The following is a 72089-nucleotide window of genomic DNA, read 5'->3' as shown; positions in this document are numbered from 1 at the left end:
AGATCCTAGTACTAAGATCCTGAGTTCATGGTTGCATGCAGGTGGTGTGTGATAAGCGAGTTAATGTATGATGATGATGATTAGAGTGAATCACACTGGCACGGGCATATGGATTCCATTTTGGAAGCCCTGGCCTGTTTATGTGCTCAAGATGGAGGCGAGGCTACTGATCCAGACAGTAGAAGTGCATTGCTGACCTTCCTAAAACTGTATGAAAGAAATATAGATACTGAAGTGGGCAAAGAGGAGACAGGCTCCACCTCAGAAACTAAGTGATATCCTTAAAGGGAGAGGGCTGCTGATTAGTCCTCTTGGAGACTACCATTTGGTGGATGATGGGAGTTCAGGGTGGGGCTGCTGCTCCTGTTGTCAGAGTATGAAGGGCATGTGTCTGTTCCTGATCGCTGTTAGGTATGGCTATTATAGACAGGTGAACAACCTCTGTTGTGGGTGCTTTAGCCAGGAGACACCCCTGCTGTGAAGAGCATCACACATTAAAAAAGGCTGAATGCAAACTGAGAATGCACATCCCTATCTACTGCACCTTTATTAGAGTGGGAGTTGCTGATCCACTTGTTCTAGTTTTACGTTCTCTCAGACCAAGGAGGGAGTGTGCCACAGAACATTCAGAGAACTTCTGTGTAACGGTAGGTGGTGTTTGCAAGAAAGTCAGCTTCCCAGAGGTGAGGGGACATCCCCTGGAGTTTCATCTGGAGGAAGAACTTTTTTCCCTGTCCTGGAATGCCTGAAGAGTCACCCCTGAATGAAGAGGGAAGTAGCAAGCCGACCCGCAGGAGCAGCTGACTTTTGGTGTGGTCCAGAGCGGTAGACCCTGGTGCTGTGGTTTGTCCACCAGAGACTCCAAGAGAGAGTGACTGGCATGCTCCAGACCCTGAGTCCAAGCAGAGCATCCATGCCCAAGCAAATCCCATCATCACCCCTGCTGTTGCAGCTGTGGCATTAACCAAAGTATTTCTGTTTGGCCTGAACAGCTGATGAAAGGATTGCCCTTGACCTGCAGCACTGGTTCGTGTGCCCAAAGTGATTGTTGAAGGCGTGACTGTGGCACTTGTCGAGTGGTGCCCGAGGGATCAATGCCACTGAAGAAGAACCCTGACCCCAGGTTGCTCTAAATAAACTAAACATGTGCCTATCAATGACACTGGTAATTGCATGCCACATGGACTACACCATTCAAGAAAAGAAGCTGCTGCCTCGAGGTGCTGATTGGTTGGCCTTGGCCCTAAAGCTGAGTGTGCCCAATCAGACCCAGCTATTGTGGGCAAAAGCACCTCGAAGCTGCAAAGTCGCTGCAGTGAGGCAGGTGATTGGAAGAAGGACTGTATGACTGCCTCTTCACAGGGAGGCCCAGCGACTATCACAAATACTCACCGATCCCGAGGCAGAAGGTCTGCTGCAAACCCAGAGCCCATCTGCTGGAAGACCATGGAAGAGGGGTGCAGTCTGAGAATAGCTGTTGCCACCAGTGCCTCCATGCCACTGGTGTCAAGCTAGCCTGGCTGATGAGGGGTGATGCCACGAAACCAGCCCCATGAATGTTTGCCATTGTGTAGCATTCTGTCCATCGTTTGTTCTTTTTGCATTTGTCACCCCGAGTGTGTCGGGTATGCGCAGTCGGGGGTCCCGTGCTCTCCATGCCACTGGAGTCAAGCTAGCCTGCCTGATATGGGGCGCTGCTCTGAAACTGGCCCCATGATGCTTGTTTCCAGTCCAGGGAGGACCTGACCTGGCAGTTCGGGCTGGACTGTTCGAATTGGGAACAGGGTCAAGACTGATTTGCATATGACCATGTCTGAACCGGAATGGCACAGGGAGCAAAAAAACTATGGATTTAGGCCCATATCTCTGTACTGGGGAGAATGTTTGCCATAGTGCAGCATTACGTCCATCAACTGTTAATTTTGCATGCAGTACACAGCCAACATGCCACCAGTGAACATTGCCTAAAAGTGGGAGCCCGACCCAAGGCCTGCCGCAGCCCACAGAATGGATGAGAGACTAAACTCTAATATTGCCCTAAAACGCTTAAAGACTAAAGAGGGGAATTGATGCACCTGAACTGTTTTCTACACCTGAAAGACACTGCTAAAGAAGAGGGGCAGGATTAGAGCAGAGTAAGGGGAGGCAGCCTTTCAAGCTGTATTAGCCCCGCACCCGCATTTCGGGTATTTGATACTTTCTTTTAATGTGTAGTATACTGTTTTATCAGGAATAAAGTACTTTCCTGTTAGCTAAGAGAAGCACTGGGTTAGACAGGCATGTTACTGCGCTGCTGGATGTCTACTGAGCTCTGAGCCTGTTGCAACCCGCACTAACCCCCATTAAGCCTGTGAATGCTTGCCTTCGCTATCACTGAGAGGTGAATGTTGAAGGGGTTTTGCCTGTCCCAGCTTGCAGAGCCACACTAGAACAGACCCCAATATAGTAGAGGCAAATGACCCTAGACCCTACAATGTGTGTCCAGTAGCCCTTGCTTGTCCTGTGGCCTCCAAATGGGGTCTCACACTGTCCCTTTACAGGAGTGAAGTCCTGGACCTGGAGAGGAGCACCGCGCGTGCCCCTTTTTTAGGTTTCGCCCTGGCCGTTGCATCTGCGTATTAGTTGCTCCGCCCAGGGCGAAATCTTATGTCTTACATATGGGGCTTTGGTCCCGCCTCTGTCTCCCATTGGCTAGCTCCATAAATGGAGGCTAGCTATTGGAAGACATTGTTGTCCGTCACTCTTTCCCAGTCAGAACGCGAATCGGGGGCGTTTCTAACTCTTTTTTTAAGTCCCGCCCCTTGATGCCGTGTGTCCCGGGCCGCGCTGTGATTGGCCGCCGGCCCGGGACACCCCCGTGATGTCATTTCCCGGGCCGCGCTGTGATTGGCTGCCGGCCCAGGACCTGACTTGTTTTTTTAAATGTGTTGTTAGAGCTTTAATTTAAAAGCTGAAGTGATAACAAATTAAAGTTGAGACTTTGAAAGGTGCCATGATGCGCCTGAACAACAAATAAACCTATTCATTTTCTCTGAAAGACCTGAAAAATGCGGGGCCTGATCCTAAGATGGACGCAATTTGTGCACATTATTTGTTTGAACTACGCCTGCTGTAGATTGTCCTCCTTCCGTTTCCACAAAGTTGAAAGGTCAACACAACGTAGGTGCATCAACACCAGGCACGAGAGGAGTCTCCACTTCAACGCTATCATGGGCTCCTCCAAGAAGCACCGCAAGGATGGCGAAGAACAACACCGCGAACACAAGAAACATAAACACCGGGACAAGGAGCGTGGGGCCCGTAAGCATTCCCGGGAGCGAGGTGGCCGTGACCGAAAGACTAGCCGAGGGGCTTCTGCTGCCGTTGAGGGGGGCCCGCCAGTGTCCGCCGTCACTGCCCCCGTGAGCGCCAGTCGGAGGTTAAAGAAGGAAAAGCCTGACCCGGGATACGAGCAGCAACAGCAGGGTGAGAATGATTAGGTGTCTCAGCCTTAATGGGTGTGGAATGTATCTTCCTTACACGTATTTAGCGAGGTCGTTTTGGCTGATGTTCGCCCTGGGAGAAGGTTGCAGGAGCAGCACTAGAGCCATTCGAAACGACCGAAATTCCATGTGTGTATGAATAGCTGGCACTGAATCCTTTATAAGTTGCTTTACAGTTGGTGTTAAGCGGTACCGGGCATGTGTATTCGAAGCGACGTTCAGCTAGTTGCTAATAAGTCATTGCGAGTTTAAATACCACGTACACTTTCTCATTGAACTTGTAGCATGCGAGATGATAATAAGCATGTAATGAGGTGTGTATCGCGTCCAGTCTGCATCTGAGCTTTCAAGTGAATGAGACCTGCGTCTGTTTTCGTGATTGTATATCAGGTGCGCTTGACGAACACTGAAGTGAATCTTTGAGGGTCTGTACAATATGTTACTGACTTACGAGTGTGTTGAGGTGTACGGCAACCATATACAAAGCCTCTGAAATGGTATAGTCTGCGAAAGGTTGGCACATTCCCTGCGTGAGTACGGACGATATCCAGCTCTTTATGTAATCAGTGTTTGTAGAGCGCACATCTTACCCAAGAGGGTATCCAGGCGGTAGAAAGAAGGGACTGTGTCGGGTTTAACAGGTGCCTAATGGAAATCATATTCTGTACACCTTAAAACTCCTCCGCACCTTGTGCCTGTCATCCTGCCCCTACCCACAACTGTATTCATCCTCATGCCTCTTAATAGTGTCATTCGTTTTTCTAGCCTGCGTTGTTGATTTATTATTTTTGCACATGTATTCCTTTGCTGTTCCATGTATACTAGCTGATTCTTGAAAAGTGCGATAATACCCTATCGTTCACTAGAGGTACATAGACATTATAAGTAAATAAACCTGTGATACATTGCATCTCGCCTTCAGCGTGGTGGAGGTCAGCCGCTGAGGGCTTTATTACTACATTCAGCAAGATATTTTTGAAGTCTGAGTAGGTGTATAATACCAGTTAATTTAATCTGAACGTGTGAATGCGTTGTAGCCCGTGTACAGCCTTGTACTTACAGGTCTTTTCAGTATGTAATTTGTACTTGTGGTATTTGTCCTTCTAAAGATCTCATTTGTTATTGACAAGCCTGGCCCTGAACCGTTGTGGTTTACACAAATCAAATAATTAGTAACAAGCCTTCATTATGTTCCTTTAACCATGGGCATCTCTATATTGAAACTGCTAGAATTAGTGCATGCATACTGCGGAAATGCTAACTAAATCATCAAGTTTTAATTTTGTATTTCACAAAACGCCAGCTAGTTGTTTCTGAGCACATAATGAAAGGGTGGGCGTTGTCTGCCATTGATTCAAATGGTTGTTATCCTTCAGTGGCAGTAGTGTAGCATATTCACAATATCTTTAGGCAGTTTAGGCCACAAAGCGGCGAGTGCCCTTCATGGAGGGTGTTTTACCTTATTTAGAGAGGAGATTTTATGTGAATGCTTTTTTTGGAAGAGGGACCTTTTTGTAAAGTGGAAGAGAATGGGTTTGAGTTTATTATTTTGCACCTATTCAGTCTTGGTCAGTGGAAGGTGGATTGAGAAGAAGGGGACCCCTACTAAGCACAGTAAACCTGCTAGCTAGTAGGGGAAAGCGCCCTTCAAAAGTTGGTTCAACTGGATCACTTTCCTAAGAGGGGCGGACAACATAACACAAAATCATTCACCAAAATGCAGCGCAAAGGGCAAGATGTGGCACTCCTTGGACAAATACCTGGGCTCGCACAAACCAACTTAGGCAGCCCACACGTCTCAGTACCCCGCCCCCAGCCGCCGCCCACCGTAAACCATGGAACTATGCCTACTAACTAACTCGCTGCTCTTATTGTCCTCTCTTCTCTTTCTTTCTTTTCCCACTTTCGCTTCCCTCTCTCGAGGGCAATGCATAGGCTCATCAAGGCTGCAAACGCCATAGATCGTAAATGCCTACCCAACATGTAAATCTCTAACCATATATACTGTACCCGAACTGTAACCCCAACGGCGTTATAACATGACCAGTATTGCCTTCATTCTCTCTGTGCTGATTTTGTAAAAAAAAAAAATTCTAATAAAATCGTTTGAAATAAAAAAAAACATGTCAAGTGCACTAATCATAATCTATACACATGACCATAAGTATGTATTGTTTCTACAAATAACTTTTTTATTTCAATTGCTTAAAGGCAATGTATATTTTTTGTATTATAAATATATGTATATACAAGGGCATCAAAAGTACATATTTTTAGTTTTTAGGTTTCGCCCTGGCCGTAGCACTGCGAAGCAGTGCTGCTCTGCCCAGGGCGAAATCTAATGTTATCTCAGTAGTGGGGACTTGAAACCGCCCCTTCTTCCATTGGCTAGCTCCATAAATGGAGGTTAGCCATTGGAAGACATCAGTGTCAATCACTTTTTCTCGGTCAGAACGCAAATCGTGGGCGTTTCTGACTCTTTTTTTTAAGTCCCGCCCCCCAAACCCTCCCTCTCGCCGTCCCGTTGTCCGTGCGTTCCAAATGTTCTCCCTCCCGCCCGCCCACTGTCCGTGCCTCCTCCCTCCCGCCCGCCCACTGTCCGTGTTCGATGCTGTCTAACCTAGCCCACTGTCCGTGGCCTTTTTTATTTTTTTTTTGCTGGCGTAAAGTCCCTGAGATGAATGTAAAAATATTGCAAACTAAAAACAAGTTCTGACTAAAATTATGCATATTATGGTGTCTCTGGTCGCCCAGCGAGTCTCCGTCGGCAGCTAATGTCACACACTTAGCAGGGCAGGCAGACGGCGCAGCCCCCTTATTGCCAGATCCTGGAGAGAGAGGCAGAGAGCGAGTAGCCAACAAACGAAAAGAGACTTTCTTTGACCTGGACGAGGGGACAGAACCTGCTTCGTCCCCCAGCAGAATCCCGTCCCAGCCCTCGCTCCCGTCTGAATCAACCAAAACATTCCACTGCCGTGCATTTTTCTGCAGCACGAGTTGCGCGGTCTTCCCCGGGCTGCAGAAGCAAGCCCCGTGCTCGGCGGACCGCAGCCGGAGCAGAGCTTTGCACACTGGCCAGTTCACTTTTGCCCTGGACAGAGCGTGTCCTGCTGGGCAGCCAGGGGGGCGCTGCTGGCAGTTTTTCCATGAAGTGCCTGGGAGTACCTTGTTGGGTCTGGGTTAAAGAGACCTGATCCGGACCTCACTTTCTTTTTCTCTTTCTGGAAGAGTTTTTGAACTTTTGTGTTTTTGTTTATTTACTTACCAACCGGAGAAGTCTCCACCGCTGTTGGCTGCCATGATGAACAGGAGCACCATGGTGTCCAGTACTCAGACCAGGATACGGACGGACCCCTTCTCCAACAACTACACCCTGGTGGGCCGGGAGCTGGGCAGGTGAGGAGGGGGGTGGGCTTTGCAAGGGCACTGTTACAGTTCCTACGTTTACGAAAGGGAGGGGGGGGGCAGCAAAACTACAAGTACCAGAATGCAAAGCTCTATAAGATGCTCAGACAGGCTTCCATGTCATGTAGTCATTGTTCTCAGGTGCTTGATAAGGCAATTGATATAATTGGATCCATCGGAGAATATACTTATATGTTAAATGCAAGTCCCGGACTGGAATTTATTTATGCGTTTTTATATAGTGCGGACTTTACCCGAAGGTGTCGGAGCGCTTCATAATAGGAACAGAACTGATACATGAGAACATAACAAGTGAACAAATTACAAAAGCAAACGTTACATTACATGAGGCAAGAGTGACAATCGTGAGCAAACAAAATACAAGAGGTAGCAAACGGTGCATTACAGGAGGAAAAAGTGACAAATGTGTGGGTTACAAAAGCGTACAAAGTACAAGTAGAGGTATAATAATGCAATACATGGTATCCTGCAGACAAGTTGGGTAACAGGCTAGCGTGGAAGCCCGTGGGGTCTTTCGAGGCGCTTGTTCAGAAAACCATGTTATCAGATTGAGATAAAGGCGGCCGGCAGACTGCTCCCCCCCCCTCCCGTTTTTCTCCCTCTGGACATGTACTCGCGTGAAGGTGTCATCTTTCTTAATACTTACATGTCCTGCAGCTGGTGATATAGCCGAGGCAGAAACGTAATTCATCACCTGCAGAAACGCTCTGTCAGCTCAGTTTTACCTCTGGTGTCGGTAAAACGTTTTCCCTTGACTTGGGTGGTAGTAACGTGGATCGCTACGATTAGGTCTGAAAGCGCTATGGGAAAATAGGATTTAAAGGGGCAGCCCGGCGAATAATGTCACAATTCATCTCCGAACCAGAAAAGATGTCAGCAAAGCCGGCAACATTCTGGTGATGGAGATGCAGGCAGGCCGGGGCATGAATTCCACATCCTGTGGCAACTTTAAGGCAGCCACAGAGTGGAACTGGTGGTTCCCTGGCGTGGGAGAGACGAGAGAGCTGCAGACCTAGCCTGCGTACTTACAACAGCTAGAGAAGTGTACCGACTAAGAGCTCACACACAGGCGCGATATAAGAGTTCTCACAGGCGAGGCACTCAGACCCATCTATGTGGCATTGGAGCGGACGTGTGTGGGTGGAAAGAGAACCGGCGTGCCACCCCTTTGATGATGGGCTTCAAAAAGTAATGGAGATGGTGGTGGTTGGAGAGGGGGGTGCGCCACCCTTTAGGGAAAGGAGCGAGACAGGGTACCACGATCGCTGACTCACGCTTTTTGAGTGACATTTGTGACGCCTGATATTCTACATACCCTGGGTGAAGTGACATGGCTGCAGTGGTGCCGTCCAGCAAACAGTAACGCTGGAGACCTTGCAATGTGTTCAGCGTACATTACGAGACCAGAAGGGCCCCGCCTTGGGGAGGGGGTCTTCCTGGTTGCCTGGCGGTCTGCGCGGCTGCCAAGTGGCCCCCATGTCGTATATGACATCCTCAGTCAGGGCTGGGAAGCCAATAGCACGTTGCATAGTGCGAATTGTTTAGGCCGCACGTACACATTTAAATCGAAGCTACCGAATGCAACATCTGTTGTCGAGACTGATTGAGGGCTCTATTCACGGCAGAAGGCATCCATGCTCTAGACCTGAAGTTTTGACACGTTTCCCTGAAATAGAACAAAATGATGTCATTGTAAAAATGCTGCCGACTTGCTCCGCGTCCTGGGCTTTTCATCTCGCAGAAAGCGCTTGTAAATATTATCTGCTTCTTTACAAGATTACGTAAGATCTGGTATCACATTTTTATTTGACATAAGTGTGGCTCTGTGTGTGCCTATGTGTGTGTGGGGGCGGGCTCTGTGTGTGTGTGGGGGGGGCTCTGTGTGTGTGTAGGTGTCGGTCTGTGTGTGTGTAGGTGTCGGTCTGTGTGTGGCATTTGCGAGAGATTAAGCTATTGGCATTGTAAATGACAATGCCATTTATTTATCCGTTTTCAAAACCAACACATAAATGACAATTTTGTCATTTACAATGCCAATAGCTCTAACTTTTGCAAAGGCGAAACCGTTGCATTGTAAATGCTTGTTTTTTTATGTAATAGTGGACTACCGTCCCAGCCATAGGTTTAGCAGGTACAGCGGTGGTGGCCGAGTACTGTATTTTGTGACATGCTATTTGTTACTAGACATTTTTATCTGTGCCATTGTTGTGGAAGGCTACTGGCCCACTCATGTAACCAGCCTCTTCTTTGTGCTAACCCCGTTCCTCGCCCTAAAATCCTAGTGCATGTTGAACATTGTGTGGTACCGCCTCTGCTGTTTGGTGCACGCACTGTGTATGAGTGATCCAGAGTGCACCTCTGCCTTTTGGCTAGGTGCATGTTATAAAAATACCCCACACATACAGAGAATGTAATTTGAAGGCTGCGGGTGCCATTTTGGAAGCCTCTGGTCTGTCCATTTGCACAAGTTGGAGGTCAGGTTGTTTTCCCAGAAAGTAGAAGTGTATTGCTGCCATTCCTGAAACTGTAAGTTGAACACCCCCTCACAGAAGTGGGGAAAGAGGAGACAGGGATCCTTTAGAAATTCATGTAGATCCATTTGCTGAGAGGGGCTGCTGATTAGTCCTCCTGAGCAATGCCATTTGGTAGATGGCGAGGGTCCTGGGTGGGACTGCAGTCTCCGTACCTCAGAGTGTAAAGGGTCATTTAGCTGGGCCAGCCCTTTGCCTCTTTCCTAATCACTGTGCAATGCGACTCTGTTGAAAGCTGTGTGCAGAAAGTTCATACCTCTTTGTTTCTCAGTTGTGGGTGCTCCAAACTGGAGATGAAGCTGCTGTGAGGAGCATCATTTTGAACAAAGACTGTGCCTGGAAAACAGCCCGGAGAGGGCACATCAAAGAAGAACAAGCCCATCTCGGGTCTGAGAGTGCAGACAGAGAATCCACGGTCCCTCTCTCCCTAGGCTCTGCCTGGGCTGTATTAAAGTGGGAGGTGTTAACCCACTTATTGTTCCATTTCCAAGTACTGTTTTACCCAGGAAAGGGGTGCTCTGCAGAGTAATCAGAAGACTGCAGGGCAACCACAGCTGATGTCTCTCTGACAGCCAGCTGCTAAGAGGAGAGGGGACATCACCAGGAGTCTGACCTGGAAGCTAATCTGCTGTTGAGAGATGGAATTTGTTGCCAACCCAGCAGGAGTTGTGATCGTCCAGCAGCAGCCAGAAGTAGCTGAACCCAGAGCTGCCCCCTGGAAAGATTGCAAAGCGTAGAGCCCCACATAGAAGAAACACGTGAAACAGATAACCAGACCACGGTAGCAAGTTTTATTTGGTTTTTATTATGTTTTTGTAAGGAGTAGGGGCTCGTTTAAAAAGTGAATCCTGACACATGTATGTACTAATTGATAGGCAGTAATAGCTGTAAAGACACAATGGCATGTTTCAATCCTAGTCATATCTGCACGAGCTGCAAGATTGGCATATTTAAAATCAAGTATCCCTATGGTTGAAAATATACTTATCAAAGCATATACCGTACGGCAAGTATAAATACCTTAAAACCGAATAAAATATGTGTTGAAAAATAGAAAGATTACAAAGAGCAATCTGCAGGCTTCAAGGGCCGCTGCAGCACCCTGGTGTGGTGCCCAAGAGGACAGAGTCCTGTAACACCAGACTGAACCTGAGCAGACTGCGCGTCTCACGAGCTGAGCCGGGTCATGTGCCTGCGGAGGTCCTCTGACCTCTGACCCCACGGCTCTCAACCAACTCACCCAAAGCCCATCGGCAGCCCTGTGGTGATGAAAAGCCTGCACACCTGCAACATCTCCAGGTGGCGGCTTTTACTGCTTGCTTCGTCTAGTAGACTTGAACCAAGTGCAGGAACCCTCAAAACCAGCACCCCCTCCCAGAGGTCACAGGAGATATTAAGGTATTGTAAATCTGCTCTTGAAATGATCATGTGTATTTTATCTCTACAGTCACCAGCATCAAACTGACTGAAGAAGTAAAACGGTCAGTTATGTTCTTGCCACCTCCAGGGGAACCCCAGGGGTGTGGATATGTATTGAGATGATTCACAACATAGACTGTATTCTGTAAACTTATGCTATACGTTTATATACGCCGTATCTCCGCCGGGAGACACTACCCCAGCCATGGAAGCCTCGCAGAAGAAGCGCTGACGGATTCAGATACCTGGGATGATAAGTTGCTGAATCACACGTGAAGCCCCGGGCGGGTGGGCGTGTCACATACATGCCCCGATGGGGCTGCAGCTTCCTGCCCTCCTGTAATCTGATCAGCTGTGCACAGGTGCATGTGCGGAGCGGTCTGACAGGCTGCTCGCGCTCGGGGCGCTCACTCTGCGAAAGCCCTGGCAGGGCTCACACCGCAGCAAGGGCTCACAGCCACACTTTCGATTATTTGATATTCCTATTTAGCTTAAGTGTAATTGATCAATCATAGGACGGTTGACTCTTTGGCCAGTCTCTTACTCTAACCTGAATTGACAGCAGCGTCTTATTAGTTAGGGTTTTTGTTTTAATAGTTGTGTTATTTAGGCCAATATTAGACTCTGCGCAAGGCAGAGTGTGTTGCGTTAGTTGCTTGCGCACTGGAGCCATGAACAGGTCGAAGCACATCGGGAAGATCCGCAAGCGGCTGGAGGAGGCCAAGAACCAGTGGAGCCGGCTGGCCAAGGTGGACTTCAGCCACAACGAGAGCGCGCGCCTGGCCACGGACGCGCTGCTGGACGGGGGCGCCGAGGCCTACCGCCGCGCGCTGCAGGAGGAGGGCGAGGTGGACTTCCTGTCCCCCGCCGAGGCCGCCTACATCGCGGAGCACGCGCGGGAGCCCAGCTGCGGCGGCGGCGAGGGCCCGGGGCCCGAGGAGGAGGCGGCGCGGGGCGCGGCCGACGCCCGCTCCGAGGGCACCCGCTACCCCATGAACAACTCGGAGAAGGGCAGCGAGCCGGAGCTGCTGCACCGCTACGGGGCCGGCGAGAAGCCCTACCTGAAGGACAAGGCCTCCACCACCGTCTACTTCCAGGGCGACAAGGCCAACAGCCAGCGGGAGATCGTGCGCCGCTGCATCCAAAGGACCACCCAGGTACGGCTGCGCACTGCGCGCACGCACTACATGCATGCATACATACACACGGGCATACTACCCAGGTACGGCTGCGCTCACGCACAACATGCATGCATGCATACATACACACGGGCATACTACCCAGGTACGGCTGCGCTCACGCACAACATGCATGCATGCATACATACACACGGGCATACTACCCAGGTACCGCTGCGCTCTCTTTGCGCACTGCGCGCACGCACAACACAACATACATACACTCGGGCATACACTGTTGCACTGCACACACCTCCGGGCATCTGCTGCTTCTCACACTGCGCAAATGTTTGCGCTTTGCAAGCACCACACTGCACGCACCAGAAAGGGACTCTGTTGCACACATACACACGGGCTACCCTGTTGCATAGTCACACACGAGTGACCACCCGACACCTTCTGCTTTTATCCCACTTACTCACACCTGCTATTGATCAAATCCCACGTGTGTTTTACGCACTGGGCACGCCACACGAGCAAACTCTGTTGGACGCCTCACAGCCTTCCACCGCTGCGCACAACAGCCAGGTACCGGCTGCTTCTCACACCGCGCAGAGGTGTGCGCTGTGCATGCTTAAACAGACGGACTCACTGCTGCGCATCTCGCCCCAGAATACCCTGTTACAGACACCACAGACAGAACAGAAACGACAGCTGCTCACACCACGCAGGTCAGTGCTCACACCACGCAGGGACTACTTGCTGAACATACTAGGAAGAAATTCCTTATTGCACACGCACACAGCAATCACACACATGGAATAGCTCTTGGCTGCTCGGACACCACCCATATAAACACCGAATGCTACACACATCACGCAGCTGGAGGCCACACACTGCAGAGAGACCCCAGGGGGTCCCCACTGCCGACAACATACACACCTCCCTACTTACACACTTCTTCTGCACACATGTAAGTACCCCGGCTGTAAATACTACTTTTGAACGAGCTGCGGCATCCTCCATACAGGGACCACCGCTGCACGCGAGGCTCCAGGGCCGTCAGTGAACACCTTCTGCAGAGAGACCTCTGTGAGAACCACGCACCAGGCAGGGTCTGTTTCTACACTCACCAGGGACAGACCTCGACCATCTCACACATCCCATGAACCTGCAAAAGACCCTGCCAATCAAAACACCCTGTTGCCCAAACAGAAATATTCGTTTTGGGTTACTTTTAATGCCATATGTCCAGTCCACTAAGAAATGTATGAATGTGTGCTCCTTTGACAGCAGCGCTATATGGTGGTTGTTTTCAAACCGGCGTCTTACAGGTGAAACACAGATCTCTACAACAGGTGCATATACCCACCGAGCTCTCTTACCATCAATCACATGTGATAAACATCAGGCGTCAGCGGCAGACAATGTGGACGTGACGCGGGGACAGAGGGATCCCGAGGGCTTTGTGGAAGCACAATGCGAGCGATCACCGCCGGTTTACCGCCTCCAGGCGAGGCATTAGCGGGCGCACACGCCCTCTGACTGGGCAGAGTGGAGGCCGTGAACTCCTCACACGGGGCTGCCGCCGCCTCGGGGCCCGCATCATGGCTCATTCTGTGCCGAACGAGCTCGGCCACTCCACCACCATGACTCACTGAAAGGAACAGGAAATGCGACAACCGTCAGCGCTGGGACTTTTTCATCCCCAGGTTAAAATCTGGCGTTGTTTGATGTCCTGAGCACGGAGGCGTCAGAATGTTGAAACCCCACATTTACGAATGTGTAGTGACTCCTCCGCCCTAGTAGTAGACGAAAAGCAGGGACATCGTAAGGTTTTGGGGGCCCTGGGACAAACCTATTTTGGGGGGCCCTAAACAGAGCAGGTTTGAATTTATGATTCAGTTTCACCTATTTCATGGTCAGGTCACTGACAGGCACACTCGTCCAAATTCGAAATGCGTTTACGTCTAATATTCAGGGATAGTGACGTGTGTTTTCAATATTGTACCACAGCAGCAGCTCACCGACGTTCCTGTAAATAATCACTGACACTCCCATTTCTCATATGTGAGGTCCTGTTTTGAGCGTGAAGAAACTTTTTTGTGGGTGTTGCATGAAACAAACATCACATTTCTCTGCAAAATGTCCGTAATAGACGCACACTTCAATCACATTAAAAATAAATAAAAGAAAAGGGATATTTAAAACCATCTGCTCTAGAATGATGGTAATCAGTGCAAGAACAGAGCTGTCTCTATCAGGGGCCCCTTGAAAGGCTGGGCCCAGGGCCAGAGCCCACTTTGCCCAGGCTTTAAAATGTCTCCGACAAAAAGATGTGGTCTGAACTGTCCAACATATCAATGCACACAAATGCTAACTTAGCAACATTGTGTTATCTTGCGCTAATTGCTTTATTCATTACAAAATGTTAGCAATAATAGTGTGGCCTTGCCCGAAGAGCATTCAGTGCGCTTAGTGGCGTAACAGGGGGCGGCACACGTTTTGGGGGCGGCGGCCGCTCTTACCTGTGGTTGTCATGGCAAATGCAGGGATTGCCAGCACCCCACCCCCTCTCCTACCTGTGGCCATCACCCCCGCTCTTACCTGCAGCCGTCGTGGGGCGGCAAACACAGGGGCCGCAACAGGCAGCCAGAGGTCTAGCTATGCCACTGAGGGCGCTTTATGCAGAACTTTGATTTTGACTGCAGAGGAAGAATTCAATCCCTGGGTCAAGCACATGGTGCGTAGAAGGAAATGTATCTGGTTCGGTACCAGCCAACCCAATGATTCCATGCCATCATTTTTTGTCCCTACACTACTCCACACAGAGACCAGCCATATGCAAGTCAGACTTGTGCTGCTTCAAGACGGGCGGTCGCTCCTAAACTACCGTCCAGGTCCCCTCCACAGGGAAATGCTACCTAGTTTCAGATTATTTTGACCTCACAAGTGAGGTCAAGTTTGAGTCCTGCACACAGTGAGCACAGGACCACCGTCTGAGCATACCTGCTGTTCTTGGAGCATCCGTGAGAAAACAAATGGCCCGATTTATCTAATGGTGGCATTTATACTCCTTTGCAATGGCGACAGAGTATACAGACCACCAATTTGAAGGTCTGCCCGTCCCATTTAAATGTGGGAGGACATTCAGTTTGGCCAAAGTGGAGACTACTCTGTCTTAGCCATGGCCAAACTTCTCCGACAACACTGGGGCGTAAGGGTTGCCGTAGAATAGGCCACATGTCCTCCCACCGAATTTAGATGGGCAGACATTTAGTCATTTTTTACTGTTTCTTCTGGTGGTAACACACTTCCATGGTGAGGGCAGCATTATCTTTTTTTCTGTTCAAAAAGAAAATGCAGCAGCCCAGTTGGACAGCGTAATATGCACCGGCAGGAACCTCGGTCACAACAGTTCCTGGCAATGCTTTTATAAATGACAGCCTGCTTGGAGGTCTTTTATAAATTAGATGGGCGGCCTCTCTACCAGGGAGTAATTTACTCCATCCCCAGGGCGGAATGGTGGGCGGCCCACCTATGTATACATCAGGCCATAAAACAGTGAATGGTGGAATGCTTGAATTAATTCCAGTCACTTGGCCGATTCTAGACCAGTTATACTTTGTCCATTATGTTACTCCAGGGAGACCACCAGACTTTTTGACTCGAACAGCTAAACAGGTTCCCACTAGAGAGGGCCACAAGCAACCTCAGACCCGTGCCTACTTGGGTCACATTTCCATAGAATCACACAATGTTTTGTGTAAACTCCAAATCAAAGATAAGCTCACAAGTGTTTTAGTTCCAAGTTCAGCAACTTGGCCTTAACATGACATATTCTTCTGGACTGCACTCACTCCTCCTCCTCAGAGTCAGTCCTTGCTGCACAGACCACTTGCAGCTCTCCTCCTGCACACACCACCTACAGGCCTTCCTTTCACACACCACCCAGGAGTCCTTGCTACACACAGCAGCCTAGGATAATTTCCCCTTTCATATGTCCCCTGTAATATTCCAGTTCTACACCACCAAGGGGGCCCCATGCTTCATAGACCATTAAGTGACCTCCTGTTGGGAGTCCAGGGAGCAGTGATTGGCAGAAGAATAGAGGGGGGTCAGTAGAGGTCAAGGGGTGGCATTGATAGGAGCAGATGTTGTCGTGTGTTTGGGACTCAGCAAACAGTACATCGAAGGAGAGAGGCGCAGTCACCCCCACACCTCAGTGTACCCCCTTCCACTGGGGGTCGATACTTACACAGTAGCCATTTCAATAACGGCAGCCCACAACTTTTATTAAACACAACCAGGGCCATATTATTTCCTGCATGTGCCCTGTGTACTGTAGGGTCAATCTTTCGATGACTGCCAGGCCACAACGTCCCAAGCAGTATGCCGCTCTCTGTGAATACGTATATATCGCGGGCAGCCTGCATAGTCCACTGGTGCCACTCTTACTGTTATTTCCATTATTACTATCAATATTAACATGATATGTGCACGTTAATTAGTGTAAAAACATTGACTGTGTAATACCAGTCCCAGTTAAAATAATTCTTAGTGTAGATTTGATTATTAATGTGGCATAGTAATGTTGTCAAGAATGTCCTGCTAGTAGTAGTATTACTAGCAGCAGCATTGTGCTTATTGTGAGGTGATTGCAGTGGTACTCACTCGTCACTACGTAATAGTGCTACCAATCAGAACAATAACTAACATTAGTGTCGTTTGCCTATATTAGATATATTAATATTAGACTTACTATTAATAAAAAAAGTATTAGCTTCTCTAGCAGTTAGAATAACCGTTTTAATAATATCACAGAAAGCGCTGCAATCGTATTCGGCAGCTCGTGCCCTGTACAAATCCCAATGACTTAACAGTATAATTGCTACTATTGCAGTTTAGAATAAAAGCATGCATCATGGTATGCATGGAACTATAGTAAAAGCAATTACAATAACTGTTATTGTCATGCTGGCGCTTTTATTTTCTTGACGGTGCTTGTTGTTACAACCACAATAATAATAATATAACTCATATTAATAATAATCCTTCTCTGAAGCGTTGATGCGTTTAGAGAGCGTTTATATCTTTACAAATACATCTGAAATAGTAAAGCGCCAAGATGCAATCTATAATAACCGAAAGAGCTAGTTTTCACACTGCAAAACAGTATCAGAGTTCCACTAAAAGGGCCTCGAGTAGCCATTCAGAATATTTTCCTTGGTTCTTTAGCAGTTTGTTGAGTCCAGAGCTTACTATATAAAAAATCAGTGCACGGGTTCCATTTTTTCCCAGAAGCCCGCCTGCACTGCCGAATGTTGGGGTTGCCAAGGCTTTTCATCTTGATTCAACCTCATGTCTTTTTCTTCCCTCACCCTATGTTTCGTGGGTCCTTTACATCCCAGTCTTTCATCTTGTGCCACTGATTTACTCTCTTTCTCTCCCCCTTTCTCTATTTAATGACTTCCTCTTTCCTGCTCAAGGTGAAAGTATGATGACAAAAGTCCTGCTGGCCCAAAATGAGTGGGACTGGCGGCGCGCTCCACTTCCAGCCACACATTAAGGGCTAAGGCACAGATTACTAACTCTTTGTGCCGGCAAAAAAGCAACTCAAGTGACGCGTTGTATTTATTCTCTAGCACAAAAGGTGTGTTGACAGGTTTTGTGCTGGAAGGGCACCCTTTTCGCAGCACAAAGACACTTTGCGGTGCTTTATATAGTGCAAACAGCACACACAGCCTAAGCTTTGACATAAAACCCGATTTTTTAAGGTAGCTGTTACAGGTTAAGCTGCAAAACTTGAGGCCGGCGTGAAAAAGGGAAAATGTGCCCTTAAAAAACACAAAGCAAAAAAAAAAATGACTCATTGCATGCCTGCTGCAGTGCACAACATGATCTAATCCATGGGAACTCTCTGAGTTTGTGTAGACATAGAATTGTGTACTTAAAGGGTACGCCTCGATAACAAATGCTGTGCTAGAAGCTTACTCTCACCCCTGCCCTCAGTGCAAGGCAGCCTTGTTTGAGTTCAAGCACGGGGGTTTACAGGAGCAGCAGGCACATCTAAGTAGATATATGGCTGTGTGGTGTGTTCGCCCCTGTGCAACGCAGCACAGCTAACTTGGTTGCTGGCTGTGCTGCCTGCAAAAATAAGAAACCTGGGCATAAAAGTTTGCTTTGCACCTGTGATGTGGGGGAACATATTCCAAGATGGTGTAAACATATTATTTGAGTGTTTACAACAAAGGAGCATTGTACAAATAATAGTCCCTTATTTCTGCATCCAAATCTTTATGTGTAAATCTTGTGATCTGCTAGAGCACAGACGCAAGTAGGAGAGCAGCATTGTACGCAGAAGGTTTTCATAGTAGGGAGAAGGTCTCAAACATGGAAATGTGGGGTCTCGGTGGACCAGATTACAGAAACCAAGATGCTGTTTGTAGAGAGGGGGTGGGGACATGTTGTTGATGCATACTATGCAGGTTAATCCGCTGATGAAACATGGTGGAGGCAACGTCCGTCCCTCTATCTAGGTCGACGTCAAAAGACTCATATCAGGTAGTCTTCGTTTGGATTTAATATTCCTCCCTCACTTTAAGATTACCCACTACCTCTACCACCACAAGTATTGCGTTTATTTTCCGCAAAATAATTTTATTACCAGATTTTAAATCATAATTAGGACGTGCCGTCTTATCCAGAAGGCCCCGCTAAACAGTTGTGGCCACGAACCCTTAGGAGACCGTTTATCAGAAGGTCCCTTTGAGGATTCTAGATTGGCTTCCTGTTTGCTGTTTGCAATTTTACGTGGATTTTCATCACAGTACTCCATCCACATTTACATTGTGTCTGACAATAATTTTTGACCCGATATATGGACCGCATGGACCAATCCTAAAGTCTGTCTCTGCAGTGTCCTTCTGCAATTGATACACTTCTATGAATTAGTATACATATGAAGTGAATATCAGTGGCTTTTCCTGAAGAAGGCGTTCCAATTACGCCGAAACGCGCATCGACAAATTTAATTAAGATTGCTACTTATGTACACAATTTGTTTTTAAACAGTATTGTAATGAATGAGTACTTGATACATGGAATGTTTAATGATTAATGTTTTTAATTTTATGTTCTTTTTTATTAATTAAATACATGATATTTTTCTACATTATTCTTGTCGTGTTACTTCTCCCTGCTGTATATCCTACTATGTGGGGACTTGTAACTGGAACGTACTGTGCAGAAACCTGCATGATTGTTCTTTTTTTACATATTTTGATTACTCATATTTACAATTTGAGGCACAGGGATATAAAGTGATTTGCCCGAATCAACAAGTTTTAGCCAAGAGCTGTAACCCAGGCATCCATAGTCTAAGGTCCACAGTGTAGCCACAAGATCACATCTCCTCCAGGTACTGATAGCAGTAGGGTGTATTTTGTATTTCCATGTATTTCCTGGTAAGTGCAGACCCAAAAACATTCTTGAAAACTAGAGAAAGAGTTCAAGCCGATTTGTTGCTAAACAAATTCTAAACCATTTTTCTGACACTTGCACTTTAATGCAAATGATTCCTTCATTCTCAGGTTGCGTTGTACATCAATTAAACACGTATCCCTCACCTATTAAGGTTTTCATCTACCTGTCCCACAAAATATTTCACCTGGTTTTAAACATGGGTGGCTTGCCTGTGGGATAAAGTCCTGGCAGAAAACTAGGTAGCCACCAATCAATACATCGACTGTGAGGTTCTGTGGAGGTTGCATGGTCTTTTGGTAAGGTAAGTGGACATTTTGGGTGCCATACAAAAGTTTCTATCAGAGAGTAGTAAAACAATATTGTGCAATCTTAAAATATCACATAAAGTGTGAAGTTTGGAGAGTTGGCCTTATCAAGAGTAGATATTTGCTGCTGCCACACATAACATTGCATTGCATCTTCTGCATGTGTTCTGCAGTTTCACGCCAACTCCTTGCATATGTCCATCACCATCTCTCTTATTGTTTCAGGCCCTCGCCATCATAATGGATGAATTCACCGATGCCGAGATCTTCTGCGACGTGCTGGAGGCGGCAAACAAACGCAACGTTGTTGTCTACATATTACTGGACCTTAGCAACATAAAGCTCTTTACAGACATGTGTGAAAAGTTGCAGATCAGAGACATTCACCTCAAGGTATGTCCAGAGAACAATGAATATGATTACAAAATATTCAAATGAGTTCACGTGCTCCACCCCTGCACGTCCAGTTCATGGAGGGTGGTCTGTTAAGTCATCAGTGGGAGGCTTCTCATGGCAAGGCCGTCTTAGGGTGATGAAATAGACATCAGATAGAAAGGAATAAAGCCTTTCTGACCATCAAACAACAGAAACAAGCAGGAAGTGGCTGACAGTGCACAACCACCGATGCGTTTCAATCGTCAATGCTGTGCCAATGAAGCTGTGCCATTATATGCTATAGGTAAGGACCATATAGGCTTTAGGAAAGAAGAAGCCAACTGCATCATGGCATTATTACAGTTCAGTGAGTTTTGCTGACATTGGAGCACAGCCTTTGCTATGTCACCCTTGCCCCATAGGTAATATGTAATGAGTCCTGGAGTTATGATATTTCTAGCTAGCTTTGAAGGAAATGTCTTCTTTTATTACAGACACAGGGAAAATTCCTTATAGTCATAGTATGTAGGGAATGTGGAAGTTTACCATGCCCCAAATCTCCTGGGGTCCAATACAAGTAAACTTGTTTTGCCTCCCAAGTCCCAACTCAATACCCACCTGCAACCATAGCCAGATCCAGAAGCCCTGCCAGGACTCTCTACCCAATTGGTTGCTGTATAGAGTAAGCTCTAGGTCTTGCCATAACATTGTTATTTTGCCACCAACAGGAGTCCACTCTCAGGGAGGATACTAGAGTCTCTGTTGACATGTCGCACCAAATGGATCACACTCAGATCGGCAAGCCTGCGACTGGCCTCTCCAAGTGCATTATAAATGTGGTGAAGTCTGCTAACTCAAACTGTTCGTAGTATTTACAGAAACATTCAAAAATATCCTGGGCGGGACATCCCTTTCCACATTTATGTTCTGTACTTTGGTACTTGCCAGAACAGAGCAATCTTGGTAAGGGTGCACCACCTGCTGCTTTAGTTTCTGTGGTCAAAACCCAGCAGCGCTCTAGTGTGGACCACTGGCTCAAATGATCTTTTTCGGCTCCTTTCATGAGAAAAAGTAGATATCAAATTTCCACAGGCGCACACTGATTGGTAAGCCTATAGCACCCCTCCCCAAGAACAACATGGTAGCTGCAGCGCAGAGCAACCTGTTTATCACATTTTTCTTGTGTTCACTGGTAAAAAAGCACAGTCACGGCTGAACATTCTTTTAGCTATGCGTGTTAGACTTCTCTCTGGGGTGAATGACTTGCTGTCTTTATATCGGTGTCATGTTTGCTGCCCGGCAGCACAGAAAAATGCACAGTTCCTGGTGAAAGGGCATATGAGTCATCATCATCTCCCCCTCCCACCCCCACACTATTGAATAGGAGTAATCGATGATCTTATATCGCCCTATGGGATACTGTGGTGCTGTCTGGAGACACTTGCATTAGCGCTATGGCAAAGTTTGATCATTCCAAACAACCAAGCTGTGGTGAAATTTACCAAGCTGGTTGTCGCCATCTGCCCTAGCCAAAGTGTGCAAGAGCAACAAGGCAGAATCTGACCACGGGGCATATTAACAAGAGGGGGAGATAAAATGATCGCCGCTTTAGTGTCTGTTTTCGGCCAAAAAGGGGCGATAATTTTATCGCAATATTAGCAAGGACACACTAGCGTGTGTTTATGTGATTTAGCACCCGATTTGCATCGCATCGTTAATGAGATGCAAAGTAGGCGTGCCTCAATAGACTACATGGGAAAATATTGCGAAGGCAGCTTCGCAATATTTACAACAATGCACTGGACGGCGAAGCGATACACAAAATCGCGCTGAGCGGCAATTAACGCTGGATTTTAACTTCTGCTAAAATCCAGTGTTAGGCATACTTTGCATGGGAGGAGGAATGTGGGGTTACGACCACAGGGTCGTATCAGCAAGGTCATCGCTCTTTTGCAGGGAACATCGCTGGTTTTCCAGCGATGTTGGGACATTTCCCTGCTATCGCTGGAATTTTCATCCCCAATGCGCTAAGCATTGTAAATACAGCGCTAGCTTGCCGATGAATTCCAGCGATAGAGAAACTCGCACTAGGCGCAGTCAGCGATAATTATCGCTGCCTCTTGTTAATTTGCCCCCACATGCGGTGGTCAATTCCTCTGAGCTCATTCAGCTCAACTCAGGCTCATGGGGGGGAGCTTTAGCACAAGGAGGCACAGCAGGCCTTAGGGAAATTGAGCCTAGGGGTGGAGTCAAGGGTACAAACACGTTGAGAAAGAAGGAGCAATAGAAGTAAAGCGGGTAAGAATAAAATAAAAATAAAAACACCCAGATAAATAGTCCTGAATGTCAGTCACGCACAAGGAGAGAACAGTGGGCGACATGGGAGTGAAATTGAGGTATTCTGTGGAAGGCAACGTTTAGGCTGGTGAAAAGAGCACCTGACCCAGTGCCTGGCGACAGACACATGAACAAAGGGTTTAAAACATTTCTGCCACTACTTTTCAAGAAATGCCAACTACTAGTTGGGCTCTAGTAGTCAAAGAAACTATACAATCATTAAAGTAACCCTGATAAAAAGTAAAAACAACTGATTTGTAATATCAAGTTTTCAAATATTATGGGTTATCATGGCACATTTCTAATTGTAATTCCTTTTATTATCAAATAGGAAACGAATTAACGTTTCCTTGAACTGTATTAGCACGAATGTTATTTTTTAACTCCTTCGTAATAGACTATATAAAACAAGCACTTGTTGTAAGGCCCCATTATCCTCATCCTTCCGCTGTTTATACCAAAAGGAGCCTGGCACAGCTGTAAACGGACAGCTTTTGATAGTGAATTTGGAAAAAAGCATGACAAATTAGTTGAACAACAGCAGGACAGCCAATGGACCCTCGCACGTCAAATCGAATTTTTTTATTCTAGCAATTATTAGAGATAAGCGCACTAAAGTGCTTTCACGGGCTTTGGAAATGTGAAATGGACACCGGAAGCAATTTCTTGTCTCACGAGAAAACCCACAAGCAAGTACCACAGCGCTTCATGTCTCACGTGAGCACCTCTCACAAGTAGCACAGCGCTTCATGTCTCACGTGAGCACCTCTCACAAGTAGCACAGCGCTTCATGTCTCACGTGAGCACCTCTCACAAGTAGCACAGCGCTTCATGTCTCACGTGAGCACCTCTCACAAGTACCACAGCGCTTCATGTCTCACGTGAGCACCTCTCACAAGTACCACAGCCCTTCATGCCACTGTCTGGAAGGCGACCTTCCTCTGTCATGGCTGCGCCCCTCCGGCACGTGCTACCAACCACTCTCTACTCCACAGAAGACACAAGGGGCTGTAAAGGCCTGTTTATTCCTTCAGTGAGATGCTTTTGTTAACCTCCTGCACTATTAGGCGCTTCGGTTCTCAGCACTAAGAGGCTGTGCACGTGACAAACATTACTCTTTACGAATGCAACATATGGAACACACATTTCCTGAAGTAGAAGTCCAGTTTCAGGCTTTACAGATCTTTAAAACTTTTATTAAACGAATAATTTACATTTGTGAGAGGTTTACATTGAATATCTGCTAATCTCTGTGAACTGAGGGGTAACATGGCTGTGTGTTTACTGTTAAGTAATATCTACAATCTTGTCCAGGCGAAAAATAGCATTAAAAAAATCTAAGCAGATGATACGTTTGCAAGTTTGAACACTGGCATGTAATTCCACCTTCTGTGCATTTTACATCTGTTCTTCGCACCCTGTTACATAAGTTGTGCAACTTCAATTAAAGATGCAGGCTTTTCCTGTGCAGGCATTGACCAGGATTATTACATTGTAAAATGCTAAGCATTGTTGATATAATTACACAGAAGGAATATGTTTAGGGAAGCAGTGATTGTCCCTTCCAGTGCACATTAAACTGTTTCTTTTCACTAGGGAGAACTTCAGGAATGCGTAACACAGATGTTTGCTAGTATTGCCTAGCGCTGGCACCAGCAAGTAGGTCACCATCAGCATGTAGGGGCGGGCGGTGTTAGTGTGCATGACTGCCCCAGCCCAATGTGCAGGATTGTCACCAGTGCATAGTTTATATTAATGTATAGAGTTCCACCAGTATGACGAGTTGCTATCAGAGAGTGGCACTGCCATTAGTATGTAGGGTCACCATCAGTGTCTAACTATGACACCAGCGGGTACAGCTGACATCAGTGTGCATGACTGCCCCAGCACAATGTGCAGGATTGTCACCAGTGCATAGTTTATATTAATGCATAGCGTTCCACCAGTATGACGAGTTGCTATCAGAGAGTGGCACTGCCATTAGTATGTAGGGTCACCATCAGTGTCTAACTATGACACCAGCAGGTACAGCTGACATCAGTGTGCATGACTGCCCCAGCACAATGTGCAGGATTGTCAGCAGTGCATAGTTTATATTAATGCATAGCGTTCCACCAGTATGACGAGTTGCTATCAGAGAGTGGCACTGCCATTAGTATGTAGGGTCACCATCAGTGTCTAACTATGACACCAGCGGGTACAGCTGACATCAGTGTGCATGACTGCCCCAGCACAATGTGCAGGATTGTCAGCAGTGCATAGTTTATATTAATGCATAGCGTTCCACCAGTATGACGAGTTGCTATCAGAGAGTGGCACTGCCATTAGTATGTAGGGTCACCATCAGTGTCTAACTATGACACCAGCAGGTACAGCTGACATCAGTGTGCATGACTGCCCCAGCACAATGTGCAGGATTGTCAGCAGTGCATAGTTTATATTAATGCATAGCGTTCCACCAGTATGACGAGTTGCTATCAGAGAGTGGCACTGCCATTAGTATGTAGGGTCACCATCAGTGTCTAACTATGACACCAGCGGGTACAGCTGACATCAGTGTGCATGACTGCCCCAGCACAATGTGCAGGATTGTCAGCAGTGCATAGTTTATATTAATGCATAGCGTTCCACCAGTTGAGAAGGCTTATCTCAATGCTGCGGCCAGGCTCGTCTCTGGAACAAAAAAAGAAATAACCACATTTCACTGACCTTAAAGGAACTGAATTGGCTACCATGTGAGGCAAGAATACAACTAAAGATTGCCTGCATGACCCATAAGGCCTTCATCACAAAACCCCCAGCTACTTAGCGCAAAAGCTAGTACCTTCTGGAGGGTGCAGAAACTGCTGTATTGTGAACTCACTATTATCGAAACCACAATCCTTTCACAAAAAGAGAACGTGTTGCAGAGCCTTCTCTAGTATTGCACCAAAGATTTGGAACTCCTTACCCCCAGATGTACGACAAATACCCTCCTCCTCCTTCAAAAAAGAAGTGAAATCGCTTCTAATGAACAAATGCATTCCATAAAACCCTAAACCTTATATCAGTGTTAGCAACTTTTTTAATCTTATATACTACTGTCTTTATCTTTCGATATCGAACATCGATTACTGAATGTCTGTGTTTTACCCCCAACCATCTAACTTTTCCGTACATTGTAATGTAAAGCGCTCTAACACCCTCTAAGGTCATGTTCGTGCTATATAAAACATTATAAATAAAATAAAATAAAACATGACGAGTTGCTATCAGTGAGTGGCACTGCCATTAGACTGTAGGGTCACCATCAGTGTCTATCCATGACACCAGCGGGTATGTCTGTCATCAGCATGTAGGGCTGCTATTAGTGTGCATGATGATCCCCATATGTAGGATTGTGACCAGTGCATAGTTTTGGTTAATGCATAGAGTTCCACGGGAGTTAGCATTAGTGTGTGGCACTGCCATTGGTATGTAGGGTTGCAACCCATGTCTAGATTTAACTCCAGCGTGTACAGTTGCCATCAGCATGTAGGGCTGACATCAGTGTGTATGACTGCCGCAGTGTGTAGGACTTTCACTAGTGCATGGTTTTTATGAAATTACAGAGTTCCACTAGAATGAAGAGTTGCCATCAGTGTGTGGCACTACTATTAGTAAGTAGGGTTGCAACCATTGCCTAGATATGCCCCAAGCAGAGAGGTCCGACAGTGTGTATGAGTGTCATTAGTGTGTTGTGTTGCAACCAGTACCTAGAAATACCCCCAGTGTGTAGGGCGGGTGCCATTGACGTGTAGGGTTGCAACCAGTGCCTAGACATGCCCCAAGCACAGAGGTCTGACAGTGTGTAGGGCAGGTGCCATTAGCGTGTAGGGTTGCAACCAGTACCTAGAAATGCCCCAAGCTCAGAGGACGACAGTGTGTAGGGCGGGTGCCATTAGCGTGTAGGGTTGCAACCAGTACCTAGAAATGCCCCAAGCTCAGAGGTCTGACAGTGTGTAGGGCGGGTGCCATTAGCGTGTAGGGTTGCAACCAGTACCTAGAAATGCCCCAAGCACAGAGGCTGACAGTGTGTAGGGCGGGTGCCATTAGCGTGTAGGGTTGCAACCAGTACCTAGAAATGCCCCAAGCACAGAGGCTGACAGTGTGTAGGGCGGGTGCCATTAGCGTGTAGGGTTGCAACCAGTGACTAGACATGCCCCAAACACAGAGGTCTGACAGTGTGTAGGGCGGGTGTCATTAGCATGTAGGGTTGCCCCCCTAGGGATGCCACCAGAGTCCATGTGTTACAGGAGGCTGCGGCATAGCTCTCAGGTGAGTTAAATGCTTTGCACAGCAGAGCCAATTTTATTGAAAGTCAGATCCCAAATGCTAAGGAGGGCCTTTTGCCATCCCTCATGCTCAGTGCATAGACTGACAGCTTTGTAAGCTTTAACTGATCTTGGTAACTGATCTCCTTGCACTCTCAGCTGCGATGGTACCGAATGCAAATTAGTTCCTTGTGTACACATTACACACCGTTGTCGAACTGTCAACACAGAGTTGTTGTGTGTGAGTCTAAACATGACCCTTCTGTGCCCTTTTCAGAATATTTCCATAAGAAGTGTGGCGGGTGAAGTCTACTGTGCAAAATCAGGAAAGAAATTCTCAGGTCGAATCCAGGAGAAGTTCATGATCTCGGACTGGAGGTGTGTCCTCTCGGGGTCCTACAGGTGAGTCTCATAGCTGGAAAGGTCACCACTGGAAGCAGAGCTGGTTGTGGTGTAAATACTCTTTGTTTCCCTTCAAAACAACAGCGTGGAAGAGAAGCCACCGGCATGCGGACTCACTTCCGATCCCTTCACTGAGACTAAAAGGTGCAAAATGCAGAATAACACAAATGCCAGAGATCTGTTAATAGTAGGAGTGCGCATGTGTGTGTGTACATTTTGTGTTTTGACAGTGGCGCTGGGAGAGGTGAATTGATTAACTATATCTGCCCACTGTAAACTGGATCTCCCGTAAGCACTTGTACAATTTCATGATTTAAATGAAATGCTCAGGAAAGTTGTGCAGTTTAGAGTACTGGAGAAATAGGCTTTACTCCAGGTCTACAAACACTCCTCCTCTCCACGCTGATGTTTGTTAATTGAGTTTCTTTCTTCATTTTTTTCCATATTTGACTTCTTCAGTCCTGTGTATGCAAACATACGGCAATGACATGCGGTGAAGCAGTGAAGTACCCACTACTCACTGGACTCACCCAGAGGTTGTATTAAACTCTTCTCAGACATCTACTGCTTGTATCTCAGTATTCCAGCTGAGTCTGAATTCAAGCACTACTGTACTGAGGCCTGATGGGTTGGGAAGGCTCCCTTCCTTGGACATCAGCTGAAGTCCAGCTAAGGCCTCTTATAGGTGGTCCTTTCATGATTGGTCAAGCTAGAGGAAGTCAAAACACAGATTGTGGTAGCACCCAAACAAAGCAGCACAGAACATTTACGAAGTGTGCATCTTTATTAAGGCCGCAAATAACTGTGGCAGATGCAGCTCTTGCAGCTTTCATTCCTTTCCCCAGTCTCCAGGTGAGCTTAACCTTGCCTGGTGGCGCTGACCTTGAATGTTGCAGAACAAAGAAGAATCAACCCCTCGGTGTAGATTATTCCCCATTGGGAGAAATTGCTTTTGCAAATGCTTTTCCAAGGTTCTTCACGGTGCACTGTAGAACAATGATGTTAGATTTAGCAACACTGGATTGAGTCATTATCCAAATGAAGGGCACTCATATTATAAACTTGAGGTGATAAAAGGCTGACTCTACCCAGTCGGAGGTTGAATTTGTGGCCGGTTAGTTGCCCACCGATCTCTGCAGCAGGGTCTCAATTCACTGCACATCAGATCGGCCATTTTTCCTTTTCTATCTCTGACAAAGAGTATGCAAAGAACCTCAAAATCCCTTAGGGTATATGGACTGATCTATGGCTGTGTGTTATAACGAAGTGCTTACTTTGAACCAGTGGTTGTGGGCGAGGTCTACTGGCACTCATTTTTGAGGAACAATAATTTTTCCTTAACAAATTTTGTTCCGCAACATGAGAGAAAAACACAAATGGGTGGAAGGAGAAGGAAGAGAAAGTCTGAAAAACAATGAGAAAAGAGAGAGCAGGGATGAAAATGAATATGCAAGCATGAGATATGGAGGCCGGGAGTGTCTGGTGGATTAAAGAGGCATAACGTGGATTCAAGACCACCAGGCTTGATTTTTGATAACATGGCATAGCAAAGACCATGGGCTTCTGAACAGAACTTTGGGCCCTGGCACTGATTCTTTTACAAACTAAGCACTCTTTTGAGTGTGGTACACTTCTTGAAGCAGTACGCTGTCCAGAGTACCACAACTTTAGGAATACAGCTAAATAGGCAACACATTCTGAGTTTTACCTTAAATAATGTTCATATTAAATAATCATATAAGCAATCATAAAGACTCTGATGTAGGCAAATAACTCCTACACTGTTAGTGATTTGTATAGCACTTCATGGCTTCAGGTCACTTCAAAGTACTAATGGTGTCTGAGAAGACAGAAAAGAGGGGCCAGACTAGAGGTAAGATGTGTTAATATGGAGAGAATAGGCAGGGAGACTTGTGGATGGAGTTGCCTTCCCCAAAATCCTGCTGTTCCTTCCAGGCAAAGGTGTACTGCATTCTAGGGAGCCTATTGTACGCATTTGATAATTGGAAGAGAGGTATAGTACAGATAAGGCGAGGGGAAGAATGTACAAAAGAGACAGCAGAGGAAAGGAGGTAAAGGTCATGGGTGGAGGGGTGGCAGTGAGATAAGCCAGAGCACAACAGTGAGATATTATGGCACACTGCTGAGGCATGCTTGTAAGGTCAGAGAGCGCCTGTGGGAGGCAAAAGACTGCTTCCACCATCCCTCTACACAGCATTTACAATCACAACCATCATGCAGCCTATGCCTCATATGATGTTTTACCTGTGGGTCCACAGCTATAAATATATTTAGAAGACCTAGGGATAATTCATTGCCCTGGGTCCTTCGCCTTCTGGGACAACACATGCATCGAGATTCAGGAGGACCCGCCAACAGAGGGCTTGATTTAGATCTTGCGGATGGGTTACTTTGTCTCAACAATGATGAATATCCCATCCGAAGAAATATAAATCAATAGGATTTAACAAGATTTATATTTCGGTGGACGGTATATCTGTCACCCCTGTGATGGAGTAACCCATCCGCTAAGATCTAAATCACGCCGAGTGTTTAATGCCCATGGACCTAGCATTTGCCTCACCTCCAGTGGCAGGATCTTGTTTCTAGCACTCACCCTTGGTTTCTTAGTGGCTCCGAAGATGGCCCGTCTCTTGCACGATGATGGCTGGAGCTTGCTTTTGCACAAGTGGAGGTCTAAGGTGCGGAAACTCATCTGTTTCATTCACGGTTGTAAAAGTTCCATATGTACGACTTCTTAATTCAAGCACAAGAGCTTGAAAAGTTACAGTGTTGAATTCTCGGCTACAATATTTCATTGGACAGATTGAGTCGGTGAAACATATCTCCATGGAATGCTTGTTTTTTGGTTTTCTTGGTGTTTTACATTATCACACTGCAATGCGTTTCTCTCATCTCTTGTTTGGTTGTAAATCGCGTGCGGAGAATGGTTGCTTCCCTGTCCTAAGGGCATTATTAAAAACTGGAAGGCCGTATGCCTAATTCTCGAGGCAGGAGGGTGTTATTTCTGAGAATCCTCCTAGTCTTTCACTCTTTGCACCTGGTTGACACTGGCACGCATAGATTTTATAGATTAAGCACTGTTAATAAACCTGCTGATATGGGCAACATGCCCAGACACTAATGCTTCAGTGTTGATGTTACAAAATGGGAACATTAGTCAAATCATTAATATGCGTGTGATGGATATCGGCATAATTCCGCAGATGGGGGCACTTCAGGTTCTGCAGAAATTGGCATTGTCTTCAGTGCTTTGATCTGAATATGCGCAGGTCCAATCATGACCTTGTTGGTGACTGTTTTGTGTAACGTGTGGAATGCGTTGTATGGTATAAACGCAATTCCTCTGGGGCATATTGTATTTTCTTGGGCTTTACTATGCCCTGCATTTATGAATTCTCTTAATAGTTCTTAGCCCTGTAAGGGTCCGGACTTCAGTGGCTTCCAAAATTTTCATGTAATTCTCTCACCGCCCTCCTATCACACAGCCGATTGAGCGCTGCTGCGGCTATTGTTTGTTGTGGTCATCCAGCGGCCGCCATCGCAGGCGTGCTCGCTAGCCACGCCCCCTTGAGGCCACGCCCCCTCCATCTGCTTCATCATGTGCCTCGGCAGGAAGCGCAGCGGACGAGCGCAGCGGGAGCGCCTAAGGCAAGCCCGTCTGCGCCCGTCCGCGCCTGGACGGGCCCAGGGACCAGGCTTCATGAGGAACCTATTAGGTATTCCTCCCTAGAGCTGCATTCTCTCCACAACCCCACTCTTCAATCCCTGGACCCAACCACTCTCGCCCGCCTTAAGGCAAGTAACATTCTCCTTCACCATCACTCACAGGAATCGGCACCTATTCCTTCTATAATACCTAATAACAGTAAGCCTGCCCCAAAACCTAATTCCCGGACCCTCCGCTGCCTTTACCTTAACACCAGATCCCTGGCCAAACACCAACTAGATATATTCCTGCTCCTGACTGCAGATAGTCCTGACATACTTTTTGTCACGGAGACATGGCTCACTACAGACTCCCTGCCAGATATACTCTCGGCTTTACCATCAGATTATTACATTCTGTCTGCTAATAGAAAATCAGGAAAAGTCGGAGGAGGCGTCGCCGCCATCATTCATAAAGACCTCAGGTTTTCCACCTTACCTCCCCTAGACCTACCAGACACGGATAACTTAGTTATCAAATCCGACACGGAGACTGGCACCATGGTGCTAGCACTGATATACCGGCCACCTACTTCTATGCCCTCCTTCCCTACCTCCTTGCCTGAGCAAATAGCTGGTCTAGTCGTCGACTATGACAAGGTCATGGTCATAGGAGATTTCAATTATTGGTACAACGACCCGGAAGCTGGGCCTCACGCCACAGAACTTTTTGAACTCCTCTCCAATTTAAACCTCCACCAACATGTCTTGATCCCCACCCATGGAAAAGGACATATCTTAGACCACATCTGGTCTCGCAATATTCCCATCTCCTGCCCTATGGCATCACCATGCATCTGGTCTGACCACCACTTATTGCAATTCTCGATCACCATCCAGGGTCACCTTAACAACCATGCACCTCCGGGGGGGTTAGTCAGGAAATGGAGATCCTTAAATCTCCAAGATTTCCTCCTCACCCTGACCAACTCCATCCCTACCCCCGGTCCAGACATCAATCTGATGGACAAAGCACATACCGAATGGCTCTTCTCTGCATGCAATGATCATGCTCCCCTTACCAATTTCTCCCGCGCCCGCCGTATGGACGCCCACAAATGGTTTTCTGCCGACCTAAAAAAGCAGAAATTAGAACTCCGTCAACTGGAGAGGAAGTGGAGACACGGCTACCTTGCCGCTGACAGAGCACTTTACAAGACAGCTCGCAAAAACTACAACGTATCAATCCTATCTGCCAAAGCCTCCTTTTTCTCTGAAAAAATTTCCAACGCCAAAAACAAATCTCAAGAAATCTTCAGAGTCGTCAACGACCTATGTAATGACACCAGAACCTCCCCTTCTCAACCTGCCTCACAGGACATGTGCAACATGCTCAACAACTTCTTCAAGGAGAAAATTGACATCATAAAAACCAGCATCCAAATCAACCATACTGTAATAGACGACTTGGATATCTGCAGAAATCCTAACACTCTTCAGGATATCCCCCCCATCGAACCACCCAAATTACTGGAGCTAATGAACCGAGTAAAATCCGGCTCACCCAACGATCCCTGTCCTCCGCACATCCTAAAAGAAGTCTACACTGCACTCCCCCAGGGCATTCTCCCTATTCTGAACACCTCCCTTTCACGGGGAATAGTACCTGACTCCTTCAAAAAGGCCATCCTGGTCCCTCTTATTAAGAAACCAGGCGCCGATCCCTCCAACCTCTCTAATTACCGCCCCATTTCCCTTCTCCCTTACGGCGCTAAGCTACTGGAAACTCACGTAACCAGTTGCTTATCCAATTTCATCGAAATGTCTGATTATTTGGAACCCAACCAAGCGGGATTCCGCCAGGCACACTCCACCGAGGCGGTGATCCTCGCCGTGCAGAACACCCTAAGGACCAATGCCGATAGTGGAATCCATCAGGCCCTCGTGCTACTCGATCTATCGGCCGCGTTCGACACGGTGGACCACACCATACTTTTACACCGTGTCGAACAAGCCGGCGTCAGCGGCGCGGCTCTCTCTTGGATTAAGTCATTCCTGGCGGATAGATCCCAGGCTGTAAAGCTGGAAAATTTCATAGCCCCCACACTCCCTACCACATGCGGTGTCCCACAGGGTTCCTCTCTGTCCCCCCTCCTTTTTAATCTTTATCTCAAACCCCCACTGCACTCCCTGAAAGATAGGAAGGTCACCATATTCAACTACGCAGACGATTTGCAGCTGGTATTCTCCCTCAACTCTCCGGACTCTGTCGAGGAATTCCAAAAGACCATGCTGCACATCCAGAGCTGGATGGATCGGAACCACCTTAAATTGAACCCAGGAAAAACTGAGTTAGTACTCCCTAGCAACAGTGCACTCAGTTGGGGGCCCCACTTTTGGCCACCCTCGCTAGGTGCTCCTCCATCCCCCTCCCAGTCTGCCAAAAGTCTTGGGGTTACTCTCAGTGCCGATCTCTCACTGAAGACCCAGGTTGGAACTGTGATCTCCTCCTGTTTCTATCAGCTAAGAAAGATCAAAAAAATTGCTCACCTGCTGACCAACTCTGCCCTCATCCAGGTGGTAATCGCACTGGTTCTTTCCCGGTTAGATTTCTCCAACTCTACCTACCTGGGCCTTCCCCTCACCATCGCCAAACGCCTGCAGATTGCTCAAAATCAAGCAGCCAGATTAATATTTAAGAGCAATCGCAGGAAGTCAGCCAAACCTCTGCTGGCCTCCCTCCATTGGCTCCCCATCACCCATCGGATCACTTTTAAGACAGGCTGTATAATCTTCAAGGCTCTCCACGGAAAGAGCCCCAGGTTCATCAACCAACTTATCAACAAATATGAACCTACCCGTGAGCTTCGCTCCACCCATTTGTCCCTCCTCACGGTGCCGACTTTCAAAAAGAAACGACTCGGCGGATCCAGCTTCGCACATCTTGCCCCTAAGACCTGGAACTCCTTGCCCTTGTCCATCCGGAGCTGCACCAAGCTGACAGAGTTCAGACGAGCCTTGAAGACCTGGCTATTTAAACAAGCGTACGGTTAGGGCATTACACCATCTGCTCTCTCACTTACCTTTTACCATCTGCTTTCTTCAGCGCCATGAAACCCCTGGGTGACCGTGCGCTTAACAAATTCCGTATAGAATAGAATAGAATAGAATGTAGTGAGTATGCTCTGCATGTGGCTAGGTGTTTCACAGCCCCATAGTGGGCTAGTAAGGGCTATACAGATGGTAAAATACAAAACAAATGGTGTATTTCAGTAGAATCATATGTAATTAAAAAGATATTGCTCTGGAGAACGATCCTGCTTCTTTGAAGGGCTGAATATTCTCCTACTGGCATTACCTGTCTTTTTGTTACATATCAGGGACAAAGCACCCTAACCTCACACACACAAACTTGGTTCATTTAGATTCACCCATTTATGGGCACAAATACAATTATGGTATGGTTGAGTTTTACTCCTGAGTGGGTATTGCATACTGCCCCAAGTTTGGAAATTCAAGGCGCGAGTGCTACGGGTATAGTAATCCTCCAGAGTCCACCATTAGGTTAGCCTCAGCTCCTTTCACTTAACCCACCCATGCAGATCTTCACATTTCTCCCCCTTTCAAGGTCATTTATTTCCTTGACTTTTACCATCAAGTCACACATTTTGTCTGACGTCTTTATCCCCTCCTCCCTTCCTCTTCCTTCCCTTCGTTCTCCTTTGCACACTGATGAAATGGCCAACTTTTCCACATCTTGTTAATTTTTCACCCAAAGCTGGACGACGATGACAACATCATCATCACCTTCATCAACAACCTCATGCACCTACTTGAAAAGAGTGTAGGTCTGGAATATCGAGTATGGAATGTCGTGCTAGCTGAATTTCGTAGCCAAAATATTGAGTACAGAAATATTAACCAGCATGTATAAGTTTTCTATAAAGTCAAATGTATGTACTTCGAGAAAAAAATACATATATATAGACAGATAGATATGTTGCATGATACTCCATACTACAATCCGTAAAGAGCATGATCATCCCCCCCCCCCCCAACACTCCAGATGTGTTTCCCTGTAGTTAGGGCTCTCCTGTCAGCTAATCATTGGTCCTTAGTCCTGCAGCCAGGCTGGCGCACTGGTATTTGAAGTATCACAGGAAGCTGAACTTCGTTTCACCCCTCCCCCCAACCCCACACGTCCCTCTATCCAGCAGCTACATTTCAGAGGTTGGTCTCCCCGGGTCATAAGACTCTATGGGGCAGATTTATGAAGCCCTTGCGCCACGTTTACGCCGCTGTTGCGTCACGCAAGGCGGCGTAAACGTGGCGCATCTCTACGAACGATTTACAACGTGACGCATCTAGGCAGATGCGTCACGTTTTAAAGCCCTGCGCCGCTTGTGGGTGTTCCGGCGCAGGGTGGGCGTTCCGGGGCAGGTGCGCCTCGCAAAAGTGGCTGAGTGAAATCTATGAGATTTCACTCAGTCACTTTCTGGTCAATGCTGCGTCAAAACCCTGCGCCTGCTTGAAGCAGGCGTAGATCTTGATGCAGCATTGTTGAGATGGGGCAGCACCGAGCCTTGCTGGAGCTGCGTCGCGCTTGCGACGCAACTCCAGCAATGCGCCACCTTAACGCCACAGATGCGTCACGCATCTGTGCCGTTTTTGCCCCATGGTGCGCCGCATTATAAATGCGGCGCACCATGGGTGGCGGAGCTGTGGCGCACTGTGGCGCACATTAACTGGCGCATCCCTGGGTATGCGCCAGTTAACATAAATCTGCCCCTTTGTAAACACAGACCGGTGGGTCATGGAGTACTGTTGAGGGACTATTTACCTTGACAACCGTAGATTGGAATGCTGTTTTGTACTATTTGTTACCAGATGTCACCCCGCCCCCCATTTCTTTCACAAGTTGTCATTAGTCTGCCAACGCCCCCATCCCACTCAGAAACCTCTTCATTTCTGGAACTTATTATTACCTGTTCCGGTATTCTTCCTTCAGGTGTCTAGAAGGTACAAACAATAATTCAGAGTGAAACATGAAAAAAGTCTTAGCATCTCAATTATTCATATGTAGCATGACTTTTCACACTAAAAGAGCTGAGAGGCCCATATCTAAAACAAAATGCAAATCTGAACATGCTATTTTCTTTATCTAAAGCATATAATGTACATGCCCAAGAATGCGAAAGAAAGTTCAATAAAAAGTTTGATATAGCTCAAACATGGCCGTGTTATGGTAGGTCACAGAGTTTGGATGTAGCACATCTATCACGGCTTCCAATGGCACAAACTAAAGTGGCAATGCCATATTTTTTAACATAAATAGCAGAAGTTTGTCAACCCACCACATCGAGCATGAGATTGCAAATGCTATTTTTTTTTGTCTTTCTCAGTGAGGAAAATATTTTTCCCCATGAAGAAACTCCTTCCCTTCAAACCCTACTGTCAGAACCCATTTCAGAGGGCCACAGGGCATGCAGGGGCTACTCGGCCCAACCGTGGTGGTTGAGGCCTGTTACTCCATATATCCAGGGACCCGACCTAATATGGATTCTGAGCAACTGGGCCAAGTACCCCTTCTGCACTTGACTCTCAGTGGTGGCTGCGGATGAGCAGTCAAAGTCTCCCTTGGCGGGAGGTGTAGATACAGATTAGTGAACATGGCTCATACCTCAAAGTGCACACAGTAATGTCAATAAATAAATTAACCAGATTTATATGAAAAATAAGCATTTTTTTTCTAACTCTACACATGCCAATGAAAAAGAAGTATTTTATTTCTAACTCAACACATGCAAAGGAATAGTGATATTCGTACGCAACAACACAATCCCTCTTAAGGTTGGGGATCTAGTGTTTGTCAGGCAAACCCCTGTCCCACCCTCTTCCTTGCAGTGTGGTTGGGGTTAATCTCCATTTACTGGTGGCAGCATCGAGGGAATGCTCACTAGTAGGTCATATTCCAAAGTTCCCCTTTGACTCTTAGGAATTATTCAAAAGTGTACATGTTGCAGCCTCACCTAAAGCAGCGAGTCCCCCGGGGACCAACAACCACGAGGGCCCTCGCAACCTCTGATCTGTTTGATGACATCGGGCTGCTTGCAGTACACGTAGCAGCACCCAGCAGGTGCAGGCTCTCTCCTGAGCGGCACTGTTGGCTTTCCCCAGACATCTGAGATGCTTCTAGGCTGCATAGACGTGGTAAGTCAGTCTTTCCCAATTGAGGGAGAGGGGGCTGGTATTCCAGTTTCTGACTGGAGCCCAGCAAGTTTTAGGTCTTCCTCTGCACCCTCTAATGTCCTCAGGGTTCGATCGGGGGGGGGGGGGGCAGATCTCGATGTGCAGGACTCGACCCGCTGGTCAAAGCCTCCCAGGCAATGGCAGGAACTCTTTGGCTACTTAGTACCAGCAGCCCCTTCTTGCATACAGGGTTGCAGCGGTACCTCCGGACACAACGCAGACAGCCTCTAGCGCAATTGTCCACACCACGGTGGCTCCTCCTGGCATACCAGGTTGCAGCTGAGTCGTTCATGAGTCATGGTGTGCCGGTCACACAATTACTTCAACAGTGCCCCGCCCCCCCTCCCATAACATATAGGGTCACCACTACGAGGCACTAAAGGCTTGGTGCTCCCCGCACATTGCTTGGGCTGAGTCCTGGTCACAGGCAGAAGTCTTGCAGAGCTTCTGCTTCTCACACAGTCCATCTAGCGTCTGCACAAACGTTGAGGTCTCAACCTCCGCTTATTATAGTTTATTTCCAGACACCAAATGTGATTTATGGTCTTGAGTCTTTTACTTTTTTTGTTGGGGGTTGTGTTTCTTTTACAGTGTGCACTTTTCTCCTCCTTCTTTCTTTTTGAAACTCTGCCTGTCACAGCAAGGAGAGACACTGAAGCTGTCTGGGGGGATTCGTCTACACCTCATGTCCTCACTAGGCAGGCCAGGGATCCCAAAATAGAAGCCAGGGTCATCCATGTAATGTACTATTGCAGGCATACTTCCACTCAGTCTCCATACAAAGCACACATACTGGCCAGTAATTTTACCTCTATATATTGCCAGTCGTGGCCAGTATGTCTCGCCGCTGGCGGGCGCAGGGGGGGGGGGGGGGGGAGAAGGGGGGAGGGTGCCGGTTGTCATGCGGGAGAGAGGAGATGGGATCGGAAATAATTATTTTTAAACTTACCTCGAGGCCTGGTCTCGTGTCTTCTCTGCTTCGGCTCACCTGCCTACGACAGGAAGCAGGCAGCCAGGCTCACTCCCCTAAGCCATTCATAACACTGCAATGCAGAGTTGTGATTGGTCTGAGCACCATGACACGGCACTCAGCCAGGGGCTGAAGGGGTGGGCATGTTCTCTATGCAGGCTTTAATGCAACCAGCATGGAAAACAAGGAAGTGTGCATGACTAAACAATTATTGTGCACGCTAGGAGTGGGCAAACCACTCCTTCCCTGCCCTGCTCGGAGAGCAGAGCTGCCCCACCCACCCACCCACCCGCCCGCCACAAAGCAGCAGGACACAAAACATAAAATGACAATAAATCTAAGTTATTGTCATTTTATGTTTCTCACTGCCTAAAAGCAGAGGGGCGATGCTCCTCCGTCATGGCGGAGGAGCTTCCCCTGTGCATTGTGCCACCACAGACACACACACACACATTCAGCACACATTGTTGAGCTCCTCTGTACTGTACTGTGCTATTTGCAAACACACAGACACTGTCAGCACACACTCACCACGTGCGCGCTGCACAACACTTCACCCTTCCTGTATTGCACTTCTTGCAAGCACACATACACCTCCCTGCACAGCACTTCATCTCTCATTTAATGTATCCCTCACATATATACATCAACCCAGTACATGCACTACATGACACAGCTCTATCCCAGTACTGTATCCTTCCAAGGCACACACATATCCAGTGCAGAGTAACTACTTCTGCACTGCGCAGCACTCTACAACAACCTGACGTAGGTCAAGGATGAGTTCACACACAGAAGCAGAACTTTTAAAAAGGTGAGTGAGCCTGTGGGCCTCACTCCAGTGACAGTCTAAAAAGGACCTGTTCACTCCTACTGATCGCTACACAGTATGCTGCCACAACTGCGCTTGCGTTACTTAACTCTTTGGCAAAGCTGGTAGCCTTCCACCACTATGAGGGTAGCGCTTTAGGCACCCCTCCCGGTCCAACAAGACCACAATCCATGAGATAGGGCTATGTCATGGCGCACATGCTTGATCCGTGTTTGCCAAGAATCTGCATTACGAATCCAGACAATACAGATGGCCACTTAGGGCAGGTGTATATGTCATTTACCATGCAGAGAAATTTTCCGTTCCAACACTCACCAACTTGGGGTCTTCTCCCCACCCCCATTCTCGCGCCCAGCATATGGCTTTAATAAAGCCCTTGACATGACAAGTAATTCTCTGATCATATCAAGGATCAGAATTGACTATAAATACGTTTTTGAATATACATAAACTCACAAACTGTTTGTTGTTCACTGAATTAGCTGGTTATTCCTGGCCAGGAATGCTCACTACGATGCCTGTGAGTAGATTTACTCTTGTTTAACATTAAGGCATACTAATGTAATGTTACATTTGTAAATGCATGGAATAAATTCATATTTTGTGAATTTTAGACATGAATTTACACTTGTAAGTTTAGATAGTTGTCGGCCTTAGGGTGGTATGAAAACGTGATTTTATCAGACACATAGGATAATATTACGCATGTGTTGAATTTAGGTGCACACATTTATTTATGTATGGTGTTGAGACATTCATTATTAAATTGAATAAAATCCATTTGGGATCGTAATCTGGTGCCTGAGACCCTATGTTGTAAGTCTGTGAAGCCCAAATTGACCCCTATTGATGCAGGCACTTGCTGTTTGACCCCAAAGAAATCACGTGATCCATTTCACATGAAGACCTGAGCAGATCCGATGCACTTTGTCCCAACCTGCCCTGCTGCAGTCGTGGATTTGATACGACTAATTATGGTGTTTCTGCTGTTGTCAGTTTCCCAAAGTATTTCTCATTCATATTCCCTCCTCACAAGTCACACAGATATTCCTTTTTGGTGCTTTCAACCACATCTAGTAAACATGCGCTGCAACAGGAGCTGCGCTGTTTCCTGCAAGTTGGGGCACAATCTCTTGTCTCCCAGGATCCCACGCGAGTGCGGCAACGTGTTTGCGAACAACTTCAAAATAATTTAAAGTGATGCCTTGTGACATAAACAGGCATATGAAGGGGAGAGGAATGCATGATGTAACCAAGTGCACCTTATGGTGTCAGATAGGGTCCATCTTGTTTGAGGAAGCTGGCCAGCCGGAGAGCCATGCCCAAACCTGCTCCAGTGACGTTGGCTCTTTCTAGGAAGAGGCCAATAATGCACAATGATTGTGCTTCTAGGAAGAGAAGTTGCCCGGGGCTCTTTAGCAACAATTGAGAGCTTCATCTGATGTGCCAGACAGTAAGCTGCTCTGCTTTATCAAGAGTACTGGTTGCCCCCATCCCCAGGGGTGCACATGTGTAAGGTACACTCCAAAATAAAGCCTCAATTAGCAAAGGATGCGAAATTTGAGAACTCTGGTTCAAAGCCAGCAGGTTTTCATTTGCCATAAGGTATCAAGCACACCCTGAACATGCACGCTAACAGCGACACACTCAAGTAGCCCGAGCAGTATGGTTTCATGTCACAGGTGATGAACTGTATTGCAGCATTTGTATAGCGCGCATAACCCTGCGAGTCCAAGAAGCACTTGTGGGTTGACAAATAAGAACCTACTCCGTTCATTGTGCTTGGTTGGTAACGAGTGGGCTTATAATGTGACATTTGTAGGAAATGTTATGGTTTTGTGGGGTGAGGTAAGGAAGGGTGACTCGGTCGTGTTGCAACAAACTTGTAGTAGCAATTATACCTGGTGTGAAGACGCCAGGGGTAAGAGATGGAGTTGCGTTTTGGGTCTATTCAACTGCATCTTAACAGTAGGGTCTGAGCACTGAACCCATTGGACACATGTGGCGTCCTTAAAAGTAATGATGTGTGCATCCAATATCCTTTAATTCAGAAACATTCGCTCCCACAAAACACAATCCTACATGTAGTGCCTACCACAATTCCTTCAGTTGGCATGGGCCCAAAATTATACAAATAATCATCTTTCTTTTATCTAGCAGAATCTTCTACAAACACTCATTTTGAATCAAGCTTCAAATAAGAATACTATTGTTAAAAAACAGGGACCTCATACAGTCAGGAATGTAGAATAAATATAACACAATAGACAATGCCAGAAAAACAGAAACTGGCAACTTTGCAAAACCAACAGCAGAAAATCATGAGCTACGTTTCGGTTATTTGCAGTGTATTCCATTGGATAGACCTTTGCTAGCTACAATCGGTGATGGATTTGTAGATAACTCTTGCAACAAAATACAACATTCTTTTCTTGAAGTTGGTAACCAGAGATGTTGAACGCAGTTGAAATTGCAGTTTGTTTTTACATCGGTTGTTGCCTTCTCACATCCATAAAAGCAAAATGTGTTAAAAAAGTGCCGACTTGTTATTACTTGTGAAGAATGTACTCATTTTTTTTTCACAAGCCAAAGCTGTGCAAGGCATTAGATTGAATGGGCTGGGCTTCTCTTACTTTCATGTTATATCTGAGCTGACCTTTGCTCCCTGCCCTCTGGGGTCACGTCTCCCATTTGACCTTGGAGGTAGAAAGTATTTAAGATGGGAATCTTGGTTCTTCATTTACCTTCAAAGGTTCCTCCCTCAGACCCTTTTGGGTGGGTGTGCAATGGTGGCAGGCTTGACATGATCTGTGGACTGTAACTGAGCAATTGTGCCTAGTCATTACAGTCTGAAACCTATCTAACTTGAAGGTGTGGAAACATTTACAGGATATACTTTCAGAGGTCGCAACACACCTAATATTAATCTTTTCCTAATCTACCTGAAATTTAAATTCTGTCCTGCCCCTTTTCACATCAGCATTAAAGATAATATTAACAAAAAATGTTGCTCTTTCGTAAACTTGCTAATTTCTCATAATGCAAGAGACCTGTGTTAATATGTTTAGGGCTGAGGCATCACACTTCTCACCCACACCTTTTCTCTGCCAAGTCCACTTAAGAAGCTGTCATCTCTTTTATGGAGCCAGATGATGCGTGTGACATTGTTTGTCCCCGCAAGAACTTGTAGAAAATCTGAGAATTCACCTTTGTCCGCACTGAAAAAAATAATAAGAGGCGAGACCCTTTGTACTTCTTACCCCAAAGCCTTTAGAATGAGATTTGACTATTCCTAATGTCAAATCCTCTGTTTATCGATATCCCGGAAGTGAATCCTTTTGGAAGACCTTGAAAGAGTTGGACCCTTGTTGCGCACTCTGGTGCTTACGGATTCACGGTGTAAAAGGTTATTCTCTCCACCCCTCAGTTAGTACTCTTGAATGACATTTTGCCCATTGCCTGGACAGACCACTCTCTCCTTAAATTTTTCATTAACTGTAAGGGAACTAAAATACTAGCACACAGTATTCCCTCTGAAGTTAACTATAGAGATTGGAAGGCTCTGGAAAGGCGCAGATCTACCGACGCTATGTTCCAAGTGGAGGACAGCTTCTCCCCACACCGTCCGGCCGAGGATAACTATGAGGATTTTTGCCTCAAGATGTCGACAACCATTGACTCCCTAGCTCCATTAAAAACATGTAAGCACAAGGGGAGAGCATCAGCCCCTTGGTTTGACGACTCTCTAAAGCTTCTTAAATCGGCTTGTAAGCAGGCTGAAAGAAAATGGAGACTGGGCTACCTTGATGCTAACAAGCAAATCTGGAAAACTCAACTCTTGGAATATAAAAATGCGATTATGAAATCCAAAGCCGCTTATTATTGTTCCACAATTTGCACAGCCGCCAACAGCTCCAAAAGTGTTTTTCAGATCTTAAACAGCCTTATCCATCCTGATTGCGCAAAAAAAGCTACCCCTCCCACTCAACTTCTGTGCGACAATTTGGCGTTGTTTTTCAATGATAAAATTGAGACCATCATTCGTAACTTAAGCCTTCCCCCCACTCTGGTCGCTTCCATCGGCCTTGACACTGACATCATTGACCCTGGAGCCGCGAGCCAAGAGCACCAGCCCATGGATCTCATGTGGGAATGTCCCCCCATTATTGAGGTAGAATTTAACAGACTAGCTCATGGGATTTCCTCGGGCTCTCCTCTCGACCCCATCCCCCCTAAATACTGGAAGTCATCTGGAGAGGAACTCTTTCCCACTCTCTGTATGATTTGTAATCAATCCTTGAGCAGTGGCCTAGTTCCTGCCCGGTGGAAGCATGCTCTTATTAGGCCACTGTTGAAGAAACCTTCCCTGAACCCTGAGTGTCTACAGAATTATCGGCCAATCTCCCTGTTGCCTTTCCCGGCAAAAATTGCCGAGCGCTGGGCGAGCTCATGCCTCTCCAAACACCTGGAGCAGAATCATTTTCTGGACGAATTACAATTTGGCTTCCGTCCAGCCCATGGCACGGAAACAGCTCTACTCACTGCCATGGAGGACCTTCGTATGCGTGCAGACAGGGGTCAGGCGGCTGCCTTGATCCTGTTGGACCTGTCTGCCGCATTCGATACGGTCAACCATATGATTCTGCTGGAGAGACTAAAAGAGGCCGGGGTGGGCGGTACTGCCCTGCGTTGGTTTCATTCCTTCCTGCGGGATAGGAAGCAGGCTGTGTCCCTCCCCCCGTATCAATCGGCCTTCTCCCCGGTGATCCACGGGGTGCCTCAGGGCTCGTCCATAAGCCCGATTTTATTTAACGTGTATTTAAAACCTTTAATTACGTTAATCAAAGCCCACAAGCTAAGAGCAATCAACTATGCCGATGACACTCAGCTCATTCTCTCCTGGGAGGGTGAGGAATCAATTCCTTTGGAGTCGTTTCATGACTGTCTGCGAGACACGGCTTGCTGGCTTCACAAGAACTCCTTACAGTTCAACGCCGCCAAAACCGAGGTTCTCTTCTGTGCCGGAAGTCGGATCCCCCGCCCGTTTCCAGCTGAGTTCTGGCCCCCTGAAACTCTGGAAAAACCACAGCCGGTCACCACCGTTCGCAATCTGGGAGTTATGATAGACAACAAACTCACCATGGAAGCCCAGGTTGCGAAAGCAGTGCTTACCTGCACGGCTTTGATTCGTTCACTCCGCAAGATCTTCCCACTCCTACCCTTGCAGGCCCGGGCCTTAATCGCCAGATGTACCATTCTTAGTCGCCTTGACTATTGTAATGCGCTGCTGCTTGAGGCTCCGTCTGCACTGGTGGACAGACTCCAAAGAGTTCAATCAGCTGGCGCCAAACTGGCCCTGGGATGGCCTAGGAGATCCTCGGCTACTGCGGCAATGGCTGAACTCCACTGGCTTCCTATGAAACAGCGAGTTGCTTTTAAATCTCTCTGCCTTGTTTTTAAAGCTCTGCACGGAGTTGGCCCTGTTCCTCTGCAATCGCTGTTCGAATGGTATAGTCCAACCAGAGCTCTTAGATCCACAACAGCCTGTCTGGTTAAAGTTCCAAGATTTAAAAAAGCCAGGACAGGAGGAAGATCATTCAGGGTTACTGCATCAAAACTCTGGAACAGCCTGCCTCTGGATGCCCGCCAAATAACAGAACTTCTCCCTTTTAGGAAACGGATTAAAACCTGGCTTTATCCAAAATGCTAAACGCCAATCACTCTACTGCTCATCTCCTACTGCATTCATCTTAGAGAGTGGTCTCAGCGCCAGGATACCTGCAAGGTGACAGCTGCGCTTTATAAATGTTTTAAATAAATAAATAATAATAAAAGTGTCAATAATGTATACACTTACACATTCACCATTAATGTAACTAAGGAAAAAGGATTCCCAGGGGGAAGTATTTTTCATGCTAGCCTCCTGCATGAATGGGTCTAATTTAAAACAGTTTTACTCCTCGAGAACATTTATTGGGAATACTTATTTTAAAATACTGCAGCTAGCTAAACCAGTTCTAGCCATTTAAAAAAAAAACTCTAAAGCTAGATGTCAGTCGCCATGTTGAACCTGGCCTTGCAGAGATGGAAACTGAGTTTATAATGTAGTTACACAACTCTTTAGATAGGCAAGGCATTGCTGGGAACAAAGTTAGGGATCTTGATAAAATAGGGATGGTGGAAGGATTTCTATTTAGAATGCTTGGGGTTACAAGGAAGACGTGAGTAGAGACTTGTTAGACGTTCCCTGTAATAGGCTCTTCTGGCTCATTTTCCACTAGCCAACTATGCAGAGCTTTATTCGTAATAAATAAATAAATAACTGCAGGGTGCACAACGTTTTTTTAGGAGCCTGCCACCGATGCTGCAAAGTGGCAGCATTGTAAAATATAAAAGCATCAAGCCCTTGACTCTACCCCATGCCCCCCTTTTTTTACCACCTTTCAATAACTGTCTATTTCTCTCAGTGGTAGAAAGGTTTATTTACATCCCTGCTTTCTCCGTTAGTTACTGTTTTCTTATCTTTCTATTCGTCCTTGTAGTTCATTTTCCAAGCTTCTCTCTCTTGCTCTGAGTCAAGAAGTAACAATGAGAAGAAAGCTCCACTCCCCAAAACTAAGTGCCGCCACCTGTATCTGTGTTCACACAATAAGAAATAATGATAAGCAATGAATTGATTCAAAGATAGCCCCATCAACATGGGAACTTGTTTTACAAAAGCTGATCTTGGGTAGCACAAGTACTCTGATTGTTTTCTGAAAGTGTTCCCATTGTCCTAATGCTATTGCATTGTATTTACTTCCTAGCGATCGTTGAAGACTATGGGGCCTATTAGGATGGCGGACGGACCTGCGTCCGTCCGCCACCCCCGAGGTGGAGGGACCGTCCGCAGGGGCAGCGGCGGCCCCTCCGGTGCAATTAGGATGTGACTGCCACCCTGGCAGTCACATCCCGTATCTTTAACCTTGCGGCGGGTGCTGCTTGAAGCAGCACCCGCCGCAAGGTTAAAAATGCATGCTTTACATTTACATGCACAAAGCGGCAGGCACCGCGCGGTGCCTGCCGCTTTGTGCATGTAAATGCTGGGGGGTACCATAGGTACCCCCCATGTGCACCCCCCACTCCCGACACCCTGGGGTCCCACAACGGGCCCCCAAACACAAAAGACCACATGCTTTTCCACGGCGGAAAAACCGCAGCGGAAAAGCATGTTTATACACGCTTCCTAATTTGGCTGGAGGTGTCTTGCAGACACCGCCACCAAATAGCGGTCTACACCCCGCGGATCAGCGGCGGACGGACCTGCCGTCCGCCGCTGATCCCACCGCCATCCTAATCTGGCGGGTGGTGTTGACAGGGACCGCGGCGGTGAATCCGCATCCTCCGGGCCGGCGGTGGCTTCCACCGGCCCGGAGGATGCGGATTCACCGCCATCATAATCGACCCCTAAGTTAGGTATTGGGAGGTACAATAGTATGTGCAGTAATACAGCACCTTTTCAACTGTAGTTTGTTGCATGCACGGTCGGACTCTGGAAAAAAATAGGCCCAGGCACCAAAATAAAAGTGGCCCACATTAGCGAAGTATATAGTTTAAAAAAAAGTAATAATATGTGGGAAATAACAGTAAAAACCGTCCCTCCTGGCCATAGAACCGGCCTAAACATGCTAAAAAAAGCACTGCTTCATAGGCCTGTAGGCCAGTTTAGAACTGGTAAAGTATCTTCAGTGAACGTGTTATACACAAAAAAGCCCTTCCCCCCCGAGTGATTTGTTAAATAATTTTCTTAATCTACCACATTTTGTATTTTTTCATGTTTTCCAGTCTGCTCCAAGACACACACAAAAGTGTGACGGGATGTCCTCACACACCACCAGGTGTCATGCTTCATCATAGGACATGCCCACAGGCCCGCTCTTCATCAAGCGGGGGGTTTTTAGGAGCCGGCTTGTGCCCTGAAATCAGGGAGGCACCTATTACTAAGGATCCATGATTCTTTTTGTATAACAGGTTCTGTTTGGAAGCCAGCTCACCCTTGAGGCCCTATAGGCTCTGGTTCCCCACAGTGGACATTTCCCATGGTTTTTGTGACTTGATGTTCAGTGAATGTGGCCTTAGTGATGAAAGGTGGTCGTTTTTCATAACTGTATCAACTTTATATCACATGCAATAAAATATCATTTATTTTACATAATCTTTTGTTGCCCAAGTTACGCTGTGGTCCGTTGTCTTCATTTTGTAAAGGAGTGGTGATCCTTAGAACTCTAGAATGATTTTAAACTACTGGTAAATACTCTGGTTCTTATCCCATTTCATCATATTTTTGCTTACAGCCAGGGGCCAACCATATGATGATGAAACTTTGTCATGAGCCAATAGGGATAGTCCAGCCCAAATGGCTAGATCATGTCCCCTCTGTAGTGGAATACATGCAAGTTGGGATATGTTTCTGTCTTGTTGGGGGGGGGTCATATGTGAGGTACACCTTGAATCCAATGGCACAGCGGACGGAGTACCCATGTCTGGGCCTATCCATCCCACTTAGGGCTCACATATCACTTCATTTGTTTTGCATGCCACAAGATAAAAAACAGAAGTAGGATATTGTTTGCTTTATACACTGCTTGCTTCATGATTCCTTCTAAGCTGGGATCTGACTAGCTCACATATTTATACTTTAAAAGCAAGGGCAGGGCACAAGTCAGGGGTAATCACGGGTAGACTGCATGTTCACCCACTATTTTCAAAGGGTGGACGCCATCCACCCTGCCAAGAAGTTGGGCTCCACAGAAATATACTGAACTTGTCCCAGTGTCCTTATCAGACACCGAGGCACGTTCAGCAACACCTGCACGTTGTCTGCTTCCCACTCCCAGCAGCAATGTGCAGGCAGTGAGGGGGCTTTTTTGTTTTCACCTCCAGGTGGACAAAATATAAAGGCCGAAGTTGAGGGGCCATTAGGCCTTCTTTTGACCGAGTATCCTGGAGTGAGGCATTCTGGGGCCCACACTTAAATGCAAATAAATGCAATGGAGAGGAAACAAAAGCATGTGGCTTATCACTTAACAGGTACTGAAGAGGCATGCTTTTGACTTTGTTCAGTCCGTGAATATAAGTGCATTATAAGAATGTCAGATATGTTGGTCTGTCCTAGTATTTACCCAACTATTTAAATAGCACAATTTTATTTCTTTTATAACGCTACTCATCCCAATGCAGACTGTCAGAGCACTTTACGTAACATACACATTATACATTGACAATAAATCATGTAAGTGTGTAAATCAATGTACAAGATGTGTTACATAAGACAGTGAAGGTTACAATGTGTAGGAGTCAGATGTACTCCATACCTCACCGTGCTATATTAGAAGGTTTACGGTTCATAAACTGCAAGTAACAAAAAGATCTCTGTGTTGAAAGTAGTAACCCACTTACCTATCTGCATAAAATAAAAACCTGTCATGTGCATGTTTTATGATGTGTTTAGCAGGAGACACATTATGCTTCTATACACTACTTTCACTCGAATCAGGGACTAGATAAAACACAGATCTCTTCAGCAAAAGCATTAAACTCAAGAGTTATCCTACCAGTATTACTATTCCCTGAGATTTAATGGGCACCCAAAGATCTTTGCAGCAAGTGCCTTAACCACATAAGATATTTTAATATGCAGACTTTGAAACCAATTAAGCAGAACAGATCCTAGTAGTCTCACTTCTCCTTGTTGCCAATTTCTTTGTGGCAGGGTTCTAAAAATAAATAAATGTATCAGTTGAGACCCAGATTTTGCGTTGGGGTTGCGCCACTTTTTTGTCACAACCTTGACGCGAAATCTCATTTGTTAAATCTCGTAATACGCCTAAATGTAGTCATGATAAACATATGTGTGAGGTTTTAATATCTGATGTCGCTTCTTGTGATGTCACTTCCAGTGATGGCGCGTCCGATGTCACGCACTATGACGTCATGTGCTGTGATGGCACGCTCCATGATGTCACTTACATACTGCCTAACTTGATTAGTCCCCCACTTCTTTTTTTAGGACTTGTGCTCTGAGCAAGTGTGTCCTTTTGAATGTCCTTCTTGACCAGTATAGTGTGAGAATTGACTTATGCCAACTGTGGTTGCGACCCTGCAGAGGCAGCGGGTTTCTTCTTTCCTGTGTGGTGACTGACTGGCGCACTCCCGCAGTGCTGATCGCCACATTCAGATGTTTTTGCAAACGTTGTTTAGACTTCCCAGGCTCTAGACCTGTTTTGTTTTTTCCTTGTCTGGGCATGCTCGCACACCCAGGAGTCCATCAGCACATCACCGATAACTCTGAACCAAGGCCTGCGTGATCAGCGCATCAATAACCATGACGTGACGTGAGCCGTAACAATGGCACCGAATGTTACGTATCCACGGGGGCCAGAGAATGTGTGCCCCAGTGAGAAGCTCATGCTTATCGGTCAGAGAATCACATCAACACAATCCAGCAGGCAGCGACGTGCAGGTATTCCTGATGGCATTTCCTCTCACATCGCTATTTTACATCTACAGAGAGAGGAATCCGTCTCTGTTCCTGCATGCTTGAATCCCCCTGTAAGGTTCATCGATCAGTATGCTCAAAGCTAGCACATGCATCAGAGAGACAGGGAGCTACACTGCAAGCTGCCCTTGGCCCACATCACATCGAGTACTTCACGGGTGTTTCATCTGGTGAGGCTGCCAGTCTTTCCATCCCCTACCACCTCTACTACACAAGCCAATGCAGCCACAAATCCCCTTCCTAACTGCAGACGTTACAGCAAGGCGCGTGAAAATGCACTCCCCCCACTATATTCGAGGACTGGAGTTAGACTAGAAAATTATTCTGTCCTTGGTTACTGGGGACATTTCTATCTTTCCTACAATTTTCAGGGTAAGCATAGAAATATGACTTCTGCCTGGAGTCACAGACATGCGGCAATGATTCCATGGTTATTGTTGTGTCCCTTTTAGATTACCTCATTGGAATTGTTATGCTTCATTGTGTGTTCTACATTCTGTATGTGGGAGTTGCCCAGATCATTCTGGCTTTCCAATGTTAGTGGTTGTATAAGCTGTTATCTCCAGTGAATAAATTACTCTTGGTACAAGATCTGCCTACTTGATTACTTCATAATCTGGCGACGATCGGGATGTCAAGAAGAAGGACCCATCTTCTGAAGTAATTTTTTTTTTCAACTGGGGAATCTAAAAGGGATACAACGGTTATAGCACAGGACCCATGCCAAGATGCAGCCTTTGGGATTGGGTGTTGTGTGATGTCGAACTGTGCATAACACACAGCAATCTCGTTTAACTTCCGTTTACCCAGTGATGGACATGTCCCCTTGTTTCTAGTCTTGGCTCCTTTATAACGTTTGATAAGGCAGCCTGCTTGGTATCTACACATGCTGCAAAGACTACTGTAAGCTGCAGTACTCAGGTTAAAATGTCGGCAGAGTGGCTGTCTGTCATCTTTAAGATGCTGATAAATATGTACCGTTGTAATAGCATCACCTTTTATGAGCAGAGATTTTACTAAATGAGGTCTGAGGTACTCACTGAAAATGCTAGATTATGTCAATACATTGGCTTGAAAGGCTATTCACTGCCTTACCATTCATGGTCCCTTCTAGAGCGTACACACATTTGACATTAAAATGGCCTCCTACTGCTGATAAATTATCAGGTCACCCCACAGCAAAGGGTACACAATGGCCCAGATGTACTGCCCTTTATCCAAAGGAGGGCTGCATGAAAAACTGCAGTGCTGCATTGCATGAAGGACAACAAAAAAATGCAGCACCAGATTTAGCAAGAGTCGCTCACCAATCACTCATGCTAAAATAGCTGTTTTGTGTGACGCTAGCATTACACTGTGGTGCAAAGGTGAACAAGTACTATCTAGCATAGGATTTGTACAGAAGGTACATCCTCCATTACAAATTCCTAAGTACTCCACCACTCAGTGGTCAGAGGTGTAAGGTCTGTACAATATTATGGGGTACACATTGATCAATGGTTTACTGGGCCATTTACCACTTAAGCGCTAGTTTGCACCTGGTTTCCCTAGGCATTAAGATCTGGCACAAATTCAGATCATGATGCGTTGGTAGATCTGATTTTGAGCAAAAAACTATGAACATGTCCCCTTTGCATAAATTAGAAGGGAGTTGGTGCAAAGCTGATTTGGCACTGCGCGAGGATCAACTATCAGCCCAAATTATCTTTTGCACATGAAATGTAATTGTGGCGGTTGTTGCTATTGCGGCTGGTTCAGGTACTTTGCACCAAACTAGTGCAACTCTTTAGTAAATCTGGGCCAATTACTCCACTACATTCTTTAAGAAAGAAGTGAAAGCTATACGTATGGCTAAATTCACCTGAACATGTACCTAACTTTGGAACTTTTTGAGACTCCTGACTATTTGTAATACTTGTTTATCAGATTGACTATTTGTATTATTGTTTAACTGATTGTTTATGCTCCCTCTTTTATCTACCTTATTTTTACTACCCATTTACTACCTCCACTATCTGTCGCTCAAAAGCTTGTTAATTGCTCTCTTGTTTTTACCACCCCTTGTTGTAAAGCGCTCTGATATCTGCAAACATCTTGTTCGCGCTATATAAAACTCTCAAATAAATAAATAAATACAATGGTCTGTCAATTTCTGTTCTCCAGAGGGAAATAGTTGCTTATACCTTCTCCACCTTAGCCTCATCAGTGGACCTTTCTTCTCAGTTTCTCTTCCAGCATAGGTAAATCTTTGCATCTGAGGTGATTTGATTAAAACTAATACGCCTTATTTACAAGAAAGTAACACGGTGTGGTGCCGCAAGCCATTTGGCTGCACCATGCTGCATTACTTTCAAAGCACAAAGATGCGTCATATTTACAACAATATGATGGAACCCTGTGATTTGCCTGCGCTGGCTCACAATTGGCTGCCTAGCGGCAAAGCAGGCACCCTTGCCCCATGGTGCAAGGATGCCTGCATTGCGGGGATGATTGTTTCCTTCAGGAAGGGACACCTACCTGCACAAAAACAATCATGAGAGGTGTTTTCCTCTTTCTATGTGTGCTGCTTCTTCAGCACGCATAGAAATAGGAAAAAACAAGGAGAAATAAAAGTATTTCTCCTCATTGCGCCTCCTTACGCCTTCCCTGGAGAGGCGTAGGATTCGGACGTATTCCCAGGTTTACGAAATGTTGTAAATCTGGGAATGCGGCAGAACACATGGGTGTTGCTTTGGAACACCCACAGCAACATGCATGTCATGCCCCTTTCACACAAAGTGCTGCGTAAAAAGGGGCCGTATTTACAAGGCCACGAAAAGCCCTGAGTAAGAATCTGTAGACCATGCTGTATTCCAAGGCTACAATGCAAGTTCCATCTGGCGCTCTTGCCTTCTCTTTCGGCAAAGGCATCTAACTGGGCAAGATTTAAGCCCGCTTGCTGCCCGGTTTGGTTGATTCTCCTGATAATATCATTAGATTAATGGGGTGTTCACCCACAAAATCAAAAAGGACCTGGGTATTTATGATATAATAACAGTGGTCCTTGACTATAGATTTAGAATGAAATCATCAGTAAACCAATTTACAATAAGTAATGCGAATCGATCTGCATTTATAAAGACTGAATCTATATGGGAGAAAAAAATAATAACTTCTTATTGAGCTCTCTGTATGATCTACAGAGACAGTACCCAAGGTGAACAGCTATATTTACAAGGAAACGAACCAAACAATGGAAGTACAGTATCAATTTCAAATTTTATCAGCAAAAAAGCAAACAATCACATTTATTTACAGTACCAACAGGGATAGTGCTGTTGATATCCGGCGCAAGTGCTAAGAAAGAAGGAGAGAGCTCAATAAGAAGTTATTATTTTTTTCTCCCATATAGATTCAGTCTTTATAAATGCAGATCGATTCGCATTACTTATTGTAAATTGGTTTACTGATGATTTCATTCTAAATCTATAGTCAAGGACCACTGTTATGATTCTCCTGATAGCCGTGTGAGATCTGCAAAAAGTGGACAGTATACATTTTGATCTGGCTGAAGCCGATCGTTTGTGAAGACATGGAGATTGTTCGGTATCACAATGGAAGGCAGTAAATGTGCAGACCAATCACAGGCAGACACTTTTCGCCTTCGCCCAGATTCTCCAGAAATATCTCTTTCACATGACATTTTCTTAGAAACAAATCTAATTCGCTCATATTGATTAAAATATTTGACATTGTTTGAGTATTAGCCTTTAGCTTTTTACCCCAAAAATGTTCTTGTTCCTCGGCTGATGTTTCGATATGCTAAAAATTTTACTTTTAGTATTTTCACTATTAATCATTATTTTGTTGATTTATTTTTGTATCTAACCTTTACATTTTTAAAAAAAGATTGTTAAGTAACAACTGAACGTGGTGCTGTGTGACAATTTGAACAGAATTTCGGTGAAGGCAGCTTTCTCCTTCACCAAAATAATTCTACATAGAAAATTATATTTGCCAGAGCTGTATTGATAGGGCTGATTTGTGCACCTAGTAACAAGACTTATTAGTTAGGATTATTCCTGGACTCACGAACCAAAAAGAAGAGTTGTGTTGTTTTTTTCTTGTTATAAAAGCATTAGCTAGTTCTATATCTAGGTAAACAGATTCATTGCAGTGTTTGCTAAATATATGCTTTCTACGAACCATCTGGGAACCTATCTGTGTGCATGTAAATATCGTATCTGCATAGCGAAAAATGGTTATTACACAAAATAATCACTGGGGAGGCAGTGAAAATATTCAGGATGTTGTCGCTGTCTTAGAGGCAAGCGCTGACCCGCCAAGCTGACTGCTTGCTGGCAGAGACAATTCTGACTTCTTCTATTTCTATCACTGTTCTATCTAAGTTCCTTCATGGTAATTTCTTTGACATGGGAGGACGTTTTTTACAGACAAAATTGAATCTGTTATTGGGGGCATATAGGAGAGAACCCCTTCCGTAGAACTAATGTTCCACTTATTCTAAGCACTCCTGTGTCTTATTAAAGACATTTAAAGCAAGTAGCCTTATTTAAGGGCACAACAAACGACTGCAGTCTTATTTAACACGGCTAAATGCAGCTGCAGTCTTACTTAAAAGTGCTAAATGCAATTACAACCTTATTTAACATGGCTAAATTCTACCAGGCGCATTTAGGAGCATAAATGCTACTACCATCTAATTAAAGGCTCTCCAGGCAGGTGCGTAGCTTGAGCAGTAAGATTTGAAGGAGGGGGCTTCAGATTTTCCGTCAATCGGGCTGCCATATGTTTCAATACTTTATGATTGACAAGCAGGGCTCATGAAAGGGGCCTAAGAGGCAGTGGAAAGGGAGAGGAATGAGGATTGATAGGAGAACTAAGAGAGAACACACACTATTTTGTAAAGTAACCAATATTTTTGAGGACTTTCAAACCAGAGAGTGAGATTGAGTGTGCGTTTTTGTCTGTGTATATGTAAAAATTCTTACTGAAATACAACTGATTTCTCACAATACCCGACTAAAAGCCCTTGTACCCAACTACTTATCAGAAAATACATTTACAAGCAACCTCCCCCGTCCCCCCTTACGCCCCTGTCTCCTGGGTGAAATATAAAAGGAGACTTTTGTCGTTTTACCTTTTCTTGGTGAACGTGCTCTCAAGGTATGTTCTTTAGAGGCAAAAAACAGAAGCTCCTGACAGGGGATGCGGGCACTTTCTTGAAAATCTGCCTGATAATATCATGCTGGTACATTGTGGACCTTGTTTTGCAGCAGCAGAAGAAGTTTCAGTTTTTGTTGTTTATTTACATTTTTGCTGGCTGTGGGTGAGACGGACATGGGGTCTCAAGGCGTGTTCTTTTGAGGAAGAAAAAGAAGTTCCTGACAGGCGATGCGGCTATGTCTTGACAGCAGGCTGATAGTATCAAGCTGGTACAATACAGATCTTGTTTTGCAGCGGCAGGAACAAGAAGTTTGTGTTTGTTTTTTTTCCCTTTGGTGACTGTGGGGTGGCGCATAAGGGAGGAAAGGACAGCGAAGGTTTATAAAGAAGTAATAGTTGGATGTAAACTGTTTGCCAGTAACTTCCTTCGGGTGTACAGCTGAAGCAGTAATAACCGCAACACATAAACACCTAGTGTGAACACTAAAATACCGGATATCTTTAGCAAAGGCTGATTCTTTCAGGTGACTTTCCATGAGCTCCTGCTGCCTAAAAATACAGCAATTAGTGTTCTGGGTTAAACAGTGTTGCTGATTTTGTCACTTTAAAAATATATATTTTTTAGAGTTTTTGTAGCGTTGCTTGGTCCATGTTTCGCCTAAATGGTGGAAACTGACTTCTAACAATACTTATTAATTCTTTCTAGTCCACACCTATCTTCTTGTTGGTGCAGGCTGCCATGTTGTTATGTATGCGCAGTAAGGGTTTTGCTTAGTGGAGGGTTGTCTGAACACAACAGATTTGTCAGGCCGTTAGGCCATTTTGGGATACAGTACAGTTAGTAGGGATTTTTCAACAGCGAACTTCATTAAATAAATGTTATTGTTTATAAACGATATCAAAATAGTATTGATGAGTAAAGAATAGTAAATGTACATTTACCTATATATACTTACCATCATGATATCGTGGTAGTTGATATTGTGGCCATAATATTTTGACAGGTCCATATGTTTTACCCTGAAATTCTCACATACAGCCATCCCATGTTGAAGCGCAGTATCTTGTGTGGTTAATAGGGGTACACCATGATTTAATCCAGTCCTCCTTCACTTCAAGATCAAGTCTCCTATCGCAATTTGGAGTTGAACTACTATTTAAGGGAATGATTGTAACTGGGAGTTATGTGGTGGTGGAGAGGATCTCCACATTGTCAGCAGGTGGAGTGGGACCATCGCATTTACAAGGTTGCTGCATGTCGAATTTGCATATTTTTTTTTCAACAACTTTTTTCCGTGTTTAGTAATATATATTGAAGAACCAATCCTCGAGGCTTTACACTACAGTCAGTGTTCCCATTGCAAACTGCAGGTTTATCTAATTCAAGGCGTAGACATGTCTAAGATGCAAGAGCTCCTGAGGAGCAGCATGAATACAGTACTGCAAAGATTAGAAATGTCTATGGTAAAAACTAGTCTGAATTCTACACAGTGCGATCCAGCTTTTTACCTAGAAACAAAATACGTTTTGGTTACAAAAGAAGAAAAACAGATTGTACTGCTCTGAATATTTTTTGGTTTTGCATGTTAACATGTAGAAAAAAATGCCAAATGTTTTGGCTTATTTTATTGGGTTTTCTAAACTTGCTTTCTCACTGTTTTTGACGTTACCGAGCATTGAACAGATCTCAACACGTTTGACTTGGGCATGAGTGTGGTTATAATAATATGCTATTCTTGAACCAAGGGAGTTATTTGCTGGTCTTCGTTTACAATCCTAAAGGAAGCCTCTCCTTTCATTCCTGTTTCTCCATAGTCCATATTATCAGGTCGTGTATACAGCTTGCCTCCAGTCCCAGCACACCTGGTGCTAATGTACTGCCTTTAATTTGCTATGATAGACAGCACAGCCATGCTTTGATGCAGAATTTTCTTTCTTACATGTGCTATTTTTTTATCTTTCACTATTTTGCAAAGAACGAGGTTTTGTGCCCCACCTGTCCAAATCATTGTCCAGGCACTTACAATTTTAAGCAAGTCTTCAAAAACACACTACTAGTACTTTAAGTCAAATCAATTCACGCCTTTTTGCCCCTAAAAAAGAACCATTACCATCAATGCCAGACTAGTGGAAACCAATAAAAAAATGGCAAGAGGCACAGACTAAAAAGCCAGATTTGTATTCAAGCCCTTTTTATAACTAATTTTATACTATTACTCCCCACAAGTGTGTTTGCCTCTGTTAATTGGCTGCTCCACAATTATAAGCCCGAGACAAAAGCTAGAGTGCATAATGAGTGGAAAGAAAGGGCAATTAACATCTGTTAATGCCCTGCTGCATGTGGACAATACTGCTATATGCATCAGTGGCTCCGCGTCACTCATAGATGACCACTGCTATGTCTGATTCGCGACGCTGCGCCCTGAGCATGGAATGCAGGAAAAAGCAGAAGTTAATGCAAAATACTAACCCATTTAATTGGTTGAGCGACTTTATCATTTCCCAGTGGGTATCTAAAGCTCTCAGTGCCTCACTTACCCGCCTAGGACTTCCTTTTCATTCTTGTTTGTTTAATTAACATCTTGCCTTGCCATTCAAGTTAGAACACCCTGTTCAGATAGAAGCAGAGAGCATTCAGCCTTCTTGACAGAACACTGGGTCGACGGTGTCAAAAGTCATGAAAAGGTTAGTGAAACAGCTGTAGGTGGCTTGCTGTTACCTGCAGGTTATCACTGCATTCCTTGCAGATCATAATCATTTTAGTGCACATTTTGCTAAACAGGTTCTGTCTTGGAACACACAACTGTTTGATGTCAGGAGGTCAGGTCAAGGGCTCTGACTTATTTGGAAACCACCATAGGCTGTGTATTCTCTTCTCATTCATTGGTCGATTTACTTAGAAAAAAGTGAGTGTGAGAGTAAGAAAGAGAGGGAGTGTGTGTGTGCACGTGTGTGTGCACTTGTATTTTAGTTAAAGTTCTTTAAAATACAAGGACAAGGTGGACTGTACCTCCATGTGCATATTCTCATGCTTTTGCAAATCCATATAAGGCACTAGACACTTAGACAATATGGTTTGACTACAGGAAAGGAATGGTTGCCATAAAAATGCATACAATATGAAACAAGCACTTTCAAAGTCACATTATATCGCAATTCTGTGCTGTTCTTTTCAAAAGTCGCTTCAGAGTGAAAGTGCACAGGTATCTGAGCGCCAAAACACTATTTAGTGGCCAAGAAGAATAGTAAATAAGGACCTTAGTGTGTTGTTTTTAATACTGCATATTTTACCATGCTCATCTATTTCACAAATTGGCTTTGTTCAGTTAGTTGATTTGACCTAAAAGGTATTCCCGGGGTAAAAGCAAGCAACTAAAACTTTTCATAAAGCTGCAGTCAAGAACATTGAATTTTTACTAAATCGGGTGGCCAGTCAAACCTTCTTAGTGAATTCTCAGGCCCACAGCAAGCCAAGACTTCAATGCCTCCACTAAACTCCCAGCTGAAGGATACATCCAATTGGAGAGGGAGCGAAGAACCCACAAAGCAATTTGGCATTTCGACCCCACTTCCAAGGTACCAGAGAATAGTGGTTTAGCCACGGTTTGACAACTACCCTCGTAGTTAAGATGCCATAGGCACTTATGCAAGCAGTTGGGTATTAGACGCCAATCATATATGAGATGTGTGGGCATTCATGTGCTGGTGGCCCTGCACCTTCTGTAATACTGATAACTACATCAATGCAGGCCAACCGTTTCATCATTCCCACCACAAAGCACAAAACAAGCATTGGCAATGCCAACAAGTCTGGCTTATAAATGCACTGCCAAGCTAGACTTAAAAATCCATATACACTGCCTCATCCCATCTGTGTTGCTGCTAAAGACATACGCCATAAATGATCTAGTTATCAAGGCTCTTTAAGAGCATTACCATGACATGTGTATGCTCCTGAATGTTCAAGCTGAGGCAGGTGGATAAATAAGCAAAATGACCATAGCTGTGTGAAGGGCAATCACTTTTTTTGTGGAAGCATACAACTTCTGCGCAATCAAAAAATGTACTCCTGGGTCCCAACATGTGGGCGGAGCCAAAATCTCTTTCCTGGTCGTTCTCACATAATTGTCTGCCAACAGCTGCGCTGTCAGGCAGACCATAAGTACAGAACATCTTGTGGACCTGAACCAAAAGAATTGCAAGCCATTCGATTTTTGGGGATTTTTCATTGGGAAGACCCAAGACTACCCTTTTGACACCCCCATCTCATAATAATTGGTACAAATACACTAGGCCATGACATCCCAGACCGTAGCATATAGTACCATACACAATCTGTGCATTTCATTTTATCTTTCGACTGAAGCTTCGTGATAGAATGGCTTACATTTATTAAGGGTTGTGCAGGTACTCACGTGGTACTGTGCAATTTTGCACTGTGCCAGCAGACTTCTATATTCAGTTATGTAACACAATGCTTTGCATTGCTTTCTAGCTGTTCTTTCAACTCTGGTCCTTAATTTAAGTTTCCAAACATGTTTATGCAATATGCACTAATATCCTAAAGATGTCCTTTTAGTGGGACACATTACTCTGTAGCTGACCTCATCACCACCCCTGTTCATACCGTAACCTCCCCTGAGCTCTCGCTGTTGGCAGCTAAATGTTAATAGGCCTAATCCATCGGGCTGGTGGTATATCCTATGAAAAATGCTTCATGAACCCAAAGTTCAATCTAGGTCTGCTTTTCTAAAAATGTGATGCCCCCTTCTAGACTACCATGTACAAAAACTGCAGCGGTCTCACCTGGAATGAATGGGATTCTGGGAATGGGTGGCGCCAATGTTCTCATTTAATGTCCCTCTGCTAATAGTTCCAAGAAATTATTGGAAGCAATTGCTGTATTAATGGAAGTTGATCATTGTGATTAATGTACTCGAATGATTAATTAACCAGGCCTTCTGTGCTTGCCTTGTGACAGGCAATGTGCCAAAGACCAGGGAGTGCACGAGCAGTAACGTGCAGGTGCTTTCCCTGTACAATGGACATGTATACTGTACGCTTGACTGAACTGCCACAAAAACTGGGCTTTTGGTCCTACCCTGCCCTTTTTTTCACTTCATAAACATATTGATGCACACCGAGACACTCGACAAAGAATGTGGTTCCACTTTCCAGAAGCTGAAAACACAGACTCAGCCCAACAAACAAACACGCCCAGGGTGGGGCCCAAAAGCCTCCTTCGTGTCCTCCAGCAGATTATTGTTCGCTTCACAAACCTCGGTAGTGTGACTCCAAATCTTCGCCCACAAGATTCCATCTGTAAATATTTAACATCCAAAGACGTAAAGCCGCAATCTCGGGAATGCACCTGTGATTTATGCGCCACAACCGCGGCATGCGCACGTTAGTTGTCATGGAAAGCAGGCCGGCGCGTGGCACACGTGTTCGTCACCTCTCCGGCGTGACCCCAGGCCTCGGATGTGGAAGAGGCTTGTCTGCACCTTACTCATTGTAGTGCCCGTATCATTTATGACGTACATGCGCTGCTCCAGTTGTCACGTATTCAACTGTTCCAGACGTCGGCAGGCAACTTACCAGGCGTTGGTTTGTTTGAGTGTTTGCATTTTAGGAGTCAGTGATAGTGTACAGCGGTGACGTAATGCAACCCCCCCCCCCCCCACGCAGAACCTGACGAGGACCGTGAAGTCTCTCAGATCATACAGATATGAATTGGTCTTGAGCTGAATCGGGGGCCCAATTGGGCTTGGGCATTGGTAAATAAAGAGTTGGGGCTCCTTTCCACCGCCGGGGTGTGTCCTACTCTACCCTTGCAGCACAAGCTGCTGTAGAGTTTGCATTCTAGTTTATGCACGTCACGTCAGACGTGATGTGCGGCGGCCATGTTGGCGCGCTGCGCGCGATTCCCCATTGCGCGCCGGGGACTACACAGATCGGCAGCGCCGGCCGGCGCTCCTCCAAATTGCCAGTAATTAAATATATAAATAAAGATAAAAAACTGGAACACAACCTGGTGGTCCGCCTGTCATTAATCCTGCAACATTACAGTGGCGACGAGGTCGGGAGGCCCCAGCTGACCACCCACGTGGACAGGAAAGGAAATCTCAAGGACACCCACGTGGACAGCAGCAGGGTAGGGAAACCCACATACTACTACAGCAGGAAGCTGAGCTGCCCCACACAGCCCACACTGCAGAGGGTTCATGGGAAGGCACAGCTGAGCCACCACACGGGAGGAGGAGCGTGGCAGTGCCACAGACAACTGAGAGGCGGCGAAGAGGCAGGAGAGGCTGCAGCACGCCCCATAGGAGACAGCCCACGGTGCAACCCTTACCACCACGCCGGGCCCTGGAGGTACAGCGCTGGCTACCAAAGAGGAGGAGGTGGGGACTAGCACTGAAAGTCCCCTGGAAGACTCCACCACAGAGGTGAAGGACAGCACCCCAGGGAGTCCCACCAGCAAGGACGTCAAATCGACAGCGATCAGGGAGGTGAGGATGAGCACGCCAGCAGGCTATGCGATTGCGCCGGTGCAATTCCTACCGAAACCAGGGGACCCCCTGATGAAGTGGGAGGACTGGAAAGAATACATCGACAATTTCATAGGGGTCTTGGAGGATGAAAACGAAGAATCGTTCACCCCCCAAAGGAAGAAACGGATCCTATTACTGAACCTGGGCCCAGAGGGTCTCAGGATTTACAAGAGCCTGGTGCCCAAAAAGAGGGACGATACAGACAAGGATGTGTATGCACACGCATTGGAAGATCTGGACGAACGTTATCGCCCCACCATATGTGTATCAGTGGACAGGTTTAACTTCCAGCAGAGAAGACAACGCCCGGGAGAGAACATTGAGGAATATGTAGCGGCCCTGAGGAAGCTAGCTGCCCCGTGCAAATACGCATTGTGGGAAGACGAATTCATAAAGGACCAGATCGTGATGCACACCACTAGCACAAATGTCCAGGACAAGTTATGGGCAAGCGGCAACACCACACTCAAAGACGTAATGGTCATTGTAAAGAGGGCGGAACTCGCACGGAGATGTGCCGATGCAACAAAGAAAGACATAAACCCCCCAACGATGGTGAACAGGATTCAAGAGGGAGACCACCGGAAAGACCAGAGAGGCAAAGAACCGATGGCCAGAGGAACCAACAGATGGCAAGGGAAACAAGCAAGCAATGAAGGCAAGAAATCATGTTACAGGTGCGGCAGTTGGTCCCACGACGCACGTGATCGGAGATGTCCCGCGTTCAGAGCTAAGTGCCTACACTGCGGCATTTTGGGCCACTACGAGAAGGTGTGTAGGAAGAAAAATCCCAAGGGAATGGTGAAGAGCATAGACCAAGGCGAAGAAGACCTAGAGGAGATCGCAGAAGAAGAGGTGATCACAGTCTTATGTATATACGACCAAGTACTAAGTGTAGAAGGGAAGAAATCCACGAAACCCATTCTGGAAATGTCTATGGGAGGAATCACCATCACGGTAGTGGCAGACACCGGATCTCCTTTCACCATTGTCCAGCGAGCAGTGTGGGAAGAAATGTTCAGACCCAAGTTGGGCCCAGAGCTGGAGAAACTAGACATTCGGCCGGTTACTTACAATGGTGACCGCATTCCAATGATGGGGTTCCGGCGCTTGCTGTTTGAATTCAGAGGCCGATCAGCGTGGTGCAAACTATATATAGCGGAGAAAGGACCCTCTGTCCTTGGATGGCTGGACCAGGGTGACCTGGGGATAAAGCTGGATCCTGGTGGAAAAGAACAAATACTACTCGCAGACCAAGAGGAATGGCCGGACTTGGACAAGTGGAAGGAGAGCTACCCAAAAGTGTTTGGAGGCACGGTGGGACGGATGGAAAAGTTCCAACACAAGATCGTGCTCAAGGAAGGGGCCATACCGGTAGCTCACAAGGTGAGAAATGTGCCGATTGCGGTACGAGAGGCGATCCAGAAGGAACTGCAGGAGCTGGAAAAGAAGGGGATAATAGAACCGATAACATGTGCGGAATGGTTGGCGCCCCTGGTGGTCGTGATGAAGCCCAATGGGAAGGTCCGGCTCTGCGTGGACCTGAGAGAACTGAATAAAAATGTTGTGGTGGAGAAGTTCCCCCTCCCCAGAATTGAGGAAATGTTGGCCAAGACCAGAGGAGTGAGGTGGTACTCCACTATCGACTTGACATCGGCCTATCACCAAATAGCACTCCACCCGGACAGCAAAAGTCTCACCTCTTTCATCACCCCGTTTGGTTGCTACCAGTTTTGTCGCATGCCGTTCGGGCTGGCCTCGGCGGCTGCGGTTTTCCAGAAGATGATGCACCAACTATTCAGGGACTGCAAAGACGTCCAGTATTTCCAGGACGACATCCTGGTGATGGGCCGAGACAAGCAGGATCATGACCGGAAGCTGGAACATGTGCTACAGACGCTGGAAACAAAAGGGCTGACAGCGGAGTGGGCGAAGTGTCGGTTGGGTCTACAGTCGGTAACGTACCTAGGACATGAGATCGGTCAACAGGGCGTTACACCCAAGTTGGAAAATGTAAAGGCCATCGCTGACGCTCCACCACCCAAAAGCAAGGAAGAGGTCAGGTCATTCCTGGGGATGGCGGAGTATTACAGCAAGTTTGTGGTCCACTTCGCCTCAAAGACCCACAACTTGAGGTTACTGACCAGGGAAAGCACTGTGTTCCAGTGGACACCGGAAGCACAAGCTGAGTTTGAAACGATCAAAAGGGATGTAATAGGAGCTGTTCCCCTGCAGGGCTACGATCCACAAGGCATCACTGTACTGACGACGGATGCCAGCGACAAGGGCCTGGGCGCCGTGCTCATGCAAGACAGAGGAAGAGGAGAAATGGAGACCATCAGTTTTGCGTCCAGGGCACTGACGGATACAGAGAGCAAATACAGCGTGATTGAGAAGGAGATGCTGGCGGTCGTGTGGGCCATGGCGAGGTTCAGGCAATTTCTGTTGGGAACACATTTTTTACTCAAAACAGACCACAAGCCATTGGTGAAGGTGCTGACATCCAGTGGACATGCCAGCGCCACTCCCCGAATAGCCAAGATGTCACTAAAGTTACTTGAGTTTAGGTACGACGTGGAGTACCTTCCTGGGAACCGGAACCGAGTGGCTGATTTCCTGAGTAGGGCAGCCGCCATGGAACCAGGAGAGGAGGACCACACAAGCAAAGGAGAGTTGGTAGCCCTTATAGAGGACCAAGAAAGGTTGATAAGCTTACAAGAATGGTCAGAGTCCTATGAGGAAGACACGGACATGCAAGAAGTAAAAGAGAACATTGTTCAAGGATGGCCTGAGAAAAGGAATGTGAGGGTGAGCCTCAAACCGTACTTTGAAGTCAGAGAGGAGCTGTCAGTAGGGGACAAGGGGGTATTCATCTACAGGGGAGACAAGGTGATTCCCCCCAGGAACCTCACCTCAAAACTGTTGGACCTGCTACATGAAGGACACCTAGGCATAGGTAAACTCAAAGCAAGGGCAAAGCAAAACTACTGGTGGCCTGGCATGGACATAAAGGCTGAGAGGCATGTCAGGGAATGTCCACAATGTCAAAGAGCAGATAAGACCTTAAAACCCTTGAGACCAGCAATAGGGAAGTTTGACCCTCCCGCTAATCCTTGGGAAGAACTATCGATAGACATTTTGGGACCCGTCCTAGACGACCAAGGCACGCAGAAATACGTGTGCGTACTCATGGATCGATATTCAAAGTGGCCGGAGGTGAAAATAGATGAGTCCATGGACACAGAAAACATCATAAAGTTCCTGTCAGAGACTTTCACCCGGGAAGGAATACCCAAATCGGTCTTAAGTGACAATGGGCCCCAGTTCACGTCGGAAAGGTGGAGCAAGTTCATGCAAAGGAATGGCATCACTGTCAAGCACACAGCGATCTACCATCCGGCCGGTAACGGCCTAGTGGAGAGGTTTAACCGGGTGGTGATGGGAGCCATCCAAGCCGCCATATCCAGTGGACAAAGTTGGGAAAAGGCGTTAGAGAACATGGTGTGGGCCTACAGAATAACCCCCACGGGCACGGGGTACAGCCCATTTCAAATATTGAGGGGACGTGAACCCTTCACCCATGACAACAGGATCTGGAAGGAAAAGATCGTCACCAGTGAATGGTCCCCTGCAGTGGTGCGGGCCAACCTGGAAAGAGCACAGACAATTTACAGTGACCACTACAATAAACGGAGGAATGTCAAAAGTACAGGATTGGAGAAAGGAGAGTGGGTGAGAGTAAAATTAGCCACTCTACAGAAGAAGGGAGACAGCAAGTACAGCAAGCCTATGCAAGTGGTGGAGGTGTATGATCGAGCTGCTTTGTTGAGCGATGGAAATGTGTGGTCCCAGGACCGGATGGCTAGGTGCAATAAGGTTTTGGGCTGGGAGCAACATGGAAATGAATGGGAAGACATGGAAGGTGCGAACGAGGAGAAGCGACAAGAAGCCAGCGAGCAGCAAGATGGAGTAAGAGGAGAAACGGATAGAGAAGAGGAAGAAGTGAACGGAAGTAGAGGTATGGACATGGACAGGTTTGAGAGAAGCATGAGTGAAGAAGGAGCTGTGAGAGAAGGAGCAGAGAACCAAGAGGAGAGGAGCCAAGAAACTATGGAGAACCCGGTGAGAGTTACAAGAAGTGGGAGGCCGGTGGTACGGCCCTCCAGATTTCGAGATTTCGAGTTGGACACTAGACTGTAAGTGACTCAGTTAAAGTTTGATAAAAAGGGGAGATATGTAGAGTTTGCATTCTAGTTTATGCACGTCACGTCAGACGTGATGTGCGGCGGCCATGTTGGCGCGCTGCGCGCGATTCCCCATTGCGCGCCGGGGACTACACAGATCGGCAGCGCCGGCCGGCGCTCCTCCAAATTGCCAGTAATTAAATATATAAATAAAGATAAAAAACTGGAACACAACCTGGTGGTCCGCCTGTCATTAATCCTGCAACATTACAGCTGCTCCAGGCAAAGGCCTTGCGGGTTCCAGTTAGTCAGACGGCAGTGGGATCCATTTCTTTGCCTTGGGGTTAACTCAAAAATCGGAAAAAAGATGTTTTGATGCAGAGAGTTTGAAACCCTGGTAGTAAAACAGAGAATTATGAAAGGAAGCATCTTTGAATATTTTGGTGTTGTCTAATGTTAACTTATCCCTTGTTGGTCCACAGAAGAGGCTCACACATAAGCAGGGGGCCTGACCACATGGTGGTTGTGGAGATGAGAACTAGGAACATATGTTTCTTGTTTGTTTAACTTCCCCACTTTTAAGTCTTTGTCTGGGCATGTCTGTGACAATCCGTTGGCCTTTAGAATTAAATATTGCTCCAGACACAGAAGTGGCGCCTTTCGGATCATGTTGCGACGGTCCTTACAGCGGCAGACCAGTTAGGAATATACTTTTTTTCTGAAGGACGTTAGTTGCTAGAATCCTAATTACCTCGAAGGAAAGTCTAGCAAAGCTGCCTGTTAGTCAATTCTTACTTGAGAGTGCGCATGATTATTCTTCTAGAAGAATTCGTTTAGGTGCAGACTGATCTTTGTGGTAAATTTCGTGGACTATAAGATGTTCTTTATGTTTTTTATTGAACACCTTGTGACTGCTGTTTGCATTCCTGCCTCCACTCAAGGGGGAGTAGAGCTCTTCATTTTGCTTCTGTGATTATCGATTGAAGTTATAAGATGATATTTTATACTACCTCTTGTATTTATTATTCAAACATTTGGTTTATTGTACCTTCTTCATCTGGCTGGATAGAAGAACGTATTTTCTTGCAGAGAGGAGTTGTAGTGCCACATAAATGCAGAGAGCATCGCACTCTATCACACTGCCAAAAACCTGGGGCTTATGGTACTTTAAAAAATATTAACTAGCTGTGATAACAGCCTTCCAATACAAATCTGATTTGTTTGTCCCAGACTAGATCAACCACAAGGAATAGAAACAAATGTATGTTCAGATGATTCAGTGAGTGAAACATTTGCTGCTGATATCTATGCGTTGTCTGTTTTATCAGGTTCAAATCCCGAAAGGGCTGACTCAGGCCTTAATCCTTTCAATGTCAACACATTGAGCGCTATTAATCTGGATAATAGTACTGAATAAAGGACTGCAACTAGCACATATTGTGCCATACAAATGATTATGATGTAACAAATTATGACAGTATGTCCATGTTGCAAGCCCATAGATGCATGCATTGTCCTTATAATGAATACCCACAGATGGATAATGTCCACATTGTCAATTTCTATATGAATTTTTCAGTATATTTTTTGGGATTATAATCCGGCCATACATTTTTCTGTATATTGTATTAGGAATTTTTATAAAAACGCTTTGTGTTCCCTTTTACCTGTGAGCACTTGACAGAGAAATGTTGACAGTCTGTTTTCTATCATGCTGTACAAATTGGAAGTGTAACATCTTCCTAATAGAAGTAGGGCTTTGCATGCTGCCTTCACCTGGTCCACAGTACATAAACTTACATGCTTATTTTTCTCTTTTATTTTAATGTATTTGTTTGCAACATTCCCCTATTAGATATCCTAATATTGACACAATGTACTTCGTAAAAAAAGTGTGTTAAGTGACCATCCCTGAAAGAAATATTATAAAGAAATAAAAATCTGTGCTAAAATATATATACATTTTAAGGAAAAGATGAGAGTCCTGCATATTGGCTAAGTAAATGTTGTGCAACGATAACAAAAACAATGAGGAACAATATGTTCTGGACAAGAAAACTGTGTGTTATTTGGAACTGTGTGGTTACATTCATTCTTTTCTCTCTTCACAGCTTCACGTGGCTGTCTGGCCAGGTTCATCGCAATATTCTGTCTAAGTTCTGTGGCCATGCTGTGGAGCTCTTTGATGAGGAATTCCGGTATCTCTACAGTGCTTCTAAACCAGTGATGGGTCTGAAACCCATCACGCCGAGGACTCCAGTGCTGCTGCGAGAAAACAGTGTCGCAAAGAGCAGTATGTCTGAGAGCAGCACCCCAGAAAGCGCCAACACCACTTCTGAGCCGCTCAGCAGCAGCTCTTCAACTCACAGCACCTCTCAAACCAAGCAACCCCCCAGGTCACCGGTCTACAACAGCCCGATTGCAAACTCACCGTTCCAGAGAGTCAACTCTTTCCACGGATACACAATAACATCACCATCGACTCCAAACAGCATGCAGACACAATACTACCAGAGGACTTTCCTCACAAACTCCCCGTCTTCCTTCTTTAACAACGGCAACCTCTACAGACCTGGGAGAAGTAGGCTAGAGGACAACTGCGGGTCCAGGTTCACTCAAAACTGGAGGCCCTTCTCCAGGCCTACAGTCACCTGATTGCTCCATCCCCACCTTCCTCCGGGTTACAGGCCAGCGTGCCAGACCTAAACCAAGCACCTACGTACTGTGCAGTGTGTTTGATAATCACTCAGTATTGGAAATATTGAAGAAAAAGTGGAAAGGATGATATGTTTTGAAAAGGACAGTCAACTGACAATGACATAGATACGATTTTCAGTTTTGCAAATGTGATTCTTGTATCCTAACTTTCACGTGACTTATCATGTTTTACTCTCATATTTTTCTGCCTCCTTCCGTCTCATGCCTGTCTTAGCAGAGAAAAGGCTATTGCTTGAGGACCTGAATTTGATACCCTTATGCGTGCCTGAAGTACCTTCTTGAGTGGAGAACACTAGATTGAACATTTTTCAGTATTAAGCAGCGCATCAAAAACTCAAATAACTCACTTGGATACGTGGATTTTTGGTTTGGTACCAGATGGAGAAAACATGGCACAGTAAAATGATCTGAAAGTGATATTCTCAGGGGCTTTGACTCGTGGCCGTGCCACAGAGACAATCTGCAATTGCATCACCAATTATGCTGAAGGCTGTCCTCTACATTATAGACTTATAATGGACCATGTACTAATGGAGGATATGGTATGGTGAATTATGGATTTTGATGCAAATACTTGTTAATGCTAATATGCTGCCGAACTAGATCCGATGACTAGTGTGGTGCATTCTATTACCTTCACAAAACTGTAGTTCTCCCTAATGGCACTGGAAATAGAGGCAGACAGCCACATCTCCCGGCTAATAAGCTCTCCCCAATACCTGGAAGTCTCCAACAACAGTCATTCAATACTCTGCTTGAGTAATTGAATCAATCTTAAGCATTAAAGTACAGTGCATTGTAACTGAGCCACACGATCAGTATGAATCTTAAGAAATGTGACAGTGTTACTGATGGTAGAAATAGCGGATAGTGTTTTAGAGCAGAGCAGTAGGTGTGTGTCTGGCTTCTGGGTTCAAACTGGGAGCGGGCAACTGGGCAAATTCCATACTATTGTAAAAACATAATTTAAATTTGATGAACTATTAGAACTTTGCAGTCTAATGTGAAGAAAATGCTAATGTGACCAAGATCCAAAATAAGGAACGACCGACCTAAAGATATCACGAGAAGCCATCTTCAACAAGATTTAAAATGTTGCTTGAAATGTTTCTACTTATGACAAATTATATTGATTGTCTAAAATTATCTGGTTGTAAATTAGATTTCCTCTGTACAGGGATTTGATATTTTATGTGAAAACATGTATTTTAACTGTTTATTCATATTCGAATATATAAAATGTTTTATAATTTGTGCAATATCTCAATGCCTTGGAGCCTATTTAGGTGCATTGAGTGTCTTGCTGTAAAAGTAATAAAGTACTGCTGCTTCCTTATATATGTGATTTCTATTGTATTCCAAGGGTGGTGGTGAATTTCGACCCCTGGGCAAAGATGGTTAGCTTCAATACATGTGAAAATCCGATTAACAAGTGCATGTCATGTCTTTGAAAGAGCCCAAAGCATTGTTCTTTATCCACTTCATAGATCAAACCTCTTTCTAGCTCTCCAAGCACCATGGTTTGAAGGCCGAGTTTTAACTACCAGTTTACTAAGCTAAGTCATTATCTCATCAGAAATGGATGCGCAAGCTCCCAAAAATCGCAGAAAAACTATTTTCTGGCTTATCTTAGAAAAGACAACACTATTGAACTATTGTTAGAATACAGTCAGTTATCTTTCTGTCCAATATTACGCATTCTCCCCATTGTCTCACCTCTTGTTCATTGTTCTGCATTTGGGCGATCATGGCCAATAAAGGAAAAGGAATACAGAAAAATAGATGCCAATAACCATGGAAATTAAAAGGACATGAAAAAATGGATGACTAACATTTATTTATATTGTGCACTTGATAAATACAGTTAGCTTCAAGGTGCTGAACAAGTCAACAGTGTAACTAAGTGCTAGAAGACCTTTAGGGCTAGATCATGAAAGGACTTAAGCAGTTATGTATAAGAACCTGGCTTGGGCAAAACCCCTAAATTCGAAACCCCTTCAAATGAAAGTTTAAAAAGGTAAGAGGGTTCTAGGAATATAGGATCTGATTGTAGATCAGGACGCCAGCATCCATACCATCCAATTATGAGGCATAGCAAACCTCTCATATGGCACTGAAGGGTAGAAAGTATGTGCCAGTCATGTGACCTAATGCGAACATGAGTAAGAGATGGGACACAGAAGCATTATATACTGGTTCATAGCTAGAACGTGTGTATAAGTGTACAGCCTATGTGTGAATTGTTTGACTTTTGTGCATGTATGGCAGTAGCTGCTCAAATTGTGTCACAATAAGCTTGTTGCTGCACACAGGCATAGATGTAGAAGAAATGTGAGAATAGACGTGGTCGGGCACACAGGTACTTATTATCTTTGGAGTGGTCTGTACCATACAGATATACCACTTATAATATGGAGAATAGGAACACTCCAGGTGATGACGAGAACTGCTTCTTTGAGATGTGATGTTCAGGAGCACCGGTTGATCAACCCAAAGAAATAGATATTATGCAAACCAGCTGATGTATATGCTGTGAAGGGTCCACTGATGAGCAGCAGAGAAGCAACAATTATATGACAGGTCATACTAGATACTTGGAGAAGTGGCAGTGGAAAAAAACATTAAATATCCAGTCAGCCTATGCCTGACGAGTCCATATAGGAGCGGCAAAAGAGCCATATATAGGATTGGGTATTATAAAACATTGCATCCTTAAATACCCTGATAATCAGTGGCACTAGTTAAAACCTGTGAATTTTTTAATGTATTTATCTTTTTAGCTCATCCATCAAGCACTTATGTGCGGTAGAGTGGCAATGCCACGCCTGGAATGTATTTTCCCAGTCCAAAATGAATAGTTCTGTTGCATTATTCAAGGTCATAATTAATAGGCAGCCAAACCCTAGTTTGAAGCATATGATAATTGCGCAATGATGGCAGTGTGTAGTACTTAATTAATGAAATGTTTATCCTAATGAGAACATCTTGAGTCGACAGCAGAAGATTAAACTCGCTTTAATATTTCACACCATCGACACCGGGCAGCAATTTCAGTTTATTGAAAAGCAGGACTAGGCAAGAACCTGTTTTATTGTTCCAGGAAATCCTCAAGCGTGATACAGGCCAAGTCAGGCCATTTCTGCAGCAACATCTATCAAAAGTAAATCCAGGCGGGAGTCCCTCAAAGTGAATAAGAAGGACACAAAAGGACCCTTTGAATGTATTAACAAAAAAAGGACAATTCTGGAAAAAAGATCAAGTCTGTGCTGTATGCTTATGCTCAGATTTGCATAGATTTATTATTTATGTTCAAGATCGGAAATCTATGAAAATACAAATGGCTTGCATGCTTTCACCCCCGATATCTGTATTCCAGCAAATTGTCCACAGGCAGCCAATCAAAGGGCTTAACGTAAGCAAAAATGTGCACGTGCCCATGTTTTTACCACGTTTGTCCACTTATGGAAAGCATTTTTCCATGTGAAGAAATCCCTTATTCACACAACAGCAGAAAATATGGGGTGTTTGGGAGCCACAACCATGCCAATTGCAAACACACTCCAACTTTTTTCTAAAGTAGTTTTCTTCCTTCATTTTGGGTGCGGAGATGTTTTGAATATGTTTGAGATTGCCCGCAAAGATCCAGGATTTCCTATGGTCACACCCTACCCTTCTACTAGGGAATGTAGCTAGGTAGAAGATTTTATGTACTCGTGTTCCATTTGCAACTATATATTCATTTATTTCAAACGCATTTTTATCCAGTGCGCTGACCCAAAAGTAATACAGCTGTACAAGATTCGAGTGAATGAAAAAGGAAACATCAAGAAGAACACTAGAGTATAAAACAAGTAAAAAAGAAGAACATGTTAATATGAGGTGATGACCTTTAAGACAATTTGTAACTACAGGGCTGGAATAACAGCAGATGGCTCATTCCACAGGTATAAGGCTAAAAGGAAAAAGACCTGAAACTGGAGTGAGCACAGGGAGGATGGGGACAGTTTAAGAGACCATGTCCAACTAAATATCGGTTAT

General features: G+C 45.7%; 1 protein-coding gene across 1 annotated transcript; it reads left to right on the top strand.

The window, feature by feature from the left end:
* Window positions 1-11454: 11454 nt before the first annotated feature.
* On the top strand, window positions 11455-68660 carry FAM83A (family with sequence similarity 83 member A). The gene is made up of 4 exons (XM_078685559.1): window positions 11455-12015; window positions 19992-20159; window positions 27048-27172; window positions 67445-68660. The coding sequence occupies exons 1-4, from the start codon at window positions 11530-11532 to the stop codon at window positions 67986-67988; spliced, it is 1323 nt and encodes a 440-aa protein (XP_078541685.1). The 5' UTR covers window positions 11455-11529; the 3' UTR covers window positions 67989-68660.
* The last annotated feature ends 3429 nt before the right edge of the window (window positions 68661-72089 follow it).

The sequence above is a fragment of the Lissotriton helveticus genome, chromosome 4_1 (genome assembly GCF_964261635.1).
Source record: "Lissotriton helveticus chromosome 4_1, aLisHel1.1, whole genome shotgun sequence".
Classification (NCBI taxonomy): Eukaryota; Metazoa; Chordata; class Amphibia; order Caudata; family Salamandridae; genus Lissotriton; species Lissotriton helveticus.
The sequence above is the reverse complement of the archived record's forward strand: the minus strand, read 5'-3'. Positions and strand labels throughout refer to the sequence as shown.

Bases quoted from the DNA above. Each gene is read 5' to 3' on its own strand.
- FAM83A (XM_078685559.1), top strand. From the start codon at position 11,530: ATGAACAGGTCGAAGCACATCGGGAAGATCCGCAAGCGGCTGGAGGAG. The intron at 20,160-27,047 runs GTATGTCCAGAG...TGCCCTTTTCAG, and splicing joins TCAGAGACATTCACCTCAAG to AATATTTCCATAAGAAGTGT. The intron at 27,173-67,444 runs GTGAGTCTCATA...CTCTCTTCACAG, and splicing joins GTCCTCTCGGGGTCCTACAG to CTTCACGTGGCTGTCTGGCC.